Source organism: Notolepis coatsorum (assembly GCF_963971535.1).
Source record: "Notolepis coatsorum genome assembly, chromosome: 9".
NCBI classification, from domain to species: Eukaryota; Metazoa; Chordata; class Actinopteri; order Aulopiformes; family Paralepididae; genus Notolepis; species Notolepis coatsorum.
The window spans coordinates 106,198,809-106,270,897 of record NC_140173.1 but is presented as its reverse complement, the minus strand read 5'-3'; the positions used below and the strand labels follow the sequence as shown (position 1 = coordinate 106,270,897).

The window sequence follows — 72,089 nt, the reverse complement described above, 5'->3', positions numbered from 1 at the left end:
GTTGTTCCACCCAGCTGTGTCTAATTTACAATGATGTCTCTAATTAGTCTGTGTATTTACGTGTTGCCTGCCCAGCATTCCTTGCTGGGTCATTACTTCTGTTTCCTGTTTCACTGTCGTGAGTTAGTGGTGTGCTTATCTCGTTTTTGAGACTACGGTCTCTTTTTTTTCCCCTGTTTCTTTTCATATTATGCTCTGTGTCACAATAAAGTGCACGTTATTGTGAAAGAGCAACCAACGCATTCCACCCCCTGTCTATCCTCTCCTCGTGTCTATGCTGCAATTGGGTTCTACACACCACCATGCCATCTAAACGTTCTAATAGTAACACTGTACCACAGGAGGAGACCCTCAATCGTATCCACTGCTGCAGTCATGAGAACCTTGTGACTCCTCACTACTTAATGTGATTCATCAATACATGGACTACCAACAGAAGGTTCGCAAGGGCCACCTGGGCAAGAGGAGCGTGTTCTGGCTCTATGTGACGGATCATACAAGGCTGGTCTAAACTAAAAATGCTGGTCTTTTGCTGTGAAAACCAACTACTTTGAGCTCATCCATCACTGCAATGGTGCCATGGTAGATCTTGTCTTTGCGTACGATCACCACAACTATGCCAGGTAATGCACTAATTCTCCTAATACTCAAGCACATACCAGAAGTACAACCTCTGCATGTGCTCAGCTCTACGAGCTGACTCTGGAGATATGCAGCATCATTGATGATCCAGACTGCCCAAAGGCAGGGAAGCACCGTGAGCTGGAGCCTGCCCAGGGAGCAGTTTATCCATGAGAAATTTGTCTCCAAGAAGAAGGGGTTCTTTGAGTGCCGCAAGAAGCTTAAACTGAAGACAATGGATCACTGCAACAAGAAGGTCAAGCTCACATCTGCACAGGGCAAGGTGGATATTGCTTCAACTGATTCACTAATTGCTAGTAATTACTAAGTGATATAGTTCATACTTCATAACAAATTTAAAAAGTTGACATTGTACTAATGCAACACTTGTTTCTCCATATTCCATTACAGCTATTTAGGTACCAGGAGCAGAGCAACCTTGCCTTCCAGCTGCTCATTAGTCCCAGATGCTGGATATGCCCATCAACCTCCAATAACTCATGCATTACCCCCTCTCGCCTCATGCACTTGGCTCTCCTGATGGCTTTTTTGCCAAGACAAACAAGGCCACCATCCTTCACTATCTGCCCCAAGACAGGGATGAGGACGTGACCTATCGTAAGGATGCACTCTTCATACAGGATGGTAACACTGTTCCACATGATAAACCAACCTCCCACCAACCTGTGGAGAGATATACATGCAGACCATAGGATTTCCAAGCACCACATTGTCCTCTCCACAGGAGAGGCTAAATTGAATGAGACTATGGAATTATTTTAATTAAGTTATACACTGGGTATTTGGGTTCTTCTTCACTTGTTACAGGTCCAGGCTTCTGACATCCATGCCCAGCGGTCAAACCAGGAGGAGACAAACAGCCGTGGCGTGTCATCTTGTACCTCCACCAGGCTGTCAAGTGTGGGTACAAATCCAGCGTGGTGACACACACATACTGGTGATTCTCCTCTACCATGTCAGCATGACCAACCTCTCCATATACTGATGATCCTCCTCTACCAGCATGACCAACCTCTATATATACTGATGATCCTCCTCTACCATGTCAGCATGAACAACCTCTCTATATACTGATGATCCTCCTCTACCAGCATGACCAACCTCTATATATACTGATGATCCTCCTCTACCATGTCAGCATGAACAACCTCTCTATATACTGATGATCCTCCTCTACCATGTCAGCATGACCAACCTCTCCACATACTGGTGATCCTCCTCTACCATGTCAGCATGACCAACCTCTCCATATACTGATGATCCTCCTCTACCATGTCAGCATGACCAACCTCTCTATATACTGATGATCCTCCTCTACCATGTCAGTGTTACCGGTCCCAATGGGCTACTGGGTACCGGAACAAATCATGTTCGCAGCCGGTCTCCATTCACTCCCGAAAGCATATAATATGATCAAGAGGAGTGAAGACACAGTTTACTCCAGAAACTCCTCTGAGAGATTTATTGTCATCAATAACTCTCAATTAACAATTCGGTATCAAAACATCATATTTACAGTAATTACATGTATTCATTACATTTGTCTGTCTGTACCTGTGTCTCAGGTTAATCAATGTCAAACGTTATCAAGCTATTCATTGAAATAATTTACTTTCACCTTTGTTTCATTATCTTTGGTTATCAAACCATTCATGTAAATCAGATACACATGCCTCTTGGGTTCAATATCAATGGTCACTTAAACCAATGGTCACTTAAATCATAAGCAACATCTGCATACTTCTCTTTACTGTAATACCAAATATTCACTCTACATATGCACGTGTGAGCTTTTCGGATAACTCACAATGTAAGATCACACCTTTAAACGAGGGGGGGCGAGAGGATAGGAGAGAGAGAGAGAGAGAGATTCACTATTCCTCTTTTAGCCAAAGGCTTGAACAGTCATTTCCATACTATTACAATGTGCTATTGAAACAACAGGTCGCCACATGTCACCAAGGTCCATAGGTCAGAGAGCACCAAAGTCAAACCTACTATTACCGTAACCTACTTTGGGTAGTTTAAGACTGCTCTTAAACTTCATGGGAAATATTCCTTTCCTAGAATCATTTGCTCCTATTAAAACTTCACAAAATGGTGTCTCCTTAACATTCAGTTCTGACTGGAGGTGTATAATGACGTGCGTCCTGGTGACGTATGCATACTGCGGCCTTCAGACACATTTTCAGGGAAAGCGATTACCCTTATTTCACATTATAGTCAAACGACTTTACTTCACATTATAAACAAGTCACAATGTACCTTAACACTATCAGTGCCTGCCTTGTTTTCCTTTTACCCCCTTGAATGCCATCATCCACTTCAATGTTAGCGTTAAAAACGCATAATCTATGTTTTTTTTCATGTGTCTAATCTGCCCGTCGCTTATCAATGACTTGTTTGCAGTCAACATTGTCGAAACGGATTGTTTTTTAATCAGTTCATATCCTTTTTATAGCATTTCGAAAAGCTATCGTTCTCTCTAAAATTTCCGGAAAATTTAAAGATTCCCCCATAAACGGCATTTATTGGAATATTCTTGAATACACTAGACACGTTGTCATTTGTCGGCCTATTTATGAATCGTTTTCAAATAAACGCTAGATTATCGATAGTATATGTGTACTTATGCACGCTATAGAAGCGGGCTGAAAAATCTATTCTCTCATTTCCTCAACATCACACACACACACACACACACACATACACACACACGGCACATGCTGATATCTCAGTGAATACAGCTCTGATTATCCTAAAACTGGTAACATAGACTCCTTACCTTAGATCAGATGTTCTCCAAAAAGATTATTCCAATTCCTGATCGCCATTCCAAATATCGATCGCATTTATTGATTGATTATTGGCTGCTGTAAATATATATTCCACGTTGCTTTCCAACTCGCGATCACTTCCATGTTCATCAGATCCATCGCCAGCATAATGGAGCCAGTAGGCTCCCCCCACAGGGATCTCCCAGTATAATCGAATGGGCTGCAGTTACACAGGGATAGACGATAGGGGGCGGTATTTTCCCATCTGAGCTCGTAGACTTAGACTCCTAGAGGGTCTGCCTCACCAACGGGAGACTCGGTTGATGAAATATGAATTCAGATCGCTAATGAAAAAATCAAACGACATTTCACGTCGTCGGCACTCAACGGGGGCATGATAAGACAACAATACAAGTCGTCGGCACTCAAAGTGCCAAGGGTCCGGTGCCCCGGAACCCTGTTGCGTGCCAACACCCACCTCAATGATAGAGCTCTCATATTTGCGAACGCATAAACTATATCTTAAATTATGGCTATGTGTATAATATGGCCGTCGCTTATCAATGACTTGTTTGCAGTCAACATTGTCGAAACAGATTGTTTTTTAATCGGTTCAGCGTTTCATTCAATCCAATCCAAAGGGGTGCAGTACCATCCGGAGAGACGATAGGGGGCGGTATTTTCCCAATGGAGCTCAGAGAGAGTTCCAGTGGTAACGTGAGGTTAGATTGATGAAATATTAATGGAAATCGCTAATAAAAAATAAAAAGCGATCAAAAACGAGATCTCTCGTCTCTCTGGCACTCAACGGTTGGCATGAACTAACGAGAAATCTCGTCGTTGGCACTCAAAGTGTTAATAATATAACGTCTTTTATACCCAAGCGGCAGGTATGCGCTGCTAGTATTTGTTAATGTGGAAAACGCCATTTTCCCTTGCGGCAAATGCATATCACAATGTGCGTGCACATAACATATTTTATATTCTTACTGACGTTGTTAAACATTCAACTCATTTCACAATTCTTGTTACTCATTTCACCTAACGTTATAACTTCTAAACTATAGTGTTTTCGGTACTTTTCACTGTGTACTGACCTAAAAGCATAGAATATGATCAAGAGGAGTGAAGACACGTGCGGCTCATTTTACTCCAGAAACTCTTCTGGCGTGAGAGGGTGGAAACCATCACCTAGGCCCTAGGGGGACCTGGCGCATCACCTGAACTACATGGTTCCGCTCTTAACTTCCTGTCTAATCACAGTCAATGTGAACTTGGTTAATTATTTTAACGTATTGCTGGTAATATAAAGTTTACCATAATTCTTCTAATCATGTAAATTAGATAGGTACAATTGCAAAAATTACACAAGATTATGCACATATTCTTGAGGATACTACATCAGCATGACCAACCTCTATATATACTGATGATCCTCCTCTACCATGTCAGCATGACCAACCTCTCCATATACTGATGATCCTCCTCTACCATGTCAGCATGATCAACCTCTATATATACTGATGATCCTCCTCTACCATGTCAGCATGACCAACCTCTCCACACACTGATGATCCTCCTCTACCATGTCAGCATGACCAACCTATCCAAATACCTTGACCATGGCACTGCAAGCTAATACATGTGTCCGAACTGGCTGAATGCTTTCAAAGGAAATAGATGGGTGAATCCATTGAAGAAGCTGCAGAAGAACCCTAGATTCCAGAAGGCTTTTAGTCAGCTTGGAGCATTGTCGATGGTAACAGGTGAGCTCCAACAGGAGATGGAGTCCTTCACATGCATTATGGATGGCCATGGTCAGATGAAGTCAGTTGATGCTGTGTGAGCCAAGATGCTGCAGAAAATAATGGGTGCTGATAAAGTCCTGGATGCAAACTACAAAGTAGACATTGAATGCCTGCCTCCCCCCAAGGTCTGTCTCATCAGCAGTAAAAAAACTCAAAACCAGGTTCTCAAACATAAACATAAAGACGGACAACACGCTCATCACAGACAAGCTGGATGTAGCCAATTACTTAAACACTTTCTTCACAAACATAGCCACAACACTGGTAAACAAACTACCCTCCCACTCAGGGCAGTATGGGGTAGAACACATAGTAGCATACTACAAGAACCTAGGCGTCCACAAAGACGACTTCAAACTGGAAATGGTAACTACAGATGAGGTACTCAAAAAACTGAGCGCCCTCCAACCAAACAAGGCCACTGGCCATGACAACATCCCCTCCAAATTCCTCAGAGACTCAGCAGCAGCCATCACCCCAGTCATCACACACATAATAAACCTCTCCATAAAACAGGGACACGTCCCCAAGGACTTCAAAATTGCGAGAGTAACACCACTGCACAAAAAGGGCAGCAAATTAGACCCGGGTAACTACCGCCCTGTTTCTATCCTTACATCCATCTCGAAAGTCATGGAAAAAATAGTATACGAACAGATCGAAAAGTACCTCGCGGAAAAAAATCTAATCTACGAATTCCAATCTGGCTTCAGAACATCCCACTCCACTGACACCCCACCCTGTGCGCGCAAGGCGCGGCCGATAGATTGATGGGTGGGCGGGCCCCGGGCCTCTTGGCCCGGGGCCCGCCCACCCATCAATCTATGGCCGGCCGCGCCTTGCGCGCACAGGGTGGGGTGTGGGAGGGTCTAGGAGGGGGAAAGGACATGTGGCACTGCACGAGACAGGACATTGGAAGAGAGGAGGAAAAGGGGAGGGATTTGCAAGTTCAGTCACAGTATGCCCACATGAAGCTAGTAAGGGTTTCGTTACTAGAATGAAATTGTGACTTTGATTTATGAGGGGTGTGTCCATGTGACGTAGGTTCTCTCTCTCTCTCTCTCTGAATGTGTGTGTGTGTGTGATTAGTGGTTCTGGATCACTGCCTTACATCTATATAAGGCTCATGCAGATGGGTACATGGCACCACTACTGAATACAGTCTATGGTTGGTTTATGGAATATGGCAGATGTCTTCTAATATGACCTCTTTGACATGCTGAGTGTCTTATTAAATGAATGTTATTGTGAATAGGATACAGACGAATACCTTTGCGTTAATTATTCTTTATTGAAGGACAATGACATATTTATGCATTCCATTACATTGTGTGATGTTACATTAATATGTTGCCATCTTGGGTCCTGTGATTTGATCCCTACTATTAGCCTAATATCCTAGTGCCTAGTAGCAAAGTAGTCAGTAGCCTAGTAGCCTATTAGCCTACTATTAGCCTAGTATCCTAGTAGCAAAGTAGCCAGTAGCCTAGTAGCCTCTTAGCCTGCTATTAGCCTAGCGTCCTAGTAGCAAAGTAGCCAGTAGCCTAGTAGCCTATTAGCCTACTATTAGCCTAGTATCCTAGTGCCTAGTAGCAAAGTAGCCAGTAGCCTAGTAGCCTCTTAGCCTACTATTAGCCTAGTATCCTAGTAGCAAAGTATCCAGTAGCCTAGTAGCCTCTTAGCCTACTATTAGCCTAGCGTCCTAGTAGCAAAGTGGCCAGTAGCCTAGTAGCCTATTAGACTACTATTAGCCTAGTATCCTAGTGCCTAGTAGCAAAGTAGCCAGTAACCTAGTAGCCTCTTAGCCTGCTATTAGCCTAGCGTCCTAGTAGCAAAGTAGCCAGTAGCCTAGTAGCCTATTAGCCTACTATTAGCCTAGTATCCTAGTGCCTAGTAGCAAAGTAGCCAGTAGCCTAGTAGCCTATTAGCCTACTAGTAGCAAAGTAGCCAGTAGCCTAGTAGCCTCTTAGCCTGCTATTAGCCTAGCGTCCTAGTAGCAAAGTAGCCAGTAGCCTAGTAGCCTATTAGCCTACTATTAGCCTAGTATCCTAGTGCCTAGTAGCAAAGTAGCCAGTAGCCTAGTAGCCTCTTAGCCTACTATTAGCCTAGTATCCTAGTAGCAAAGTAGCCAGTAGCCTAGTAGCCTCTTAGCCTGCTATTAGCCTAGCGTCCTAGTAGCAAAGTAGCCAGTAGCCTAGTAGCCTATTAGCCTACTATTAGCCTAGTATCCTAGTGCCTATTAGCAAAGTAGCCAGTAGCCTAGTAGCCTCTTAGCCTGCTATTAGCCTAGCGTCCTAGTAGCAAAGTAGCCAGTAGCCTAGTAGCCTATTAGCCTACTATTAGCCTAGTATCCTAGTGCCTAGTAGCAAAGTAGCCAGTAGCCTAGTAGCCTCTTAGCCTGCTATTAGCCTAGCGTCCTAGTAGCAAAGTAGCCAGTATCCTAGTAGCCTATTAGCCTACTATTAGCCTAGTATCCTAGTAGCAAAGTAGCCAGTAGCCTAGTAGCCTCTTAGCCTGCTATTAGCCTAGCGTCCTAGTAGCAAAGTAGCCAGTAGCCTAGTAGCCTATTAGCCTACTATTAGCCTAGTATCCTAGTGCCTAGTAGCAAAGTAGCCAGTAGCCTAGTAGCCTATTAGCCTACTATTAGCCTAGTATCCTAGTGCCTAGTAGCAACGTAGCCAGTAGCCTAGTAGCCTCTTAGCCTACTATTAGTCTAGTATCCTAGTAGCAAAGTAGCCAGTAGCCTAGTAGCCTCTTAGCCTGCTATTAGCCTAGCGTCCTAGTAGCAAAGTAGCCAGTATCCTAGTAGCCTATTAGCCTACTATTAGCCTAGTATCCTAGTAGCAAAGTAGCCAGTAGCCTAGTAGCCTCTTAGCCTGCTATTAGCCTAGCGTCCTAGTAGCAAAGTAGCCAGTAGCCTAGTAGCCTATTAGCCTACTATTAGCCTATTATCCTAGTGCCTAGTAGCAAAGTAGCCAGTAGCCTAGTAGCCTCTTAGCCTACTATTAGCCTAGTATCCTAGTATCAAAGTAGCCAGTAGCCTAGTAGCCTCTTAGCCTGCTATTAGCCTAGCGTCCTAGTAGCAAAGTAGCCAGTAGCCTAGTAGCCTATTAGCCTACTATTAGCCTAGTATCCTAGTGCCTAGTAGCAAAGTAGCCAGTAGCCTAGTAGCCTATTAGCCTACTAGTAGCAAAGTAGCCAGTAGCCTAGTAGCCTCTTAGCCTGCTATTAGCCTAGCGTCCTAGTAGCAAAGTAGCCAGTAGTCTAGTAGCCTATTAGCCTACTATTAGCCTAGTATCCTAGTGCCTAGTAGCAAAGTAGCCAGTAGCCTAGTAGCCTCTTAGCCTACTATTAGCCTAGTATCCTAGTAGCAAAGTAGCCAGTAGCCTAGTAGCCTCTTAGCCTGCTATTAGCCTAGCGTCCTAGTAGCAAAGTAGCCAGTAGCCTAGTAGCCTATTAGCCTACTATTAGCCTAGTATCCTAGTGCCTAGTAGCAAAGTAGCCAAGTAGCCTCTTAGCCTGCTATTAGCCTAGCGTCCTAGTAGCAAAGTAGCCAGTAGCCTAGTAGCCTATTAGCCTACTATTAGCCTAGTATCCTAGTGCCTAGTAGCAAAGTAGCCAGTAGCCTAGTAGCCTCTTACTCTGCTATTAGCCTAGCGTCCTAGTAGCAAAGTAGCCTATTAGCCTACTATTAGCCTAATATCCTAGTGCCTAGTAGCAAAGTAGCCAGTAGCCTAGTAGCCTATTAGCCTACTATTAGCCTAGTATCCTAGTAGCAAAGTAGCCAGTAGCCTAGTAGCCTCTTAGCCTGCTATTAGCCTAGCGTCCTAGTAGCAAAGTTGCCAGTAGCATAGTAGCCTATTAGCCTACTATTAGCCTAGTATCCTAGTGCCTAGTAGCAAAGTAGCCAGTAGCCTAGTAGCCTATTAGCCTACTAGTAGCAAAGTAGCCAGTAGCCTAGTAATCTAGTAGCCTATTAGACTAACAGAGACAGAGAGAGCGAGAGAGAGAGACAGAGAGAGAGAGAGAGAGAGAGAGAGAACCTACGTCACATGGACACACCCCCTCATAAATCAAAGTCACAATTTCATTCTAGTAACGAAACCCTTACTAGCTTCATGTGGGCATACTGTGACTGAACTTGCAAATCCCTCCCCTTTCCCTCCTCTCTTCCAATGTCCTGTCTCGTGCAGTGCCACATGTCCTTTCCCCCTCCTAGACCCTCCCACACCCCACCCTGTGCGCGCAAGGCGCGGCCGATAGATTGATGGGTGGGCGGGCAAATACTGCGGCATGGTCATGCTGGACCTACAAAAGGCCTTCGACACTGTCAATCACACCATTCTGATTGACAAGCTAAAAGCAATTGGTTTTGATAGTTTATCAGTGAGCTGGATACAATCCTACCTGGAGGGGAGGGAACAGATGGTGGAAGTAAACGGTACCCTATCCCCCCCCCTCACAGTGAGCTGTGGTGTTCCACAAGGAAGCATACTAGGACCGCTACTATTCCTAATTTATGCAAATGACATGTCGTCAGCTTGTGACTGCAACTTGTTCCTGTTTGCGGACGACTCAGCCCTGCTGGTCTCTGACAAGAACAAGTTACAGGTTGAAAAAGCCCTCAGCTCGGAACTAGGCAAAATCTGCATATGGCTCGCCGACAACAAACTATCATTACACATGGGCAAAACAGAGTCCATTCTCTTCGGTTCAAATAACAAACTCAGCAAGACCGACGGCTTCTCGGTTACAGTGGATGACAATATTATCACAAGGAAAGATGAAATTACCTACCTGGGTTCCATCCTAGAGGCTAATCTTTCCTGTGACAAAATGGCATCCAATGTAATAAAAAAAGTCAACCAACGAACGCGATTCTTGTACCGGATCTCCTCTCTGGTAAACAAGAATACCCTGAAGACTCTAGCAGGAGCACTCATTCAAGGGTACTACGACTATGCTTGCACCTCATGGTACCAAAGCACCTCAAAGGCACTAAAAAACAAATTACAAACATCTCAAAACAAGCTAGTCAGACTACTACTTGACCTGACTCCTAGAACCCACCTCACCCCTGCCCACTTTGACAACCTAGGATGGCTTAGAGTAGACGACAGAGTACAGCAACTTGCAATGGGCCTGGTCTACAAGATACACTACGCGACCAAGGTACCCATGTACATGTCAAAATACTTCCCAAAGGTCAGTGAATACCACGATCACAACACCAGAGGGAGCTCCACAAATCATGTAAAACCCAGATTCGGCTCAAACAAGGGACTAAACACGTTTCGCAATTATGCCACATCAATGTGGAACGCCCTACCTAAAGCTGTAAAGGAATGTGAATCACTACCCACTTTCAAAAACACTCTCAAAAAACACCTACGTGAGACTGCAATTCGAAACTGGCCCCTACAAATGTCCTAACCTAGTTGTACAGTAAATGACCAAGTAAGGCTTTGTCAATATTCCAATGTACAGTGTAAAATGTGTGTGTGTCCCCTACCCAACCCCCCCCCCCCCACCTCCAATGTACAGCCCTCACCCAACCCACCCAACCCCACCCCACCCAACCAACCTCCTCCAATGTACAGTTTCTACGCCAAATGTATATACACTCCTTTTCTGGACACTTTTGTATCACAAACAGTACTGTATTTGCAAATCTGATATGTCATAAATGTATAGATGTAGCAGTACTGTCTATCTGTATGTCATGTATGTCATATATGTTATGATGAATTGAAAATGGGGGACCCTAATGTAAACAAGACGAAAGTCTTTCTCTGGTCTGCATCCCCTTAACAATTGTATGTATTGAGCTGTACTGTACTGTACCCATTCTGCAATCTGTTAATAAACTTTTCAATCAATCAATCAATCAATCCCACATGTACAGCGAGCCAACTTCAGAGTCGCCTGCTATACAAAAGAGCAGAGCAGCCTATATTCAAGAGGCCCAAAGCCTATGATCAAAGTATGGACTGGGAAAAACAATGGATGAGGAGGTGTTAGAGCCTGTCTGGATGGTTGGACCCATCCTCCGTCCTTCTCTTGTTGAGGTACTGGCCCAGAAAGTGGAGTCAGAAGAGCAAGAAGCTCTTGATGAGGAGGCAGATTAAGATCAAGATGTATTTGAATCTTAAAAACAACAATTGTACTGAATTCCTTGGGTCAAACTTGTTTGGGATTTTTTTTTATTTGTCTCTATATGTTATTAACTTCAAAAGTTATGCTTTTTTCATTTTCAGGTTTTGGTTCAGGATACGTGTAATAAAGGGTTAAAATAAACCCCATGGCACATTATTTCAACCTGTTACCTGGCAGAATCTTAAAATAGACACTTCAAGGATTAAGAAAAAACAGGTGGTGAAAAAAAAGCCACTATGCAAGTGGACCTATGTTTAGACTAAAGTGCTCCTGTCCGTCTTTGTCAGGGATCTGTTGTGCATGTTTTTCCATTGCGTTTATCTTATCGGGAGGAGAAACCCTTGCGAGCACGGGAGAACACATGCAAAAGAAATAAGGCCCGGGAGATACCCCACCTGGGTAACTGGCAACACGGCAACCTGGTCCCCAAGCGTGAACCTGGCTAGCTGTGAGGCGACAGTGTTAACCACTACACCACTTTGTCAAATTACTTCAGAGTCTTAGTGTGGTAATTGTTTTGCAATGGCAACTATTGTAGATTGTTCTATTATTAATCTGGGAACCTTTGCTGACAGAATGACATTAAAAAGATGATACAGTGTCCAATATAACATGAAGGCCACATTGAGTGTATACGGTGGCTTTGAGGGTGAGATGACAGTGTGATGTGAAAGTCAAGATCCTCTTGAGTCTGTAGACATGTTTCATGCTACCACTAAGCCAGTAGACTTGTACAGTGTCCAATATAGGCTGAAATGGCATTTTCAATGTAGTAAGTGTGGCTTGGAAGTCCAGCCACAATTTATTCTACACAGCTTCAGTTTAGATGACAGTGGGGTGTGAAAGTGGAGGTCCTCCTAAATCTGTGGGAATGTTTAATTTAGCCAATTATCCAGTAAATGTGTAGTGTCCAATGCTCCAATCTACAATACAGTGTAATGTGCACAGCATCTAATGGAAAATGTTTGTATACTGTGACTTATGATATTTTTTAACATTGTATGGCATAAAACATTACTCTTAATTTCGATTGCTAAATAAAACAAAATTATCTGGAAATGTATATACATTTTTAAAATATACATTATTGCGCTTTTATTTTGAATGCTAAACGCTGGATGTAGACCACTGCACTTCCACGTTACAATGAGCTTGTGAGGAGATTGCAGGGGAGGAAATGAATGAATGTGGATGAGAGCCGTGATGTAAGTGGTTGCAGCTACGGCTGTGGGGGTGCTAGAGACATGATCGAATAGATTTGTATGCGCCTGAGTTTCCTTGAATGAATGATGAATGAATGAATGAATGAAAACTTTATTAACAGATTGCAGAATGGGTACTGTACAGTACAGCTCAATACATACATACAATTGTTAAGGGGATGCAGACCAGAGACAGACTTTCGTCTTGTTTACATCAGGGTCCCCCATTTTCAATTCATCGTAACATATATGACATACATGACATACAGATAGACAGTACTGCTACATCTATACATTTATGACATACCAGATTTGCAAATACAGTACTGTTTGTGATACGAAAAGAGTCCAGAAAAAAAGTATATACATTTGACGTAGAAACTGTACATTGGAGGAGGTTGGGTAGGTGGGGGGGACTGTACATTGGAGGTGGGTGGGTGGGGGGGGGGGGGTTGGGTAGGAGTGGGGGGGAGGTTGGGTAGGAGTGGGGGAGGTTGGGTAGGAGGGGTGGGTGGGGGACACTGTACCACTGTACAAGCAAAACTGTACATTGGAATATTGACAAGACCATACTTGGTAATTTACTGTACATTGGAGGGGGTTGTGTTAGGACATTTACAGAGGCCAGTTTCAAATTGCAGTCTCCCGTAAGTGTTTTTTGAGAGTGTTTTTGAAAGTGGGTAGTGATTCACATTCCTTTACAGCTTTGGGTAGGGCGTTCCACATTGATGTGGCATAATTGCGAAACGTGTTTAGTTCCTTGTTTGAGCCGAATCTGGGTTTAACATGATTTGTGGAGCTCCCTCTGGTGTTGATCGTGGTATTCACTGACCTTTGGGAAGTATTTTGACATGTACATGGGTACCTTGGTCGTGTAGTGTATCTTGTAGACCAGGCCCATTGCAAGTTGCTGTACTCTGTCGTCTACTCTAAGCCATCCTAGGTTGTCAAAGTGGGCAGGGGTGAGGTGGGTTCTAGGAGTAAGGTCAAGCAGTAGTCTGACCAATTTGTTTTGAGATGTTTGTAATTTTGTTTTTAGCGCCTTTGAGGTGCTTTGGTACCATGAGGTGCAAGCATAGTCGTAGTACCCTTGAATGAGTGCTCCTGCCAGAGTCTTCAGGGTATTCTTGTTTACCAGTGAGGATATCCGGTACAAGAATCGAGTTCGTTGGTTGACTTTTTTTATTACATTGGATGCCATTTTGTCACAGGAAAGATTTGCCTCTAGGATAGAACCCAGGTAGGTAATATCTTCTTTCCTTGTGACAATATTGTCACCCACTGTAACTGAGAAGCCGTCGGTCTTGCTGAGTTTGTTATTTGAACCGAAGAGAATGGACTCTGTTTTGCCCATGTGTAGTGATAGTTTGTTATCAGCGAGCCATATGCAGATTTTGCCTAGTTCTGAGCTGAGGTTTTTTTTCAACCTGTAACTTGTTCTTGTCAGAGACCAGCAGGGCTGAGTCGTCCGCAAACAGGAACAAGTTGCAGTCACAAGCTGACGACATGTCATTTGCATAAATTAGGAACAGTAGCGGACCTAGTATGCTTCCTTGTGGAACACCACAGCTTACTGTGAGGGGGGGGATAGGGTACCGTTTACCTCCACCATCTGCTCTCTCCCCTCCAGGTAGGATTGCATCCAGCTCACTGATAGACTATCAAAACCAATTGCTTTTAGCTTGTCAATCAGAATGGTGTGATTGACAGTGTCGAAGGCCTTTTGTAGGTCCAGCATGACCATGCTGCAGTATTTGCCCGCGTCCACCTCTTGTTTGATGTGGTCGTTTAAATAGAGAAGGCATGTGTCAGTGGAGTGGGATCTTCTGAAGCCAGATTGGAATTTGTAGATTCGATTTTTTTCCGCGAGGTATTTTTCTACCTGTTCGTATACAATTTTTTCCATGACTTTCGAGATGGAGGTAAGGATAGAAACAGGGCGGTAGTTGCCTGGGTCTAATTTACTGCCTTTTTTGTGCAGGGGTGTTACTCTCGCAATTTTGAAGTCCTTGGGGACGTGTCCCTGTTTTATGGAGAGGTTTATTATGTGTGTGATGACTGGGGTGATGGCGGCTGCTGAGTCTCTGAGGAATTTGGAGGGGATGTTGTCACGGCGCGACCCATTTCTAATCGATCAGAACTAAATCGGCAGAGAAAAAGCCCATTTTTAAGCACCTATTCCCCATGCACATGCGCAGATTGTCAACGGAGTCTGGACGACGCGAGATGACGCACGAATGAATGTGGACTGTTCCATCAGAGGGGGGCGAACGGGAGGTGTGTATGCTTTTACCAACGCAGTTGTGTTTCCGGGTTCCCGTTTTGCGCTCTGATTGGCCACTGACCTACACGCGTACGCCCCCCTCGCTATCGCCTTTGGGGCGTGAGATATGAAGACAGATTTAACTGGGTATAGGAAGGCAGTACCATACGAGCCGCAAATTGAACATGCAGTGAGTCTGCGACAACAACCCAATAATAAACACTCGAAAACAGCTATTACCAGACAATTACAACAGCAGTGGTGCCTGCTTCAAATGTCACGTATTATAGGCTATAAGCCCGTGTAGATCTATTCGGAATAATAAACATATACACCCTCTAGCAAAACATGACACAATGTGATCCTATCTCCGATAGAGTTGAACGAACACATCGGGAGGAGAATGAATGAATGAATGAAAACTGTATTTAACAGATTGCAGAATGGGTACAATACAGTACGGCTCAATACACACAATTGTTAAGGGGATGCAGACCAGAGAAAGACTTTCATCTTGTTTACATCAGGTTCATTCATTCATTCATTCTCCTCCCGATGTGTTCGTTCAACTCGCGTCTCTGCGACCAGCCGCTCTATCGGAGTTAGGATCACATTGTGTCATGTTTTGCTAGAGGGTGTATATGTTTATTATTCCGAATAGATCTACACGGGCTTATAGCCTATAATACGTGACATTTGAAGCAGGCACCACTGCTGTTGTAATTGTCTGGTAATAGCTGTTTCGAGTGTTTATTATTGGGTTGTTGTCGCAGACTCACTGCATGTTCAATTTGCAGCTCGTATGGTACTGCCTTCCTATACCCAATTAAATCTGTCTTCATATCTCACGCCACAAAGGCGATAGCGAGGGGGGCGTACGCGTGTAGGTCAGTGGCCAATCAGAGTGCAAAACGGGAACCCGGAAACACAACTTTTTCAAAATGTTCAGTTGCTATCGCATGCACTCATCTGTGTTTCACTACACACATGGGTGCATGCTTACCAGCTGTTCGCCTCTTTTTAATGCAACATGCAACACTAATATCACCGACATCTAAGAAGGGAGATCCCCCCTTGAATTGGCCCTTCTAAGGTTTCTCTCCTCCACATTGCCTGTGGAGCATTTTTTCCTATTGTTAGGTTTTAGTGAGTTTTTCCTTACCTTCGCGTGGGGTACGTCTGGGAGTGTTGCATGCATGCATGCATTTATTTTGAGCTTATGGACCTTATGGTATTCTTGTTTTTTCTTGACTTACTGTGTTACTATGTATTTTTTCTTTTTTTCTTCTTGACTTGTTTAAAGAAGACGTGTCTCTGTTAAGCACTTTGAGCTGCACTCCGTGTATGAAAGGTGCTATATAAATGAAGATTATTATTATTAACTGCGTTGGTAAAAGCATACACGCGAACGGCAGAGCCACACCCCTGAAATGGAAATGTAACCTCTAGTATGCACTAGTTATGACGAGCCCTCATTTTCATCAACCAATGGGTTCGTTTCCCTCGGTGATAATAACACGTGACTGCTCCACGACCACGTCCCCGCTGCTGAGTACTCTCACCAATCACCATAGATATATGATCCTCACAACACAGGTTGCTGTGTGATGTTTAGCCGCAATCACGTCTCTTCTTCTTGGTATGGATCTAGAGGAAGCATATCACATTGTTGGCGAATTCGGATCGTACCAGAAGCGGGCGGTGGCGGTACTTGTGTTGATACAGGTTTGCATATCTAATATATTACATTGAAAGTGTGGCGAGGAAGAAGTCCTAGTCTAGTTAGCTAGAAAGTGTTAAAGCTGTCGGCTAAAGCTTATTTGTTATCCCGAGAAGATGAGAGAACTGCCGTCTGCCGTTAATTTGTTTTAATTTAACGTTACAGTAGAGTAGACTATATGTGTTCTGGTAAAGTAACGTTTGCAACCTAACATTAGTTGGCTGTCTATCTAACCGTGTATGGCGCAAATCACGGAAATGAAATTTGCACGCCATCTCAATTAAACTTTGAGGGTTTATTGTCACCTAATGTAAACTCACCACTCTTATTGCACTAGATACCGTATTTGTTGTATATGCTGCTGTTTTGTCGTGATGAGGTGTAAACAGACTTATGTCAAATGCAACGTAATAATGAGTTGTGCGCGTCGGTAGCTGAGGTAACGTTAGCCATAGCCTATTTGTGTTGATTTCGGGTGCAACGTTAGCATCCCAGCCCATAATAAAGATAATTCTAGCTAGTGTGATGTCGAGCATAGTTGATGGATTATTGGCAAAGTAGGCCTAAGCTTTTTAAGAACGCAGCGATTGTCCTCCGTTTTCTTACTTAAGCATAATATGTGTGTGATCCCACCAGGTGTACATGGCGTGCCAGTCCATGCTGATAGTGCTCGTCGGGGCGGTGCCTGAGTACCAGATTGACCAAGAAGACATCAGCGCCACCAGCAGCCAGCAGGAGCTCATCCAACACGTTACATTTACTAATGATGTTGACTCTATTGTAACTGAGGTAAGGGAGAGAGAGTGCTTTGATTTTAAAGGGGAACTATCTTATAAATGGCCTTTTTCAGTGTTTAGCATTGTTTCCTAGGCTCCTAGCTATGTGGACTTATATTAATATGATCTATGTCTCTAATTCTCATATTGGCGCATTCTTCCAATTCTCCTCTCACAATATTCACCCTCACTGAACTGAGTCATCTGAAATGTGCTGATTTGTGATGTCAGAGACTTAGGGCGCGGATCCACCTGCCTCATATTTATGACCGCACGCGTCTTTTTTCAATGTATCCGAATGGGGAGAGAGCGTATGCGGCCGCATGCGCCGCCTATAGGAAATGCGCTGCAGTCGGCTTCTTTTTTCAGCTTTTTTGTGCAGCCGAAAGTAGAAACTTTCTGAACTTTCAGAGCGATGCGCTGAGCTCATTTTCAGACAACCAATCACAGCCATTCATATCTACCACTCTGTTTGTAACCTGACACCGGAGCTGCCTGCCTGTCTTGGCTGTCTCCCACAGTAGACGGGCCATTGAGATTCGCGACAAATACACGAATAATAATAACTACACGAATACACTACTAAAAAGCAAAGGGCGAACTGTGGTGTCGGGCAATAACTATATAATTAATATACAATAAAGTTATTAAAATATGCTATAATATGTGCAAAACCGCGGCAGGAAAAAACGATAAAAGGATGGCTGTAGATTTCTTTCTGTCATCTACAAATCGATCAGAACTAAATCGGCAGCGAAAAAGCCCATTTTAAAGCACCTATTATTACCCATGTACATGCGCAGATTGCCCACAGAGTCTGGAGACGCGAGATGACGCTCGAATGAATGTGGACTGTTCCATCAGAGGGGGGAGCTTCGGTGGCCAGTGTCCTTTCAGCCGACCAGGATAATGAAACAATGATCCCACTAAATGGCCAGAAGCGTCTTATGGCGACATCTACAATTACCTCATTGAGTCTCCAGGTAGACTAATGTTTATATTTAAGTGCAGCGGTCTGTAGCCACTCACATTACCACCGAAGCTCCCCGATGGAACAGTCCACATTCATTCTCTCTGTGAGAGAGAGAGGGAGAGAGAGAGAGAGTCAGTGAGAGGGAGAGAGAGAGAGGAGGTGTTGTCTCGCACGGTGCTGCTGTTGCAGCGTCACTACAGTCACTAAACTTTCTGTACACTTGCGTGTTCTCCAGCATCTGACGAATGTGATCGTCTGCCCAAATATCAACGAGGCAGTGTACCGAGTCATCGCTGCTCCACGTTGACCCACGGCTCACTATTATTATTATTGTGTCGGTTTGCTAAATCGATTGCATTCTCACAGCATACGAGTCGCGTCGGGTTCGTTTGGAAATGTGCCGAGACCACCCTCTCTAGGTGGTCTCGGTCCGCTTGTTTTGTTCCGCAACAGAATGTGATTGCTGTGTTCATATATGCCCAACTGAACCGAAATAGCGGGTAAACGCTCCAGGTTTCGGATCAACAGCTCCAAACGAGCCAGGTGTGAAAACGCCCTAACAAGCCAACTTGTAGACATACAGTATAACAACAATAGACATTTCTGTTTGGGTGAAATATCAGGAAACGAGGGCTGTTTACAAGAACACTCTGTTGGATAGTGATACCATTTTATGCTGGGAAGCAACAGCTGTGATTAGACTCCATTAGAGGATCAAGAAAAGAGGGCGGGGTTTATTGTTCCCAAGGGAAATTCCTTTCCAGAGCACTTTACACAACAGTACAGATGACAGCACGCAGTAACAACATACAGTGACAGACAACGGCACACACTCTGGCCTGTTCAGTGAGGCCTATTGTTTTAAGGCGGGGATCATGCTTTTCCAAGTACATCCTTCTGCACCTCAATGTTCTGTACCTGCGCCCCGGAAGGCAGTAGGGTAAGGTGGTGATTGAGTGTCTGTGTGATGTCCTGTTCTACTGAGCTAGCAGTGTGTGCAGTGACCCTATTGTTCAGCTCTGTGAGCAAGGTTGGCTGTGCAGAGAGTAGAGACCAATTATCCTGGCAGCGGTGTTGGTTATGCGTGTAAGTTTGGCCTGGTTAGCAACGGATAGTATGTTAACGAATCAGGTGGTACAGTAGGATGGGATGAATGATTCTCTGGTACAACAATAGGAGGAGATGGTGGTCAGAGCTTTCAGTGTGGTAGCTCCCACTCTCTGGAACTCCCTCCCCGCAGAAATCCACAATGCCCCAACTCTGGAGGCCTTTAACCCATAATTTCTCAATTTGTATGTTGCGTCTGTCCACTATGTTTGTTACTTTTGTTGCCCCCCCCCCCCCACCCCCCCCTATGTAAAGCGACCTTGGGTCTTCTGAAAGGCGCTATCTAAAACGAAGTTATTATTATAACACTGAGTGCCGTGCTGTTTTCGGGCCCCATCTATTCAATGCCACGCTTTAAAAGATAGGAGTCAGTCACCTTGTTTGTAGAGCTATAACTATATTCTATATTATAGCTATGGATACAATACTATGGTCATTTGACAGTGACTTTCTTCCGGTCAAGATGCAAAAAAGAGTTTTTCCATGCATACATTTGCACGTTATACTGTGGTGAATATAAGTGTTTTTAGATCGGTCTGGGGTAATTCCTGAAATGCTGAGGAATAGCCTTATAAGTGTATTATACTATAACCGTTGCCGTTTGTTGCCTGGACCCGCTATTATTCTCAAATCAAATCTATATCATAGGTATTATGTTTCATCATGAATGCATGAAGGGGGGGGGGGGGGGGGGTAGTTTTTTTTATGCTGTGATTGCCACTGTACGTTGTGGACTAACGTTACACACACACGCATTCGGATCGAGGTGAAGACATGCTTGGATCAACGCAAGATTGATATCATATAGCCCTTACCTTGACTAGGATGTACCCCAAAAAGAATATTCCAATTATCTGATCGCGATTCCAAGTATTGATGTCCATCGTGTCGCTGACATAATCCACTACACATCATGCATCGGGAGCATTTGATTCTCAATCCGACCGTTATAACCGCTCAGCATGAGCAAAAAAAAAAAACGACCCGGAAACATTAGATCGACGCACAGGCCAAGATACAAGGTTTCAAAGGGTGCTTGATACCGCCGTCTAGCTGGATGCGGCCGGTATTGCACTTTGGCGACCTCAGACTCATTCCCTATGGCAGGGATTGGCAATTAGGTCTGGCCACGGGCCAAATTTTCCCCAAGCCATTGACTGGCGGGCCAGCACCAAAAACAATGGCTAATTTAATATAATGATAGTGAAAAATGCAGCACCGCTGCGGGTGCATACACATAATAATAATAATAATAATAATTTTATTTGTATAGCACTTTTCATACAGAGGTTGCAGTTCAAAGTGCTTCACAACAGTAAAAAATACAGGCATAAGCGAGCATGATGCACTCGCAAATGGGGGACCCTGATGTAAACAAGACAAACGTCTTTCTCTGGTCTGCATCCCCTTAACAATTGTGTGTATTGAGCCGTACTGAATTGTACCCATTCTGCAATCTGTTAATAAAGTTTTCATTCATTCATGAACAGCAGATCAGCTGTTGCAGATCACCGCGGCGAGTGATGAACAGCAGATCAGAATGCATGAAAACACGACTCACCATAACTGCCCTGGGCTTGTTTCAGTCCTCAAATCCCTGCTAATGTTTGAAACATGTCAAATATCCACTCGCCGCCCTCCAATTCCAGATTGGCGTTGAATGCAGCTACTTTATCTGCCAACTTGAACACAGTTGTCATCATTGCCTCGAGTCGTTTGCTATCTTGTCGCCACATATTATGCAGAGAGGACCTCAGCACGCAAGAATCACCGACCTGTTGCGATAAACCTGTATTTTAAGTATGACTCCTGTTTATTAAAAGAAGCTTTATGTGTCTTGGAGGTCGTAGGCTCCTCTTCTGGCTCCTCAGTTGATATTTCCCCGTTGCAAAGAAGCTATCCAAAGACGTTTGTTTAGTTTTTTTAACACATTTTTGCTAAAGTTAATCGCTCGCATCCCGAACGCGGAAGTGAAAGTGCGTTAGGGAAAATATACACGCGTGACCATTTCTAGCATTTCAATTGGCTATAGTGACAGACATAGATATGATGAATAGATGGATACAGCTTCACAAAGACACTCTGGCGTCACAAGTGAATATTTCCTGTGCGTAAAATAAATATCATATTCTCAAAATAAACTGACCGGCCAGAAATGATTGCTGGCGGGCCAATGTCGGGCCGCCTATTGCCGACCCCTGCCCTATGGTAACAACAGGCTCCCTGGATTGATAATGAAAAAAAGGAAAAACGACCCAGAAACGACTTAACTAGTTTTTGGCACTCAACGGTCGGGGCCCAGAAACAACTTGTTTTTTTGCCAGCCACGGCATAATTAGTTATTTCATGCCAACCGTTGAGTGCCAGTCGACGAGATATGCCGCTTTTAATCGCTATTTTTTTATTAGCGATTTCCATTCATATTTCATCAATCTAGCCTCACGTTACCAGTGGGGATCTGTCTGAACTCGAATAGGGAAAATACCGCCCCCTATCGTCCCCCGGATGGTAAAGCACGCATTGGAATGGGCTCAATGAAAATGGATGAGAAAAGACAATTCTGGAATCCACATTTTACTTCTCATGCAAGTAACCCGATCGGACTCATTGTGGACCATCGGAACAGCGTGGAATATATATTTCCACCAGTGGCGTCATTTCAGTAAAAGGCAAGGTATGGCCAGGAGGGGGGGGGGGGGGGGGGGGGGGGGGGGGTGAAGGGCGGGTTTCCCTTGGTGGATTTTGTCAAATCAGTTGTGCAATAGTCACTTTTGGTGAGTTGTTTCTATACAATTCAGTTATATGACATTTAGGTATGACACAGGACTACACAAGCATTTTTAGTATAGAAATGTGTCAACAGACTAAAGCAGGGAACCACAATATTTTGCATACGAATTATGCAGAATGTAATATCATTACTGTCTATTATTTTTCTTGCAATTGAGCCAATTTTCCTTAGGTACGGTTTTGAGGTGTGTTCAACAGAATGTAGTATCAAAAACACATTCACAAAAAGTATGGGTTACTGAATGCTGAATGCTTTTTTACATTTTTATTTGCCAAGGTATGGCGAGTGCCATACCTTGCCATACCAAAATGACGCCCCTGTTTCCAGTACCCAGCGTTGGATCAATAAACGCGATCGATATTTGGAATGGCGATCAGGAATTGGAATAATCTTTTTGGAGAACATCTGATCTGAGGTAAGGAATCTATTTTACCAGTATTGGGATAATCGGAGCTATTTTCACCTATATATCAGCGTGTGCCATATGTGTGTGTCCGATCAGGAAATAAGATAAACGATTTTTCAGCCCGCTTCTATAGCGTGCATAAGTACACATATACTATCGATAATCTAGCGTTTATTTGAAAACGATTCATAAATAGGCCGAAAAATGACCTTGTTTTGTGTATTCCAGTAAAGGGCGATTATCACAGAATCTTCTGGAAGTTTCAAGAAACGAGTATTTTTCAAAATGGTATAAAACTGAAATGAACCGATTTATATATAAAAAAAAAATATATATATATATATATATATATATATAATAATTTAATTTCTGCAATGTTGACTGCAAACAAGTTATTGATAAGCGACGGCCATATTAGACACATAGCCATAATTTAAGATGTAGTTTATGCGTTCGCAAATATGAGAGCTCTTATCATTGAAGTGGGTGGCGGCATTCAGCGGGGTAAATAGGAAACGGAGGCCGGCACTGAAAGTGTTAAAGGAACACGCCAACTTTTTGGGAATTTAGCTTATTTGCCATCTACCCTCGAGTTAGACAAGCAGATGCATACCCTTTTCTTCTCTGTGCATACATTAGGCTTAGGGAACAAGCAACGTTAGCCTAGCTTAGTGTCATTCACTGGAAGTAGGGGTGCCAGTGTAGCCTAGTTCCCAACAGTCACGAAATGCACTTCAAATACAACTCACTCCAAAGTAGGGCTGGGCGATATGACGATATTATATAAATATCGGGTACAGTTCATTAACGATACACTTTTTAAACGTATCGTGGATATCGTGATGTTTTGCCCAAGAGGCTTGTGTTGCGTCAATCTGGTCCACACGTTGACACTTTTGAACAGCGCCGCCCCACACACACTACTGCATCAAAAGTTACTACTTATGATAACAAAGGCATTCGTTTTGTGGCATTGACGTTATATAGTTACACTTTCAATAACATCAGCGTATTTACATAGCAACGACCGAGGTCGACCTAGATAGCAAGCATTAGCCGTTCATATCTCAGCCCGTGCTGACTCCGTTGTGCCCATTCTGCGGTCTGTTAATAACGTTTTCAATCAGACAGATGTATGGAAATTAGAGCTGGGCATATATTAATTTTTTTAATCTAGATTAATCTACCTGCAATCCTGGAATTAATCTAGATTAATCTAGATTAAAATGGCTAAAAAAAAAAAAAGTCTGCCGAAGGTGTTCAAAATAGGTGTGTTCTACCCAAATAATGACCAGAGGAGGAGATTTATCCTCTCCTCTTCATCTGAGGAGTCACTAGCTGTTCTATCTCCTTGTTCAACAGCATGAACATGTCTCTTCTTTTTGTAATTTCCAGTGTTTCTTTTAAAACCAGATTTATCGTAATTTTCTGTGCCCTTCCTTTGATGCCATTAACATTGTTACACTGATATTGACAGCTCTCTCCAGTGTCAAATCACTCTATGTCAGTAGTTTCTTCTGTGAACCTTCATTTCTTAATCCACACACAAACCTGTCTCTCAATGTGTCTTTTAGTGAATCTCTAAATTCACAATGCTGCTGACTGGTTGCTCACACACAGACTGCTGCAGAAGCAGGTTTCTCAACAAATTCAGTGCAAGCTCAGTGTAACAGTTCCATGAATGAATGAATGAATGAATGAAAACTTTATTTAACAGATTGCAGAATGGGTACAATACAGTACGGCTCAATACATACAATTGTTAAGGGGATGCAGACCAGAGAAAGACGTTTGTCTTGTTTACATCAGGGTCCCCCATTTTCATTTATTTGCTCCACATTGTCATTCGCCCCTTTCGTGACTGTGATGCACTGAGTGAATCCACAGTCACTTGCTCCTCAATAGGAAACCAACCTAGATTTACCATGAAGGACTGGTTCTGGCCGAACCGTTCGTTATACAAGAATCACAGAGAAATTATAAAGGTACTCACAGTTGCACGAGGATTTCGGACAGAGATAAGGGATGGTGCGCATGCGCTGTGATCACCCAACGGCGGAAATAATGCCGTTTTGAGCAGTTTATAAAAATTATTTAAAATGTTTATTAGCAACGCAGAGCTTTCAAACCATCCCGTATCTCTGTCTGAAACCCTCGTGCAACTGTGAGCACCTTTGAAACGTCTCTGTGATTCTTGTATAACGAACGGTTCAGCCAGAACCAGTCATTCATGGTAAATCTAGGTTAGTTTCCTATTGAGGAGCAAGTGACTGTGGATTCACTCCGTGCATCACAGTCACGAAAGGGGCTACATTGTCATCAAACGGTCCAATATTTCCAATAACCCAAGCCATTTCTGTTGTAAACACTCACGATAGTCCAGTCGATCCTTCCTTTAGTGTGTAAAGTGGATTTCCTCCTCTTGTAGATGTTTCCCAGTGCCGCCCGTATCCAACGTGAGCTAACATGCTAACTCGCGTCGTTAATAATGTAAACAAAGCTTGCAACGGACTTCTTTTTTCTTGCATTGCGCAGATTCAGACGTCCTCATCGCCGAATTGTGTTATATCCTGAGGACTTCTTAACCTCACCTGTATAACAATGATTACCGGACCACTACTTTAGTTTAACACATTATTCTGACTACAGCTCCGGTAGTGCAATCACTTCCTGGTACCACAGCTGGGAACTACGGCAAGTATTTAAGGACAATACAGACCCAACGCTGAGAAAAAGATTAACGGCGTCAATTATATTATCGCGCGATACTAGTCTCGCGATAACGCAGCACGTTAACGCCGTTAACGGCCCAGCTCTAATGGAAATGCTTTTATTATAACATCCGTTGCAGTAAAATCATTATGCCTCCAGTCGTTTAGTCATTCTGCAGAGCTAAAAGGTAAAAGTCGGCCGCGGCGAGCTACCGCTGCCATTGTTGTTTTCATTGAGCTCTCCAATAGCGGAAGTAAAAAATTAATACGCGCTTGCCGATTGGTGCTAAGAACAGCAGGGCGGGTGCAAGCGATGTGACGTAATTGGCAGACGCGACTGTCAATCAAAATGATTCTGTTTGCCGACTGAATGAATATTAACAGATTGCAGCATAGGTACAATACAGTACAGCTCAATACAACAACAGTCAACAGTGGACTGGAGGATGCAGACCAGAGAAAGACTTTCGTCTTGTTTACATCAGGGTCCCCCATTTTCAATTCATCATATTTCGTATCTAAATCATATAATATCTCATTGCTAAATATATGCAATATATAATCTAATAATCCAATAATCTAAATCTAATATATAATATAAAAATGCTAAATGCATGGGTATTTTATTTTGTCTTTAATGTTAGCTTGCAAACTCAAATACTGTCTTGGTAAGCCTCATAATGAATTGTTTGGGGGAAAAAAAGAAAAACATCGTGATGCGTATCGTGATATCATATTTAGGCCATATCGCCCAGCCCTACTCCAAAGTAAACATGTTGTGACCTGTGTATTTACCACATGGAGACATTTTTGTTTTCTAAGCAGATATATACTCTGATATTTTTGTCGAACCACTGCTGCCTGGGCGCAGTGATTTCGTCACCTCAAAAGCCCCATTTTTCAAAAAGCAACAGGGCTTTTAAGGTGATAATCACTGCGACCAGGCAGCTACACTGGCACACCTACTTCCATGGAATGACGCTAAGCTAGGCTAACGGTGCGGCTGTTCCCTAAGCCTAATGCATGCACAGTAGGGGTGTAATGGTACACAGAAGCCACGGTTCGGTACGTACCTCGGTATTGGGGACACGGTTCGGTACGAGTTCGGTACAACAGATTTTTTTTAAATAATTTATATAAAATAAAACAACTTAATAATTTCTAATTATTATATATTATTAAATAGAATAAATTTCTATAGGCTTGCCGTGGTAGTCAGTGATACTGGTGTCATTCTGTGTTCAGCCATCCACTTGCCTACTGCCCCTTAACAACTTATCCTTGTAAGTTTCAGTTTCACTTCTAGAGAGAATTTAACTTCACGAGACTGAATACTAGAGAACAGATGACATGTTACAACAATGGCAGAGGATTATTTGGATTTAAACACCGTAGCAGTTCAACTGGAGAGGAGCTCGGATGAAAGTCCAGAAAAGTATGTTTATTTATTTTTATTTGATCAGCTGTGCCTGTGAGAGAGTCCGCGGTTGTTGGTGTGTGTGTGTGTCTTTCCATTGGTTTCATTTGGTTAACATTATTGGGCGAACAAGAAAACGAAAGAAAATTGTAATGCCCGTGCAGCTGTTCCAATGTAAATGTACCTTCCTTAGTGCAGTTTCGCCCGCTCTGAGTCTGAAGTCGGACTCTGTGTGCCCGGCCACCAGGGAGCGAAATTAACTTTTTGACTCACCGGCCAGTGGCGGGTAGATGGGAAGAGTCTACCCGCCAAGCATATTTCTTACCTGCCAAAATGTTTTTGATTAAAAAAATATATATATATATTTTATATAATTTTTTTTTTAAATAAAATATATATTATATAATCATACTTGTAGTTGTATTATCTGCGAGACATCGCCACCACGCAATAAGTCAAAATGCTTGCTATCTGCAAACAGCTCCACTGTCTGTGTGTATACTTGAGTAGCCTCCAGCTCCAGCAAGGATTCTCCGGCCCTGCAGCTAGACCCTATATTCAGCAAGACCCTACATTCAGCATGCAAGGATTCTCCGGCGATGCAGCTGGACCCTATTTATAACGTTACCGTTCTTTTGTCAAATCACATTCAACATGCCCTCAGCTAGAATACGCATTCAATCAATGTTATAAGACATTGATATCAGGAGCTATCTGTAGCTACTGCTAGCCCGGTAGATAACGTTAAGACAATTTAGTTTACTGGGACAGATGGATCATCTAACGTGAGCTAGCTAAGCTAGCTAACGAGGGAACGGAGGTATTATGCACTCGAGTAGACTATTGCTGGAGCATTTGTTGATATCAGCAGCTATCAGTAGCTAGCCAGCTAGATACCGTTAGACAATGCCTCGTCATGTATTAAACTAAAAGTGAATAGTTGACTGGGTCATTGTTTAAACAGTAACGTTAGCTCGTGGAGGTCCGATATAGACTAGAGCAGACGGAAGTAAACAAGCCAAATGGGAGCTTCCGATTGGTCATTTGCTTTTTTTTCTCATGAAACCAGTCACGTCACTCTACTGTGATTGGAACGTTGACTTGAGTGCAATGTGGGACTTGTAGTTTTTTAACAATCTCGCGGCGGAGAAAAAAAAAATCTGTACTCGCACAAGAGTATCGTTATGAACTACACGTCTACACGCCACACGGCAGGCAGCCCTCTAAGTGTCATGCGCCAAAGGTAAAAACAGACCGCCCCTGGCGGGCGGCAGGCTTTAGTTTCGGTCCCTGCCGGCCACGCATGCTGTTCTCGCACGGAACCCGCGAGTGCCTGCATGTGCGACTGGTATGTTTGCGCTGTGAGCAGGGCTCGAGACTAACAACGTCCCGTCGTCCCTTGGACGATCAAATATTTATTTGGGACTAACAGAAATCCTTGCCGGGACACAAACGGGATGAAGAGGATTATTTCTTTTCACAGGAAATGTCAATTAGCCGATTGTCAGTGCGGCGCGCATATATTGCTGTCAAACGGTGCGTGTCTTGTGCTGACTTGTTAGTTGACAGAGAGACGGCAACATCATGTGGGGTTCACTGAAATCTAAACGTTGCGTGATTTGCCGAATCCAATGACTATCTCCGCCTCCCAACGCAGCGATACGCTAATCCAGCTGCAGCTCCTGCCCACCATTCATCAGCAAACCACAGCTTGCGCTGCAGCAGCGTCACACCCCAAATGAATCTTGACATCGAAAAAGAAAAATTATAGGGAAATCTCTCTTACCCAGAGAGCAGGTGCTGCAGACACTGGGAGGGCTCTATGTCAGAGAGCAGGTGCTGCAGACACCGGGAGGGCTCCATGTCTGAGAGCAGGTGCTGCAGACACCGGGAGGGCTGCAGGTCACGAAGACCTCAGTACAAAGACTGAGGCAACTGAGACTTGATTCTCTCTCTCTCTCTCACAGTATTAAAATAAGAAGGGTGTTTAAACTTTCAATTGGTTGTTTTGTTGTTACCTGTTTGTCTATTGTTCAAATAAATACAATTATCTATTTCCTAAATGGTATTTCTTATGGCAATAACAACTATAGACTACAAAACCAAAGTAAAGAAACGACATTTAGATTTTTGGGACGGTTTACATTCACTTTGGGACGGTTAAAATTGTATTTTGGGATGGTGGTGAAAAAAGTTAGTCTGGAGCCCTGTGAGGCGTATTCTTCGTATGGCTGCACGTACCGCACCGTGACGGCCGTACCGTAAATTCCTGGGACGAATACACATACCGTTACATACCCTTTTGCTTGTCTAACTCCAGGGTAGATGGCAAATAAGCTAATTTCCCAAAAAGTTGGCATGTTCCTTTAGTTAGACAAGAAGATGCATACCTTTTTCTTCTGTGCATGCAGTAGGAGTAGGAAGACGTTGGGAATTAGGCTAATGGAGGAACCTACTTCCAGTGACTGATGCTAAGCTAGGCTAACGGTGTGTGTCTTCCTACTCCTACTGCATGCACAGAGAATAAAAAGGTATGTATCTTGTCTAACTCCAGGGTAGATGGCAAATAAGCAAATTTCCCAAAATGTTGGAGTGTTCCTTTAAGCTTGCGGATGACTGATGGCTCCTTTTTTGGGTGTCATTAGTGTGCTGTTTGAAGCAGTCTATTGTCCAGTCACTCCGAGGCATTTGAAACTGCCACCCGTTTCAACCGCTTGGTTACTGATTTAGAAGGGGGTGCTGAGGTGAGGGGGGACCAATTATTATTTCCTTTGTCTTGCTGACATTGAGGTGAAGGGTGGTTATCCCCACACACCACTGGGTGAAATGTGAAACTGTTGTGGTAGCCCAGAGCAGAGTGGTTGTCTGCGAGTATGGCTGTCTTGAAGTATATGACCATATGAGTTATTGACAGTTGGAACGTGTGACAATGTCATTATCATGTCACATACTCCAGGAAGTATTAACCTCTTTAGCCCGAGCGCTCCATCGGTGGACCGCAAATGACATCATGTCATAAATCAATCTCTCTAGACCAGGGGTTCCCAAAGAGAAATTTGGTGTTTCCACGGGACCCAAACTTACAAAAATACATCATGAATTGCCATAACATACATTTATAAAGTACTGATAAAGAACACAACAAACCATGAATTTCAAATGTATATGAAATGTATTTATTTAATTATAAAAGTACATCACAGCAATAATCAGAGTAATGTTAAGTTGCTCACTAGGGCTGCATGATTAATATATTTTTAATCGAAATTGCGATTTGGAATGATGCAATTATCAAGTCGCAAAAAAAAAAAAATTGTTTTTGAACTTAAAAAAAAAATTTGTTTAACCAGGAAGTCCCATTGAGATACAAGGTCGGTTTGGGAGAGGGAGGTAAGGGATTTTAGATTTGTGTGTTGAAGTTTAGACTTCAGAGAGGGAGAGTAAAGAAAAAAAAGTACCGTTGGGTACCGGTATCGATTCCCAGGTAAAAAGAGAAATTTTCAGGCTCGGTGTCCCGAAAAGACCCACCGCGTAGGCCAGATGCAAGCCGCATTTTACAATAAACCTTATTGGGGCTGCTTTTGTAATTATAATCGCAAATTTAATCGCAATCGCAAATTTAATCGCAATCGCAATATCTGTCAGAAAAATCGCAATTAGATTATTTCCCAAAATCGTGCAGCCCTATTGCTCACCACCTCATAACATACAATTTTGTAACACTTATAAATGAACAAACATGTTCTACTCTCCTTTCTATTTCTCACCCCTTTTTCAACTCTCCATTTCTTACCCCCTCCCTCAGTCCCTGAACCTTAAACCCCAACATTGAGCAACATTCTGATTAATTTGTACTGACTTATTTTAAAATTCTACTGACCTGACATCATGATAGAAGGGGTATAATATCTCATCTATGGCACAATGAAATCTAATGAGAGGTATGTGGTATGGTATGTAGAAAACCCAGATTCACATAAGTATGTGGTGCCAAACTGAATCAACACATCTACAGCTTTTTTATAAAAAAAATATTTAAACTTTTTATTGGCGACCCAATAAAAACGGGTCCGTGACCCACTTTGGGTCGCAACCCAGAGTTTGGGAAACGCTGCTAGACTGTATGACTTGGGAGTCTGGGCTATTTTCACCCCTCCCTGGGAATTTTCAAATTTTTCCTTTTTTACATACTATGAAACTACAGGTTCATACCTTCAAAATAAGCCATCAATTGATAGTTTTCAATCAATGTCCTATGAAACATTCTGGTAACATTCTAACCTAATCTCAGTTCAGGGCTTTGAAAGAATGAAAGACAATTCAGCTATTTGATGAAAGGACTACACTCTCAGAATTCAATTCACTCCACACCTGAACAAAGGCCCAGCTTCCAGTCGGTCATTCCTTTGTTATTCCAATGACTATCTTTTGACCCAAGAGGCCCAGAGAGTTTTGTTGATAAAGCTAGGGTGCAGAGTCATTCGAAATGTTGTTTTCTATACCTATATTAGGGCTGGGCGATATATCGAGTATACTCGATGTATCGCGGCTTGTTCTACATGAGATGTAGTAAATTACTATATCGTGAACATTGAGTATATGTTGTCACGTTGTGGCTGAGATGAGACTTGCTTTTGCGCAGAGCTGTCCTCATTTCATTATAGACACATGACCAGCGCGGACCTTAAATGACATGCAATTGTAATTTCATTAGACAGACCAGCGCGGACCTTTAACAACATGCAATTTAATTGACAAGCAATGGGCTTAGCTGCTAACCACGTTATCCATGATGACTATGCTAAGCTAACTAGTGTTAGCTGCTAACCCTGGAAAACGCTCAAAGCGGACTCCACAACACTAGTTCCATTCGTGAGGAAAGGTGGTGGGTTATATTGATGATGCTTGACAACAGAAGTTTAAACATAACTTCATATTTATTGGTTATTCGTTTCTTTATATCATCCAGTTTCCATCTCCGTGTGTTAAACTCTTCTTGTTTACATTCGAGTGTGACATCATCACCTACGGCAGTTTAGACTATCAAAACGCAAACTTGGAACAAAACCCGAGGGGGGGGGGGGGGGCTCTCTTGCGCGTTCTCGCCCTCTCTCTCGCTCTCTACATTCAATGATTTAAAGTAGCCAAACGTTACAGTATAAATACTAACTGGATAGTTGATGTCATAAGCATTTAATTTCATTATCTGAAATATTCTAAAATCATTAAGTCTGCTATAAGGAATAAAATGGAATAACAGCAATAACAAATGCCACAGCTATATACGTGCCTCTGGTCCACAACGCATGGCACCGAAACCCGTATAAACTCGTGGCTGGTCCTTAAAGTGTTAACACTTTGTTTGCCTAAGGTTAAATTCATGATATACCATCCCTTGCCAGCTCTATTTGTCTATGGAGAAGTTCCCCTTCTTTGCAGGGCTATAACTTTTTAAATTCTATTGCTAAATTGCCATTATTAGGGCCCATTCAATGTCCTATATGTATTGTTCAGGGTGTATGAACGTTAAACTTTTTCATTCACATATTCATACTAAAATATGATCTAAAGTATAAGTGTTTTCATCTCTTTCTGCAGCTTTCTCCAGAACGTGATTTATAGCCCCAAATGCATTATATTGATGATCAAATACAGTTTGATAGCAATCGGCGCGATATAAAAAATTCCAACTGAACGGACTTCTGGAAGTTACTACACGTCATCTGATGTTGACCGGATGGGCGAGGGGGCGTTTATAATTCCGTGGGCAGCGTTATACCATTCATCTAATGTGGGTCATATGTTCATCAGATCAGTTAGTATCGAACACGGTAATATTACACGCTAAAACTCACCCCAGTCTCCTCGGGCCGTTGGGCGATCAGCGTGGGGTAGACAGTTTTCCATTATGGGATGTCGAAATACCCGGTCCATTTCCAGGTTGTATAATAGTATATACGTCCAAATCATGTTGTTTATCGAGTTATTGGCAACGGATCGCTATGTATTGTGTCGAGCTAGAGTCCCGGGACCTATAGCGAGTGCCCGGAAGTAATATGGGTGATCAGCACTTCATCCACATGACTTCCTGTTTGGCGCTTCTGCCGATCGGCCACCAGATGGCACTCTTGAACCGCTAGAGGCTTGAGAGGAGCTCAGAACTGTGTGTGAAGGCTGCAGAGGGGAAATATGATTCCGATCACAGATTTTTGAAATATTGATATTAAAGACGAGTTAGGGCGTCCTCTGCAACTTTAGCATGGCTAGGAAAGACGCCTAAACACGTTTTCGGCACTTAAAGTGTTAAGATTGAATTTACATGTATTGATTAATCAATCATCAATGAATATATTAAAATAATTTGCTTAAAATTTTACTCTGGCCTACTTATTTAAGTGTATTCTTCAACATAATACCCTATCTACTTGAAATTTACTGATTCTTTTTTATATATATGTGACACAAAAATAGATTTTTCCCGCCACTGGCCGGTGAGTCAAAAAGTTAATTCCGTGCCCTGTATCCATAGCTATAATTAATATAGTTATAGCCCTGCAAACACAGCCACATATTCCTATACTTTAGAACGCTGGCCTTTTAACCAACACAGTAAGTGTAAGGGATGCACCGATATGAAAATTTGCCACCGATACCGATACCGATTGTTCAACTAACACAATCGGCCGATACCGATACCGATATTTGTGGCAACATTTTTAATTTTTTTTGTAATATATATATATATATTTTTTTTATGAAACTACTGTATATTTGTGTTACAAATTGTGCTCACCGATATGAACATAGGCCTCTTTACTTACTTAAAAAAAGGAAACATCAAGAAATAGCACTATCTCTCTCCCAGTATGTTCTGCAGGGCTGCAGCTAGATACTAGTTCTCCCAGTATGGTCTACCGGCTGGGCTGCAGCTGGATGCTATTGTCTCAACCAATGAAATTTTGAACAGTCGATTCTGCCAATTACGTCACACACCGCTTGCACCCGCCTCTGCTGTTACCACCAATCGGCAAGCACGTATACATTTTTTACTTCCGCTTTTGTCCGCCATTGATTTTGACGAGAGGTATTCTACAACGACAACAACAACGGCGGCGCGGCCGACGTTTAGCTTTTAGCTCCGCAGGATGACTTAAACGAGGCATAATGATTTTACTGCAACAAATGTTATAATAAAACAAAGCCTTTCTATACATGTGTCTGATTGAAAACTTTATTAACAGATTGCAGAATGGGTAAAACTCAGGGCTCTATGAGCAATGGAAGGAACTGAGCTAGTATGAACACATAATGCTTGCTACGTTCGGGAAACAATATGCTGATGTTATTGAACGTGTAACACTAACTATATAACGTTAATGCCACAAAACGAATGCCTTGTTAATCATAAGCAGTAACTTTGATGCAGTCGCTTGTGTGTGTGTGGGGGACTGGGGACGGCGTTGTGCAGGTCGCGAGTGAACTTTTTTTTGTCTTTTGACGCTACACAAATTGATGGATATTTATCGGCTACTGCCATCGGCACATTCGAGCTTATCGGCCGATACCGATACATCGGTGCACCCCTAGTACACAGCGCCCTCTGGCGCTGATTGAGTTAAGGGAATGCAGACCAGAGAAAGACTTCTCTCGTTTACATCAGGGTCCCCCATTTTCAATTCATCATAACATTTATGACATACAAGATATACAAATATACAGTACTGTTTATTTACAGAGTTTCTAAAAGAGAATATATACATTTGAGGGGGAGGAAACTGTACATTTTCATTCATATCTTGAGGTAGGGCTGGGCGATATGGAAAAAAATCATATCGCGATAACGATATGATAATTTTATTTTATTTCTCGATATCGATAATTATCGAATTGTTATAAGTATAAAACAAATTAAATTTTTTTTTCTTTTTTTTTAAACAACAGAGGTATGTTTATTTTGCAGCAATTCTTTGTCATTGCCGCCATCTTTAGTGTTACATCCCCTCACACTCCAGTTCTCAGGCTGCAGCTGGTTTAAAAGCGAAAGTGAACCGGCTTCTCTGCTGGCTGTGGCTCCAGGGGAGTTGAACAGTTCTGGCTCTGCTAGTTTATTTTCGATCTTTTGGCGCTTTTTTGGTGGACAAACCACCGCACATGTGCACCGTGACTTGTGACTGGAGTCTAGTTCTGCTAGCACACATAGCCTACTGTGTACAGACGGTTTCAAACTGTATTTTAAATTAGAAAGCAAACAAAATAAATGGACAAGAGAAAAATAAATCTCAATTTGGTCAGTATTGTCATTTGGACAAGCAAAGCCATTACTTTAAGTTGCAGGCAAGAAAGACAAGTCTGTCCACTGTCTCTGGTTTTAAAACTGCCCTGTTGCAGGTAAAAAAAAAAACGATTTTTAGATTTTTTTTTATTTCGATATTCGATATCGATTATTAAAATATATCGCGATATTTATCGTTATATCGCCCAGCCCTATCTTGAGGTGAGAAGTCGAGGAACCCCTTTTGAAAATGGCCGTGCCCATGGCATTGTCCTCCTATCAAATCTAAGATGGTTAATTAATTAATAGCTTAACTTTGGACCAGAATCTACCCCCTTTGCCAGTAAGCTAGCATGACATGACTGGTACTTTTGGATTCAGCAAGATCTCTAGTTTCATATAATTCATGATATAATCCAGTTATTCACGTCAGCTTAAAGAATGAGCCCGCTAGATCCATTTGAAAATCTCCTAATGAAACGGCAGTGGTGAAAGAAGTACAGTTTCTTTACTTAAGTAAAAGTAGAAATACCCAGATAAATGAGTACTCCGGTAAAAGTCCTCTATTCAAATTCTACTTAAGTAAAAGTAGAGAAGTATTTGCTATTGAATGTACTTAAGTATCTAAGTAAAAGTATGCATTCTACATGGTGTTTGTGTATTCCAGTGCTTGGGAGCATTCAAACCTCGATCAATTGAACTCTAGGTTATGTTAACCTAGGGCTGGGCGATAAAACGATAACCATAACTATCGCGATAAATTATTTCCTTGAAATAAACATGAAACGTGGTTGCAAAGTTTCGATATATCGATTTTCCAAGCTTGGATATGAGTACACGCACTAACAACCAATCAGTGAAGGAGATGGCCGACAGTGAAGGAGACCCGCGGTGCACCTCTGGGTAGAGAGGTAGGACTCTAGTAGTAAACAAGGCTGGCTAGGATAATTAGCTTGCACGCCGCTGTTTTATAGTTTACGTGCCGAGTGGGTGTGTGGCGTGAATTCTGAGGCCACGGTTAGAGTAGTGTGGGGTATGCGGTGGACGTCGTTGCAATGTATTGGGGCGGAACGGAGTATTTTAGGGTGATAGTTAGTACATTGTCATGGGATACACCGCTTGCTCTGGCTAACGTGCGCGGACTGATGACAACATCAATTCGAGACATTCGCAGCAGCAAAACAAGTCTATTAATAGCCTGTCCATCGGCGCCGGGCATAAGAAGTTAATTAAACTTGACAGAAATTATATCGACAATAATTATCGATATCGAGTTATATGAAAATAATTGTATAATTTTATCGCGATAACGTTTTTGGCCATATCGCCCAGCCCTATGTTAACCTCTTAACTGGCGCCCAGAAAAGTGGCTATTTTTAAACTTTAACTTGAGGACTGCATACTCTTTTTGCAAACAAATACTATACGTTATACTTATAGCACATGCATGAGTCTAGTCTCTTTTGAAAGATAACATTCTGAAGTTTCTGATACAATAAAGAAAATTCACTTTTAGTGCTAATGAAATAGCATAACATACCGTAATTCCTCTAATAGTAACCGGTATTCAATTAAAAACCGGGTCTCTATTAATGACCGGGTGCGCTGTTGAGCTAAGCAATTATAAGCCGGCCTCCTAATACAAGCCGGGTTTCATGTATATTAGAGTTATTGTTGTTATATGCTGGCCTGGCTGTGCAGTAAATACCATATAATGGTATGGTGCTAATGTTTACCAAGAGAGTAAGCCTACCTCAGAATTGTATAAAACGAAATTATTATTATTATTATTATTATTATTATTATTATTATTATTATTATTATTATTATTATTATTATTATTATTATTATTATTATTATTATTATTATTATTATTATTATTATTATTATTATTAACTTTTTTGACTACCTGTAATTGCACTGTTTACTACCGTATTTCATACAGTACTTGCTTGGTTTCAATAAATGAACCCAGTACATTTTACTGGGTTCAAACTGACACAAAATTTGGAAATATAGGCCTCTCTCTTATACATGCCTCCTCCTAATACAAGCCTGGTATCCGCTACAGTTGAAACAAATACAAGCCGGGGTTACTATTAGAGGAATTACGGTAGGTCTGAACTTGAGTTGAACTTGTGTACTCACGTTCTTCTGTAGTAGTTGCAATATCCAAAAGTATATTCCCAAAATATTGGTATGGCTGAAAAAACACCCTGGGTCCAAAGCCTGAAGTCTTGTATAGTACATGTCCAAATTTCATAAAAATGCGTTTGGAAATAATTGATTAGGAGCGATTTTGGTAAACTGAAGTCAAGTCAAGAGTTTTATTTGTCACGACATACAGTGAAATGCGGGTGGTCATGCCCGCAGCGATTGTGCAATAATACAAGTAATAAGAATAAGACATTTGTGCAATAATACAAGTAATAAGACATAACGGGTATAATGTACATAAAGTTTACAAAAAGCATGGTAAAGACATGCTAAGGTCCTGCTAGTGCAATACAATGTTAGCTACGGATGAGGCACTGGGTCTTATGTACACTACTATACTATACAATCTACAGTTATACTCTATATCCTTATGCTATATTGCTATATCCATCTATTTACTATACAAGAACCACTCCTGTGCTTTTTTTTTTTTTTTTTTAAGTCACCTTTCCTGTTTTCGCTTGTGACTTTTCACATAGATCCCTGATTCGCTCATCCCCACGTAGGGTATCATTGGTTACAACCCTTTCCAATAATTTTCGAGATCGCCCAATGATTGACGGAGCTAGAGCCTTGGGAGTCGCGGGTGGTTAAAAAAAAAAGAAAAAGTCTGCCGTGTACTTTGGCCTACGCCTCACATATCGGCATGTAACTAGAGAATGGATTCTGTCACCTGAAAATGCAATCGACAGGCAACGAATAGGGCGTTAATTCGATATATATTGTATTAAAATATATGCACACCCGAGCCGCTAGAGGTTGCCAAAGTGGCGTGTCGCGCCGGTGGGAAATCATCCTCAAAACGTCCCGGGGCCGTGTCGGTCCCAGTTAAGAGGTTAAAGTGATATGTGGTCTTCTACTCTGATTATGTCTCCTGTGAAAGTATATAATCTTCATAAATTTGCCATGTTTTCAATGCAAAATCTTTTTCTTCAAAGTAACTAGTAACAGTTGGGTTCAGATAAATGTAGTGGAGTAAAAGTATAAAGTTCCCTAAAATGAAAATACTCGTGTAAAGTACAAGTAGCTCGAAATTGTACTTAAATACAGTACTTAACTAGTTCCTTTCCACCACTGTGAAATGGCGCGGTATTGCCATAATTTCATCACTGATTGAATACTTGTAGAGCTCACTCTATTTTGCTTTTGTTTTATTGCTTTTTCATGTTGTCCCCAGTGGTTCCTCATCAAGCAACAGGCGTACAAAGTGAGCCTGGCCGGGTCCCTGTTTTTTGCCGGTGTTTTGGTCGGGAATGTTGTATTTGGACCTCTTTCTGACAAGATCGGCAGGAAACCTGTCTTCCTAACAGGTGAGCAGAACCAAGGATCGCATTCATAAATCTTCAGGCTAGTGTCAACTTAACCATATTAATACCAGCACTCTTATCCTAAGATTATTTATGAATATGGACTCCAGATTAGGGAAGGGAATGACTTGAACATTATTTATTAAAAAAATTTGCAATCATAAGTGAATGCTGTGCAAAACTCTCTGGTATAAAACAGTTCTCAATTAAACTGTTCAGCATGAGAGTTTTGCACAGCATTCACTTATGATTGCAAAAAAAAAGTCAAGTCATTCCCTTCCCTAGTCTAGAGTCCATATTCATTATGAATGTGGAAACAGTTTTCTACCAAAGTACACATACCAACCATAAACGCTATCAAACTGTTCACAACTAGGTCTGTGCATTATCTTGAGTAACGACATTGCGGTTGCGTTTTTCAAATGTGCTTTGAGCACCACAAACCCAATGCCATTTAGCTCCACTGTATTGGAGTGATGGCAGACATCTTTGAAACTATCTGGGTGGATAGATAGCGCTCCAAATTGATTGTAGGACATTTTAGGGTAGGGTGAACTGTCCCCTTTTATGAAGAGCTGTTTTATGAAGTTGACCTTGTCTGTCAGCAGTTTGAAACACCATCTGTGTCCCAGATACAGCAGGAGCGTTTTGAGTAAAACCAGAGAACAGACTCTGTTGTGAAATGCTGATCCCACCCCCTGAATCGGGGCCAATTGGATCAGTTGTTGACACATGTCAGTCACATGGCTGCTCTGCTGTAGTTGTCTCGTTGTTTGTCTACAACCCTGTTGGTTTTTCATATATTGGCATATGCACTCCTTCTCTTCTATCTTTTCCATCCTCTCTCACTCTCCTCCCTGTCTTTCTCCACCTCCCTCCCTCCTAGGCCTGTTCTTTGAGGTCCTGTTTGGTTATGCCACGGCCCTGGCTCCAAGCTACGAGGCGTTTGCTCTGTCCCGGCTGCTGGTGGGGTTGATGAATGGAGGCATTGGACTGGTCTGCTTCGTCCTCACCCAGGAGTATGTGGGCAAGGCCTACTGGGCTTTGACCGGTAAGATGATCGGTATCGGAACCAGGTTTATTCGCCAAGTGGGTTTCACATACAGTACACCCCACCCCCCCCACAGTGGAAAGAATCAACTCTTATTCCTGTTCCAAAATCTCAACTTCCCTCAGCTGATCAACTTCGACCACTATCCTTAACACCCCAGCTCAGCAAGGTAGCAGAGCTTTTGGTTGCAAACTGGGTTAAAAATGACATGCTTATCCCCCAATCTGGACCCTGCCCAGTTTAGTAGTAGACCCGGAGGATCAGCCACTCATGCTCTTGTAAGTATTCTGGGCTCTCTATATAAAGCCTCTGATGTTCCAGCCACCATCGGTACCCTTTCAAAAGCATTGGACAAAGTGGACCTGGCTGTTGCAACTTCTCTTGCTAGGCCATACGGTGAAGGCTCATACGAAGTGGCTAGAAAACTATTCTCGTTCCCACCTCGCAGACTACACAATTTTCACTCTGGGCTAATGATCTATTGGTGTAGATTTAGGAATAAAAAGTTCTCTATTTACAATCCTGCCTGTCTGTTTTGCGCAATCATAATTTTAAAGTCGGGACTAGATCTTTCCTTGCGAACGGATACTTGGTCACTGCATAGTTTTATTTGACGTAATTGGTGCGAGTTCGGTCACGTATCCTGCGCTCGACCAATAGCAGCTCTCTTTGTTGCGAGGATACGGCCGTCGGGCGACAACAAATATGACATCCACAGAGTAACGGAGTAATCAGAAGAGGACGAAAATGGACAAAAAACACCTTCTAAAGTTCTCAAAAAGGTTTCTAAACAATGTTATATGCATCTCACGTCCGTCCAGAAAGAACATGTACAAAATTTTACACAGACACAGTGGGATAGATATAGAAACTGTGTCGAAAGGTGGCTTAACCTACCAGGCCAGAATCATACCATTGCGGAGACATACAACCATTGTTTAGAGATCGATTTTGCCAATGTTCCTGGAGATGCTGGTTTTTACACAACTTGCGTTTATCGACAAAAAGCGCCTGGATACAGCTGAGAAACAATGTGTTCTGCAGCTCAAGATGTGGATACACTATTTCAGGGGTGGCCAACCAGTCAGAGACTAAGAGCCAAAAAAATTACTGTGATACCACAAAGAGCCACACCATAGTGTCCTGTCCTTTTTGCAATTTATATTAATGATATTGTTTCTTCTTTGTATGTCATGCCCATTTGTATGCTGATGACACAATTTTGTACTGTATTACAGCCATTGAGAAATTGCAACTTTCTTTTTATGCTCTACAGGATGCCCTTGCTAGTCTTAAATTTGTTCTTAACACAATGACTGCCACGCAATAGATGCATCCTTAGCAGCTGACGCCATCACTGTAAACGGTGGGAGTCGCTCACCTTGTTTGCATGGCTATAACTATTTAAATATTATAGCTATATATGCAATACTATGGCCCATTTGACATCGGGTATCTATCGTTGTGGAAAAGTTATATTTTTTCCATCCATACATTGTCGTTTTATACCGTGGTGAATATAAGTATAGTTTTAGAGTGGTTAATTCCTGGAATGCTAGTAATAGGCTGCAACGCATATTATACTTAATCCATTGGCATTTCGTCCCTAACCACGCTACAATAAACAATTCAAATGCATATGATCGGTATATATTATGTTCCATCATGCATGCAGGAAAGGGGGGGGGGGGTCGTTTATGATTAATTGATTGTCAATAATGGCATTCGTTAGTACAACAGCATACGTTGATCAGAGCGATGGCAATGGACAATCAAGCTGAAATTAACATTAGATTGCTCTTACCTCTGGCCGATGAGACTGCAAAAAGAATATTCCAATTATTTGATTGCCATCTGCTAGATCGTATGTACATTTGGCCGACGCCATAAGCCCCAAAAGCATAATGATTCTGGCGTCCCGAAGGCGATTCAATGCAATAGAGTGTGTATCTTGATCCACGTTACAAGATAACTCTGCCCGGAAGACATTCACTGACGCACAGAGTCGAGCTTCCTTCAGAAAGTAAGTGCAACATCGGCCGCATACCACCAGGCGGCGGTATCGGGCCGTTGCGATCTCAGACAGAGTGCCAAACATTCCCACAGCATAGCAGGATGAATTATGAATGGAAATAGCTAATAAAAGAAATAACGAGTTTACTCGTTGGCAGAATTCGATTGGCGGGCTATAACGAGTTAACTCGTTTTTGGTGCAGAAACGGTTAACGCTAGTAAGACAAAGTTTATGGTGTTTTCAAGAGCCAGAAATATTAACTTTGATGTGTATGTATATCTACTGTCAGTGGCTCTTGTATAGAGAGTCACAGAGTATAAATATCTTGGCCTGTGGCTTGACGAGAAATTTACATTTAAGCTCCATGTGGACAATCTTGCCTCTAAACTACGACAGAAACATAAAATTTCTCTATTTAGTAGAAAAATAATAGTTGAATCAGTCTTATCAATTTTGTATTATGGTGATGTAATTTATAGGCAAGCTCTTAGGTTTATTACTTGTGACAGATATGATACTCACTAGGGATGTCCCGATCCGATCACGTGATCGGGATCGGGGCCGATCACGTGATTTTCTGAAGATTTAAATTTTTTTAACAAACATGACCATGTTCACGTCTTAAACTCATACTGAGGCCTTAGTTTTGGTTTTAAATTGCATATCATCATTCATTTATTTATTGTCACACAGAGCAGAAGAATTTTGCCAAAACAAACTAATAGTATCCAGCTGCAGAACGGCAGACCAGCCACACTCTCAGACCCAAACCCATTTCCTTTTATTTAATTATACATCAAATGATTTATGTCAAGGATTGCAATGCCTCGCTTGAATGAAGTTAACTTTTCACCTGGATAACGTCAACATTCAGGGTGAATGTAATGTGAGAAATTGGGATACAAAAATATATATATATTACATTTTTTATTTTTTTTTATCGGATCGGGAAATGTCGGTATCTGTAGATACTCAAAATCACATGATCCGGATCGGGAGCAAAAAAACGTGATTGGGACATCCCTAATACTCACCATTGTGTCCTGTATGATAGGGTGGGTTGGCCTTCTCTTACAGAAAGACGCAACAAACACTGGTATTTATTTATTTCTTTTTAACACTTTGATTGCCTAAGGCTAAATTCATGATATACCATCCGTTGTCAGCTCTATTTAACATGGAGAAGTTCCCCTTCTTTGCAGGGCTATAACTTTTTAAATTCTATTGCTAGATTGCCATTATTAGGGCCCATTCAAGGTCCTATATGTATTGTTCATGGTGTAGCAACGTTAAACTTTTTCATTCACATATTCATACTAAAATATGGTCTAAGGTATAAGTATGTTTTCATCTCTTTCTGCAGCTTTCTCCAGAACGTGATTTATAGCCCCAAATGCATTATATTGATGATGAAATACAGTTTGATAGCAATCGGCGCGATATAAAAAATTCCAACTGGACGGACTTCTGGAAGTTACTACAAGTCATCTGATGTTGACCGGATGGGCGAGGGGGCGTTTATAATTCCGTGGGCAGCGTTATACCATTCATCTAATGTGGGTCATATGTTCATCAGATCAGTTAGTATCGAACACGGTAATATTACACGCTAAAACTCACCCCAGTCTCCTCGGGCCGTTGGGCGATCAGCGTAGACAGTTTTCCATTATGGGATGTCGAAATACCCGGTCCATTTCCAGGTTGTATAATAGTATATACGTCCAAATCATGTTGTTTATCGAGTTATTGGCAACGGATCGCTATGTATTGTGTCGAGCTCAAGTCCCGGGACCTATAGCGAGTGCCCGGAAGTAATATGGGTGATCAGCACTTCATCCACATGACTTCCTGTTTGGCGCTTCTGCCGATCGGCCACCAGATGGCGCTCTTGAACCGCTAGAGGATTGAGAGGAGCTCAGAACTGTGTGTGACGGCTGCAGAGGGGAAATATGATTCCGATCACAGATTTTTGAAATATTGATATTAAAGACGAGTTAGGGCGTCCTCGGCAACTTTAGCATGGCTAGGAAAGACGCCTAAACACGTTTTCGGCACTTAAAGTGTTAAAGCCCTTATTGGTAAACAACCTGTTTATATCTCTTCACTGTTAGATTGGAATATTGGAACCTATTCAACTCGATCAAATAACTGGATGGTTCTTAGGGTCCCTCAAGTTTGTTCCGCCGGACTATTATCGCGCGATAATACAATTGACGCCCTTAATCTATTCTCAAACTTGGGTTTCCTCTCCTCTCTGTCTGCACGAGAAGCGAGCCGCAGCGACTCAGCGAGCCACCATCTCCATACACGTCCACTGCAGGTACGCCAAGAGAATACGGAGTTAGCTAGGCTAATAACGAATTATTACGAATAGGCTAATAAATAAAATAATAATTGCTTAGCTAATTGTTTAGCTACAAATATATTTGAAAGATGACAACTTTTTATAGATCGCCATTCGTCAAGGCTGAGGCTGCAGCCACCATGTCCCAGCCCATCCCTCCTCCCTCTACCACCACCAGTCTCAGCCAAGCCAAGTCCCTTCACCCTAGCAGCTAGGAAGGATGACCGAGGATAGGGTGAACAGGGCTGTGACCCAGTTTGTTGTCAAAGGCCTGCACCCCTTCTGGAGTCCAAGGGCTTTAGGTAACAACTAATCATTCAGTGTATATAGTTTTTTTTATCTTACATTTGTTGTTTATTATAAAAAGTCTATAATTCAGTCACATTTAAAACATTGTTGTTGCTGAAGAAATTATATTTATTTATTTTTATTTAGAATTTATTTATAAAGTTATATAAAAGAACATTGTTTGTGAAGAAATAATATTTATTTATAAAGTTATAAATAATAAAGCAATGTCGATAAAGTACCGAACCGTTAAGCAGTATCGATAATAGTAGTATCGATAAAATCACTTTTAGCCAAAATCTGTAAATGTTTATTTTAAAATGTTTAAGCACATGTACATAGTCAATGGGTCGTGTTGTTCAGCCTCACAATGCTATTGGATAGTAAATGTGTTTTATAGGTCCCACCCTCTGGCCTCTGAAGTTGCTAATGTCTTTTTTATTTGGGCCTCACAGGGTTCACCGCTTAAGCCTGAGTGGTCTGGTCCTGGACCGCAAATGACATCACGCCATAAATCCATCTCTACAGAATGTATGAATTAATGTTGCGTTTTCTTTTCAAATGTAGATGAGAGTAAAGACCCTAACCCTGTCAAAACAGCAGTCAAAGTGTATATTTTCAGCATTACGTTTGTTTACCAATGTTTTTAACTGTTATTAGTGAAATATAAGATTATAGAAATCACAGGGCATGCGGCTAGGTGGTGCAGTGGGCAAGGCGCTCACCTCCAATGCTGGAGACGCTGGGTTCGATCCCAGCGCTCCACATTGCTTTCAGTTTAGCTGGTCGTCCGTACTAATACACATTGGCAGTATTAGGGGGTGGGAAACTGATGGGTGGGGATCGGACGTTGTGGACAGCGACTCCTACAGGTCGGTTGGTGCGCCTACGCAGTAGAATCAGGAAGCGACAGGGGCGGCGTCCCTCCAAAGCGCAGACTCCTGACGCTGAAAGATCGCGCTGCGCAGGTGAAAAGATGCGACGGCTGCTACCTCGAGTACCTGAGGGGACTCGTGCAATGTATGGCTTCGTCCACATTACAGCCGGCTTGTGGGAGGCATGAAACAGCGTTCGAGATAGGGGAGGGTTGAATTGGATGATACGAAATTGGGATGGGAGAAAAATAGAAAATGGGAGAAAAAGTGGATAAAAAAAAGAAATCACAGGGCATCGAGTTGCAAACCGGCGCATATTGACGAGAGGAAGTGGCACAGCCAAAAGTGAGTGTAGTCTTTTGAAGGAAGAGACCCAGGGCTTTCGATGATAGAATAAAATAAGATGACTAGAATAAATACTATACAGTTCTAAAAAAGTGTGCAGTGCAGCAGATATTCTAAAGATTGAGGTTGTACACATAAAAAAGTTCAGTGGATAGTATAATGAGAAAAATAATAGACCCACACACTTTTTATCAAGATAGTTAATCAATCAAAAGTACTACACTCATCCATCACTCTCAACATAGGGGCCCCCCAGGGCTGTGTCCTGAGTCCCCTCCTTTACTCCCTGTACACACATGACTGTGTGGCACAGCGGAACAACAACACAATCATCAAATTTGCTGACGACACAGTAGTGGTGGGCCTGATCTCTGCAAACGACGAGAGGGCCTACCTGGAGGAGGTTAAGGTTCTAGCGGGATGGTGTCAAGAGAATAGCCTCTCCCTGAACGTCAGCAAAACAAAGGAGATGATTGTGGACTTTAGGAGGTCGGGGGTCAGGGACTACAGCCCCCTCAGCATCGACGGGGCACCAGTTGAGAGAGTGAACAGTTTTAACTACCTCGGAGTCCACATATCCGAGGACTTGACATGGACCACACACATTGACAGTGTTATCAAGAAGGCACGACAACGCCTCTACTTCCTTAGGCGCTTAAGGAAGTTCAACGTGAGTCAGAAGATCCTCAAGAACTTCTACTCATGCACAATAGAGAGCATCCTGACTGGCAATATCACCTCCTGGTTTGGGAATAGCACTGCACAAGACGGCAGCAGACTACAGAGAGTGGCCCGTTCAGCCGAACGCACAATTGGAGGGGGGCTTCCCACTCTCCAAGGCATTTACAACAAGTGGTGCATGGGCAAGGCTAAGGGAATAATCAAAGACTCCAGCCACCCAAACAACTGCCTCTTTGAACTGCTGCGGCCAGGCAAGCGATACCGGAGTCTCATGGCAAGCACAGAGACTCAGAAGGAGCTTCTATCCCCAGGCCATCAGGATGCTCAATGAACAATGATTACTCAATGACCAATGATTGAACAATGAACAATAACAAGCCATCAACACACCCACAGCACACACACACACACTCACTTTAAATAAACAACACACTGTAGCACCCACTTTACCACACTTTCACACTACCTACTGTATAACCCTAATCCCCTCGCCCTATACATCCCAACCCCAGTCCACACCCTCATCCACCACCACACTTCCCAGGCAACACTGATGTTAATCATCCTCACCACTGTAATCTGAGTCATCATCCCATGTAGCCCTATATCCTCGGTTTCCTTAGAAACATTTGCACAGGTTTGGCATTGACAAAGATCTGTACATGGCAGTTTTGCAGACACACAGGAACATCTTCTTGTCTCACATTTGAGTTGCCTTTACTGAGAACTCTAAGTCACAGTAATTTAACATATTTGAGTTGCCTTAACTCAGAACTGTAAGTCTTAGCCAACTGAAAACATTTGAGTTCATCAACTTGAAAAAATGGAGGCAATTGATTGCCTCAACGTTTTAAAGTTCTGGTAACTTATTAGGGTTTACAGTGCATGAAAGGCACAACCCCAATATATCCCAATAAGTGCTAAACACATATTGGTGCCAAGGGCTGATAACCTAAACAAATAGACTATTTGATGCTGTGCTGAGAGACAGTTTAGCTGTGTTTTTTTTTTTAAATGTTCAGATACTGTATGCCATCTAGTTAGCCCCCCCTCCCCCAGGGGTGCATGCTAGCCCTATAGACCACCGTAACACTTCCGGGATTCTGAAATCAGGGAGGAGATTGCGGGGGGGTCAAATGAATGAATGTGGACGAGAGCCGTGATGTAAGTGGTTGCCGATACGGCTGTGGGGGTGCTAGAGACATGATCGAATAGACGTTTATGCGCCTCGCTCTCCTGAACACGGCGTGACCCATAACTAATCGATCAGAACTAAATCGGCAGAGAAAAAGCCCGTTTTAAAGCACCTATTCCGCATGGACATGCGCAGAGTGCCCATGGAGTCTGGACGACGCGAGATGACGCTCGAATGAATGTGGACCGTTCCATCAGAGGGGGGAGCTTCGATGGTCATGTAAGTGGCTACAGACCGCTGCACTTAAATATAAATATTAGTCTACCTGGAGACTCAATGAGGTAATTGTAGATGTCGCCATAAGACGCGTCTGGCCATTTAGTGGGATCATTTTTTCATTATCCTGTTCGGCTGAAAGGACATTGGCCACCGAAGCTCCCCCCTCTGATAGAACAGTCCACATTCATTCGATCGTCATCTCGCGTCGTCCAGACTCCATTGGCACTCTGCGCATGTCCATGCGGAATAGGTGCTTTAAAATGGGCTTTTTCTCTGCCGATTTAGTTCTGATCGATTAGTTATGGGTCACGCCGTGTTCAGGAGAGCGAGGCGCATAAACGTCTATTCGATCATGTCTCTAGCACCCCCACAGCCGTATCGGCAACCACTTACATCACGGCTCTCGTCCACATTCATTCATATGCACCCCCCGCAATCTCCTCCCCGATTTCAATGTAACGCGGAAGTGTAGTGGTCTATTGTCCTAGTCACTAGGACCTAGTGTGTGTGTGTGTGTGGGGGAGGAAGAGGTGAGGGTCAGTGATGCGTTGCTCATGGGACGGGGGTTGCAATCAAAGTTGTGTGTCCAGAAGCGCGTGCACGCACATGCACGGATGTGCACACAGGAATGCGCTGCACTCGACTGATGCGTCAACTCGGAGTACCCACCTGGCTACTTTGCATATCAATAGCGCCCGTCGTCAGGTGTTACATTCCATTCGTAGAGGCAATTAGGCACTGTCTTTACGGCGTGGCGTCATTAGCGTGCGTGCAACCAGTGTTGATATGAGGAACACAACACTGGTGAGGGTAACGCAAGCATTGGTTCTGAAAGCTAAAATACTTTAAACATCACTATGAACTAACGGAGCTAAACATCACTGTAAACAATATAACTAGATGGCATACAGTATATGAAAACTAGAATGCTAGTTATGTAAACAAAAACACAGCTAAACTGTCTCTCAGCACAGCATCAAATAGTGTATCCACATCTTGAGCTGCAGAACACGTTGTTTCTCAGCTGTATCCAGGCACTTTTTGTCAAAACGCAAGTTGCATGAAAACCAGCATCTCCAGGAACATTGGCAAAATCGGTCTCTAAACCATGTTTGTATGCCTCCGCAATGGTATGATTCTGGCCTGGTAAGCCACCGTTCGACGCAGTTTCTATATCTATCCCACCGTGTCTGTAAAATCTTGTACGCGTTCTTTCTGAACGGACGTGAGATGCATATAACATTGTTTAGAAACCTTTTTGAGAACTTTAGAAGGTGTTTTTCGTCCTCTTCTGATGTAATGTTACTCTGTGGATGTCATATCCGTATCCTCGCAACAAAGAGCTGCTATTGGTCGAGTGCAAGATACGTGACCGAACTCGCACCAATTACGTCAAATAAAACTACACGGTGACCAAGTATCTGTTCGCGAGGAAAGATCTAGTCCCAACTTTAAAATGAATGCGCAAAACGGGCAGGATTGTAAATGGAGAACTTTTTATTCCTAAATCTACACCAATATATCTTTCACCCAGAGTGAAAATTGCGTAGTCCGCCGAGGTGGCAACGGGATGAAACGATACAGCCTTCACCTTTACGGCCTATGCAGCTGGGTAGCTGGCCATGGCCTGGTTGTGTAGCTCCTTCTCTGGCCACAGGCAAAGTGTAAGGTACCAAGACTGTCACTCTGACTGGGAGTTCACAGGGGGCGTGGCCCAAGTGTCATCTTATTTGTGACACAAATTTCAGGAGAAATCCACCCCTCCCCAGCCCTTTCTTCCTGTGTGGCCAGCTGCTGCTGTTGTGTCAAAGCTCATGAAATTAAATATAAAAGAGGCATGTACATGCATGGTGCAATGCTCTGTACAGTCTAATTAGAATTCTAAATACATTTATTATTATTAGTAGTAGTATTTTGGTTGTTGATTCAGTGGTTTGTGTTTCAGGGACATTAACCAACATGTTATTTGCGGTGGGCATTGCGTTGTTTGGAGCACTGGGTTTCTACATCAGGCCATGGAGGGACCTGGCCATAATAGCCAACTCCCTCGGAGTGCTCCTCTTCCTCCTCAGTGTGTAAGTTGTTTTTAAAACTTATATTTTCAAATGCTGCACACTGCTTTGTTTTCCCTGGCTAAACACTCTAGTGTAGCTGGAGAGGGTGCTCCTAGGTTGCTACTACAATTCAGACTAACTTCAAATCAAGACAAGCTGCTGTTCAGATTATGGAGGGAGCTGACCTGAGTGGCGTGGATGAGGTTTGATTGCTGGAAAAATAAAAGGTCATGATATTTCTGTCTTGATTCTTATCCCACTTCATATCCTCATCTCTCCCTGCCTCCTCCATTCCCCTCTCCTCACTCCCTGCCTCTTTCTCCTCCTTCTCTTTCTGCTTTCCCTTTCTTCCACTCCCCCTCTCCTTTTCACTCTCCGGCTCTCCCTCTCCTCCATTCTCATCCCTCTCCTGCTCTCCATCTCCTCTACTTCTGTTCCCTCTTCCAGAACTCTTCCAGAGTCTCCTCGCTGGTTGTACTCTCGGGGTAAGACTGAGCAGGCTGAAGAGGTGAATATATTGACCATTGTAGTGTAATCGGTATTAAGTGAGTGTCGTGTGATGAGTCTAAGATGCTTTGGTCTTTGATAAACACTCTACTCCCTGGCTACTATTGTCACCCAGCTGGACATTCTATACACTAGTGTAGTGGACCATATTTACCGTATTTATCAATTGTAACGCATTATACTTGTATTTAAGCTTTTATGGAAAATGTGTTTTAACATTTGCTTAATTTCCATGAACGGTAATTAAAACTGATCTGATTTAATCGTAGGTGTTGCGCTTCTTCGCGCTGAGGAACGGGAACGCCGTGACCAACCTGACTCTTCGCCGCGTCAGAGTTGCGTCCAAGAGCGACGGTGGAGGCCCCGGGATCCTGCAGCTGATCACCCACCCGGTGCTCCGCTGGAGAACCGTGGTGCTCATGTATGTCTGGTGAGTTGATCCAAGACGTGCTTCATAGTTAATTAGAATTGAGCCATCTCAAACCCCTGCGCTCTTTTCTCCATCCTTCAATCGCAACCGTTGCTTCCCTCGGGACATGTATATTATGACATGTATGTGTGCATGGCATTCATGCATGTGTATGTGTGCATCTTTGCATGCGTGTTTGTTCCAGGTACGCATGCAGCCTGGTGTACTATGGACTGACTATGGGGGCCAGTGAGAGCTCAGGGAACCGCTATGTCAATGTAGCCATGTATGGTCTGGTGGAGCTTCCTGCCTACCCTCTCTGCATTTACTTCATCAACAGACACTGGTGAGACGCACGCACACACACTGCTGCTGCTTTCATGCTCTGTTCATATTTAATCCATAATAATTAAACCATACTAATGAGCGACATGTGACCTTACTCCTAGAACCCACCTCACCCCTGCTCACTTTGACAACCTAGGGTGGCTTAGAGTAGACTACAGAGTACAGCAACTTGCAATGGGCCTGGTCTACAAGATACACTACACGACTAAGGTACCCATGTACATGTCAAAATACTTCCCAAAGGTCAGTGAATACCACGACCACAACACCAGAGGGACCTCCACAAATCATGTTCTACCCAGATTCAGCTCAAACAAGGGACTAAACATGTTTTGCAATTATGCCACATCAATGTGGAACGCCCTACCCACAGCTGTAAAGGAATGCGAATCACTACCCACATTCAAAGAGCACCTACGGGAGACTGCAATTCAAAACTGGCCCCTGTAAATGTCCAAACCCAACCCCCTCCAATGTACAGTTTTTATTCCCGCCCCACCCACCCAACTCCAATGCACAGTTTCCCACCCCACCTACCCAAACCCCACCCCACCTACCCAACCTCCTCCAATGTACAGTTTCTTCCCCCTCAAATGTATACATCCGAGGGGTGGAGGTGGAGGTGGTGGACTCATATAAGTTCCTTGGGGTACACCTGAACAATAAACTGGACTGGTCGGATAACACAGAGGCCCTCTACACTCTACAGGAAGGGACAGAGCAGGCTGTTCTTCCTGAGGAGACTCGGGTCCTTCAACGTGTGCAATAGACTGCTGCAGCCATTTTACCAGTCTGTAGTGGCCAGCGTCCTCTTCTATGCTGTGGCATGCTGGGGAGGCTACATCAACTCAAGGGGCACCAACAAGCTCAACAAGCTGGTGAGGAAGGCTAGCTCCGTGGTGGGAGTCGAGCTACCTAGACTAGAGGTGATGGCAGAGAAGGGGATGAGAAGGAAGCTGGCTGCCATCATGGAGAACCCCTACCACCCCCTCTACGACGAGCTAGTCAAGATGATAAGCTCGTTCAGCCACAGACTCATACCCCCCCGACACTCAACTAACCGCCTCGGACAGTCCTTCATACCAGAGGCCATCAGGCTCCACAACAGTGGGCAGCGACTAGCGGCCTCCAGGCTCCACAACAGGGGGCAGCGACTGCTGCCAGACATTGACCTAGGACTAATAGGAACCCAAGGAGGACAATAACACTACCTTAGGCATACTGCACCTTATGTGGATACTGTGAATAATGTATATTTCAGTGGATACTGTGATACTGTGAATAATGTATATTTCAGTAGATAGTAAATTATAACACTACCTTATGCATACGGCACCTTATGACACTGTGAATACTGTGAATATATTTTTCAGTTAGTTAGATAGTAAATTATATTGACCTATTTGTTTACACTGCTTGTGTTGTTTACTACCTGTAAACAACATTTGGACAAACCAGTGAACTACTGGGAGCATGTACTCTGGTCAGATGAGACCAAAATGTTACTTTCTGGCTGTCACACAACACACCATGTTTGGAGGAGAAATGGCACTGCACATTACCTGAATAACACTATACCAACAATGAAGTTTGGAGGTGGAAGTATCATGGTATGGGGCTGCTTCTCCTCGCCTGGTACTGGCAGACTTCATATCATTGACAGAGAAATTCTTGAGAGGAACCTGCTGCTTCACCAGGATGCTGAGGATGAGACGTGGGCGGACCTTCCAGCAGGACAACGATCCAAAGCAAACGGCAAAGGAAACTCGCAGTTGGTTTCAGAGAAAGAAAATCAACTTGTTGGAATGGCTTAGTCAATCACCTGACTTAAACCCAATTGAACATTTGTGGAAGCATCTGAAGATCCAGATTCACAAGAGGACCCCCCGCAATCTTCAAGATTGAAAGACAATTTGTGTAGAGGAATGGGCCAAAATCACACCTGAATACTGCGGGTGATTAGTTCCATCATACAGAAAGCGTCCTTGAAGCTGTCATTACAAACAAAGGCTTCTCCACTAAGTATTGAATTAATTTCAGTTAGTGTGTTCAATAATCTTTTCATTCCACTTTATTACACATAACTTTATTTATGTATGGACTTTAATGTTTAGATTTTGTCTGGATTCCCTGCGGCCGCATACAGCCTAGAGAGTTGAAACGTTCTGAACTTTTTCTCACGCATGCGCCCCGTCCCATTCTACCGGGCGCACTGCCAGCATGTTTCAGCTAGAAATATGCGCCAGGTGGACGCGGGCCCTTATGCAACGGTCACTGGCGTGCACGGATCTTTCCAGGAAGAGGGGCAACAAAGGACACTTGGTTATGGGAGAAGGGGGTGCATGGCGTGGTTTAGATCAGCGGTTCTCAAAATAAAAATAAACGTTTTATTTTATTTTTTTAATTCTTTTTGGATTATTTTTTTTTTACAGACAACATTGAGACAAAGCTTCCTGACACATCTCCATCCAAACTCTTGGAAGAACTCATTGAAATCTCATCTGATACCACCTGGAGAGCTAGTTTCAGAGTGGTGCTGAGTACCAAGTATCTCATGATGCAGCAGTTAAGGTGTTGATACCATTCAGCACCACATATCTGTGTGAAGCTGGCTTTTCATCCATGACGGCTCTGAAAACAAAATATAGGGCCAAGTGGAGCCTTGAGGATGACATGCGTGTTGCCTTGTCAAAGATCTCCCCACGTATTGACCGTATTATTAGCCAGCAGCAGCAGACCTCGCATTGAGCTCGAAATTTCCACTGAGTGAACAAGTGCTTATTTTCTGTATTTATTTATATTTTTTGAGAAATGGTAACTTGGTGATCCTTTTCTGTATTTAAAAAAAATACATGATTTTCAGTTTGAGAAATGGTCACACTTATCCAAATATGCTATTTTTATGGAGAACAGTGCAGCTGCAACAGATAGCACTTTAGTGATAATTTTCTGTAATTGTATTTAAAGAAATATGCTATTTGATTTACTACTACAAGCAGTGTAATGTCAACAGTACTAAGCCATTTAGACCTGAAACACCTGTTAATAATGCATTATATAGCCTGCATATACACACAAATGTGTTTCCCGGTTTCTTAAATAAACATTATTTTGAAAGCAAGCACTTTTGTCGTCATTGTAGCAAAAAAGACAGGACCGGAAAAGTCTTTATCGTATGTAGGGGTGCCCTGGAATATTTTATTGAACACAGGGGTGCCTTGGCAGCAGAAAGGTTGAGAACCCCTGGTTTAGATAACATACTTTTTAGGGTCCCTTCAGCCAAGGAAACTATAAAAGAAGGAAGGGTCATCACATCACTGTGTATTGGTGCCAAGTATGGAAACCGTTGGAACGGGATCGCCATCTCCTCGTTTATGTAATTTCAACATTGTATGTCAGAATCATCTGTAACATGTTGCATTGTTAACTAGCTAACGTTTGATGTATTGGTTGATGTACCGTACTTTTCGGACTATAAGCCGCAGCTTTTTTCCCCATTTTTCGACCCTGCGGCTTATATAACGGTGCGGCTTATATGTGACTCGACGTGACCAAACTCGAAAATGTAAACATCTAAATATTGCTTTTTTGACTGCATTGAAATGTTATTCATCTGTTCCCTTATTTGCTAAACTTAATACAACTTGTAAATGAGTTAATGCTTGTTATTTGTCCGACAGTATTGTGTCCCAATGCTAATTACATATGGTAATTAAACATTAAAACACCTGCGGCTTATAGTCCAGTGCGGCTTATATATGTACACATCATTCAATTTAGCTGCTGCGGCTTATAGTCAGGTGCGGCTTATAGTGCGAAAAGTACGGTATATTTCCGCACATGGCTTGTATATTTTGTATTTTACCGGGGCTTCAATAGAACTGGCACCAAGTAGAGCATAGAGCTCCTACGACATGATGACCCTTCCTCCTTTTATAGTTTGCTTGCCTTCAGCCAGGAAGTGGATGCCAGCAGTGTCGAGTACAAAATCCTGTCTCTATTTCTCACTCTGAAAAGTGCACTGGACCTAAGATGAAAAGGATAGGGATGGTTGTTGTGATTATTATATATTTATAATACTTGGTCTTTTTCCTTGTCTTCCAGGGCTGGGAGAAGGAAGAGCCTGGCCTGCTTCCTGTTTCTGGCAGGCCTGGCCTGTCTGTTCACTATAGTTATCCCTGATAACATGGGTAAGAAACTAAAACCTTATGGAAGAAGTCGAGATCCAAAATGGGTTGCCAGCCTATTGCTAGTTCATCCCCACATAAGAGTGCCGGAGTAGCGAACGTTGTATTGAGCCTGGTTCCCATGGCAACAGAACAAGGCTCAGGAACGGAACATTTCAGTGCTGACCCAAGTGAGAATGTCCTTCAGCCCTGTGACCCAGCAGATGGATTCGGTGTATTCGGTGCACGTGGACAGCCGCTCAGCGGCAGCTCCCGCTCTCGTGACGGCAGACAATCTCCTTATTGTCCCCTTGTCAATTATGCACCAACATTATGAGTTACGGATGGGCATCAATTGTCGTTAAATTATCTATATAATAATCTTATTTGTTTATGCGAATATAGTTTTGTCTCTAAAATCTATATTTTCCCTTGTTTTAACCGACACCTACAATGTGTAGTGTATTGAGAGAGGGGACCCACACCGCTGAACTGCATGCTGGGTTGGCTAGTAGCTAGCCAGGTAACATAACAATCCGGAGAGACTGGAGATGCTACATGGTAGCAACGTTTTGTACGTTTGCCATGTTTCACTAAGTTCACACATTTCAAGCATCAATGATGTAACGTTCAGAATGAATGCTTTTGTTCCCGGAAATATCACCCGCTAGCGTTTGCTGTTAGCAATGACGGCAGCCGGCTAGCTCACTTGTTGGATTATCTCACGTTTGCTATTAAGTAAAAACAAAACCATATGTTACCATGGAAGCTCTGACATTTCAAGCATGTAACAATGTAACTTTCGGAATTAATGCTTTTGTTCCTGGATATTTTCAATTAGTAACCAAATGGTTCCCATTGACTATCTAATAGTAATTTTGTGAGTTTTGCCCATCCCTATTAGGAATGTATTCCTAGCATTGTAATATACAGTATACTGTGTACATGGCCATTTACTAGAAATACAGCTAATGTGCCTTGATTCCTGACTAGATGACTCTGTGGAGCTCTTGAGTGTTCAAACTGGGTGCTAATAAACCCATGTGGATGTCGTCTGCAGGGGTGCTGCTGAGCGCTAAATCTTTAGCGCTGCTGGGAAAGCTGATGGTCAGCGCGGCTTTCAACATCGTCTACGTCTACACCTCTGAACTCTACCCTACTGTTATACGGTAAGCAGACATGTAGGGTCAACGGGTTATAATACCCTGCTGTTAAACAGTAAGCTGATGTGTATGGATGTGATCAGACCAACCGTTAGAATGGAATGAAATATTGTATTGGAATTTTATGGGAATTTAGTTTCAAACAAGGAAAAACAACCTTGTAATACCAGCCCTATGCATGCAACACAAACACTACAAATAGTCTAATTTCTGGTATTGTCATTGATTTTGAAATGACTGACTCTCTTCTCTCTCTCTTTCTTGTGTGTCTGTGTTGTCCACATAATGTGTGTGTGGTTCAGGAGTGCTGGGCTGGGAGTGTGCTCCATGTCGTGTAGGGTGGGTGGAATCCTAGCCCCCTTCGTGCCCACCATGGTAGGTCAATTGTGTCATAAAGTTTCAGCTGATAAATTATTTAGCAATTGTGTGTGCACATGTGTGCATTGGCCTGTGTGTGAAGAAAGTGATTTGTAAAGAAATCTAATGTATTGCCATATCAACTTACATACATACAGTACACTCGATACAGAAACCCTCTTAATTAGACTAACCATTTTCTGTACACAACCTGATGTAATTTTTTTCATTGATATGCAGGTGCCTTGCTCTCGCTGCATGTCTGCTTCTCGAGCTATATCCACCATCACAAATAAAAGGATGTCTGTCATCTTATCAGTCATGACATCCTTTCACCAGAAATGAGTGTGTTCCATAGACTGTGCACTCGTAATCATGAAGTTCCTACCCGTAGCTCTCTCGAACAAATTAAGGATCTTCTCCTTTAGAGAACCAGAGTTTGGTGAAGTGACGGCCTTAGCGGCCACCAGGGACTATTCCTCCATTGTTAGGTGTTTGTGTGATCCTGTCTACAATTTACACTTTGATGTGTTTTGGACCAATATTATTTAACAAAAGTGGGAGGAACTACCAACCCCATCTGTGTGTTTCACACAGGTTAAAACACTGAGCATCACAAATTGAATATGAACGTATGACTTTGTTTTTAGTCTCGCTCTCTCCACCCCAGGAGCCTCCCCACAGTCCCTTTGGAGCCTAATTGACTATAATTCACACAGTAGATTCCAGCCTATTCCCACCTTGGGTGGAAAGGAACCCAACCTGAGCAAAATGACCGCCGTGTGAATATTGTCAATGGCTGCACCTCGTCAACCCTCTCAAATCTCGCTGAGACAAATCATGCCTTGTGTCTCTCGTCTTTGGTCTCAAATGAGGATAAGTGGATAACATGGTGTTGTGGAATATTTTTAATTAGCCAAGACGGTAAACTAGAAATTCAGATGAGTGAAATTGTATAAAAAAGAACATAATTTATTTCTGTGGCCACAGAGTCTCTGTTCGATACAGAGAGCGGAAGACAATCTCCGAAGTGAGCCCAGAGTGTTTAATAACTCTGGGCTTTATACTGTAAGACACAAGGTTACATAGGAAAGAAAGACGTTTGGTCATGTCGGGCATTTTCTTTTTAAAACATTTTAAGATTAGTTTTTTTCTGCATTTTACAGCTTTATTTCGGATAGGACAGGCAGAGAGGAAAGTTGGGAGAAGATATGGGGAGGACATGCAGCATAGGTCCCCGGGCCGGATTCGAACCCCTGATGCTGCGATTACACTGCGAGCGCAGCTACGTGGTGCGCCCCCATGTCAGGCATTTGTAAGAGAACCATGTCGAAATGCAGTCATGAGACGGTGTCTGGCTATTTCTCTGGCTATGTCCGAGATTTCAAGGTACTTGAAAACGACTCTGGCTATGTGAAGTGAAACCCAGAGTCATAGGTAACCCTGAGCTAAGACAAGAAAGGTTAAAAGGTAGGGATTTGCCGTGTCTCACACAAGACTGATATGAAGACGGCAAGAAAAAGAACAAGATGTGATTTACTTGGACATGTCATATCTAAGTCGAGCTGTCCTGACCTTTTAACACTTTCAGTGCCAGCCATAACGTTGATTAATGTCCTTGGATGCCAGCATCCACTTCAATGATGGCGTTAAAAACGCATAATCTATGTTTTAAATTATGGCTATGTGTCTAATCTGCCCGTCGCTTATCAATGACTTGTTTGCAGTCAACATTGTCGAAACGGATTGTTTTTTAATCGGTTCTTATCCTTTTTATAGCATTTTGAAAAGCTATCGTTTTCTCGCGGAAAATAGAAAGATTCCCTCATTTATTGGAATATTCTCGAATACACTAGACACGTTGTCATTTGTCTGCCTATTTATGAATCGTTTTTCATCGTTACTTATGCACGCTATAGAAGCGAGCTGAGAAATCGATTCTCTCATTTCCTCAACAGCACACACACACACATACGGGACACGCTGTTATCTCAGTGAATACAGCTCCGATTATCCTAAAACTGGTAACATAGACTCCTTACCTTAGATCAGATGTTCTCCAAAAAGATTATTCCAATTCCTGATCGCCATTCCAAATATCGATCGCGTTTATTGATTGATTATTGGCTGCTGTAAATATATATTCCAGGCTGCTTTCCATCTCGCGATCACTTCCCTGTTCATCAGATCCCTCGCCAGCATAGTGGAGCGAGGAGGCTCCCCCTCCACAGATCCACCAGTATAATCGAATGGCCTGCAGTTACACAGGGATAGACGATAGGGGCGGTATTTTCCCATCGGAGCTCCTAGAGGGGTTGCTGTACCAACGGGAGACTCGTTGATGAAATAAAAAAATCAAACGACAATTCGCGTCGGTGGCACTCAACGGGGGGCATGAAATAACGAGAACACGTCTGTGGCACTCGTGTTAACAGGGTGTCCGCGGATCCTTTAAAAAGTCTTATATTTGTTTATCAACAATTAAGGCCTTAATTTGTCTTAAATCCATCTTTCAGAGGTCTTAAAAATGCCATAGACAGGAAAGATAAAATACCATGTCATCTTATGTTTCATTATGAATTCTGGGGGAAAACTGGTAACGGGAGATAAAGAGTCTATAGCTAACCTTAGCAAGCGATAACGCTAACGTTACGTTTAGTTTTAGCATTTGCACTCATTATGGTGCAAATTTAACGAGAACTGGCTCAACAACCCAGTGTTTGCATCATGGTTGGTCCCAGTCAAAGATTTTAAACTGGGGACGATGGGAGTGAAAGCAGTCGAGAACGCTAAGCATACCTCTATTAACAAAACCCGCCTGCAAACTAGTATTTCGCATTTCTTTTCGGCCCCTGCCTCCACCTCCGCTGTGCCATCTCAGGTAGGACTACCTGCAACCTATTACCGTAATTCCTCTAATAGTAACCGGTATTCAATTAAAAACCGGGTCTCTATTAATGACCAGGTGCGCTGTTGAGCTAAGCAATTATAAGCCGGCCTCCTAATACAAGCCGGGTTTCATGTATATTAGAGGAATTACGGTATTTCCCTCAACGGATTTACCATAGGCAATATATTTTGTTATTGTTGTTATATGCTGGCCTGGCTGTGCAGTAAATACCATATAATGGTATGGTGTTAATGTTTACCAAGAGAGTAAGCCTACCTCAGAATTGTATAAAACGAAGTTATTATTATTATTATTATACCAGTATTGTGATTGCACTATTTTACTTTATTTTACTTTTTTTGACCACCTGTAATTGCACTGTTTACTACCGTATTTCATACAGTACTTGGTTTCAATAAATGAACCCAGTACATTTTACTGGGTTCAAACTGACACAAAATGTTGATTTATTCATTATGATCCGTTTGAAAATTAGAAATATAGGCCTCTCTTATACATGCCTCCTCCTAATACAAGCCTGGTATCCGCTACAGTTGAAACAAATACAAGCCGGGGTTACTATTAGAGGAAGTACGGTAATACTATATCTGTACATATCTCTTAGTTACGCTGCTGGCTAGTCTTTATACCTCTATCACTGTACACATTAATAAATACTACTCTAATATACAACTCTGTACATACATCGGATTAGCACTATTACTCAATAGTAGTACTAATGAATATATGCTATATACCCAGTTTAATCACCTGTACATTGTATATTACTGTTGCACTTTACTGTTACAGTTGCACTCTGGTTGAATGCCAAACTTCTTTTCGTTGTACTGTACTAAGTGCTGTTTAATGACTACATTTGAATCCAATCTAATCTGTTCTAATGGAGGAAGTGGCAGCAAAACCCCTGAAGAGAGAGACATAGAAAGAGCGGGACCGCAGTCTGCCAGTGAGGTGACTTCTGACATGAGAGAGAGACAGAGGGAGAGGGACGGCAGTCTGCCAGCGAGGTGACTTCTGTTCTGACATGAGATAGAAGAGTGGAGAGAGACGGAGAGAGAGATACGGACGGCAGTCTGCCAGCGAGGTGACTTCTGACATGAGATGATGAGGGAGAGAGAGAGGGATGGCAGTCTGCCAGTGAGGTGACTTCTGACATGAGAGAGAGACAGAGGGAGAGGGACGGCAGTCTGCCAGGTGACTTCTGTTCTGACATGAGATAGAAGAGTGGAGAGAGAGAGATGGAGAGAGACGGAGAGAGATACGGACGGCAGTCTGCCAGCGAGGTGACTTCTGACATGAGAGAGAGACAGAGGGAGAGGGACGGCAGTCTGCCAGCGAGGTGACTTCTGTTCTGACATGAGATAGAAGAGTGGAGAGAGACGGAGAGAGACGGAGAGAGATACGGACGGCAGTCTGCCAGCGAGGTGACTTCTGACATGAGATGATGAGGGAGAGAGAGAGGGATGGCAGTCTGCCAGAGAGGTGACTTCTGACATGAGAGAGAGAAGAATGGAGAGAGACAGAGATATTTATGTTTGTCACCCCTTTGTTTCATCCAATCCAGTTGCTCCTTTATGTTTTAATAAACATCTTTGGACCAATGTGTCCCTAAACTTAAACTAATTGGTGTCGTTGTGTGATTTTTGTTATTGTGAAATTGGTATTAAATTTCATTCTGAGTGGCATTAAAAAGCCTTAAATCTGACTGGGCTAAACCTGCAGATACCCTGTTTAAGTTGTTTTAAGAAACCCTGTCAGACTGTCCTAGTGTCTTGACGTTAAAGCTTTGTACAGAGAAATATGTATTTATAACAGAGCTATGAACATGATACTATTTTTTACCACAATGGATATTAATTTGATCCACAACCTATTCGTTTTTAATTGAACTATTAGCGGGAAGTGGTCAACTGTAGGGAACATTCCTGTGTACAGAGTTTGTCTACGTTACAAATAAGTGTGTTCATCCATGCTTTGAGCACAGAGGCCAAAGCTTGTGCGTTCTCCAGCAAGTTCTTCAAAGCTCTGTCTCTAATATTGTCTCTCTTTGTGTGTGTTGTAGCGTGCTGTCCACAGCTCCATGCCGTTCGCGGTGTTCTGTCTGAGTGGTCTGACTGCAGGTTGCCTGGGTCTGCTGCTGCCGGAGACCCTCAACGCACCTTCTGCTGAGACACTAGAGGAACTCGACAGCCCTGCCTATAGCAGAGTAGTGGACAGCGAGGTACAGGAACTCCACCACCCTGCCTATAGAGTAGTGGACAGCGAGGTACAGGAACTCCACAGCCCTGCCTATAGAGTAGTGGACAGCAAGGTACAGGAACTCCACAGCCCTGCCTATAGAGTAGTAGACGGCAAGGTACAGGAACTCCACAGCCCTGCCTATAGAGTAGTAGACGGCAAGGTACAGGAACTCCACAGCCCTGCCTATAGAGTAGTAGACTGCAAGGTACAGGAACTCCACAGCCCTGCCTATAGAGTAGTAGACGGCAAGGTACAGGAACTCCACAGCCCTGCCTATAGAGTAGTAGACGGCAAGGTACAGGAACTCCACAGCCCTGCCTATAGAGTAGTAGACTGCAAGGTACAGGAACTCCACAGCCCTGCCTATAGAGTAGTAGACGGCAAGGTACAGGAACTCCACAGCCCTGCCTATAGAGTAGTAGACTGCAAGGTACAGGAACTCCACAGCCCTGCCTATAGAGTAGTAGACTGCAAGGTACAGGAACTCCACAGCCCTGCCTATAGAGTAGTAGACTGCAAGGTACAGGAACTCCACAGCCCTGCCTATAGAGTAGTAGACGGCAAGGTACAGGAACTCCACCACCCTGCCTATAGAGTAGTAGACGGCAAGGTACAGGAACTCCACAACCCTGCCTATAGAGTAGTAGACGGCAAGGTACAGGAACTCCACAGCCCTGCCTATAGAGTAGTAGACGGCAAGGTACAGGAACTCCACAGCCCTGCCTATAGAGTAGTAGACGGCAAGGTACAGGAACTCCACAGCCCTGCCTATAGAGTAGTAGACGGCAAGGTACAGGAACTCCACAGCCCTGCCTATAGAGTAGTAGACGGCAAGGTACAGGAACTCCACAGCCCTGCCTATAGAGTAGTAGACGGCAAGGTACAGGAACTCCACAGCCCTGCCTATAGAGTAGTAGACGGCAAGGTACAGGAACTCCACCACCCTGCCTATAGAGTAGTAGTGGACAGCAAGGTATAGGAACTCCACAGCCCTGCCTATAGAGTAGTAGACGGCAAGGTACAGGAACTCCACAGCCCTGCCTATAGAGTAGTGGACAGCAAGGTACAGGAACTCCACAGCCCTGCCTATACCAGAGTAGTAGTGGACAGCAAGGTACAGGAACTCCACAGCCCTGCCTATAGAGTAGTAGTGGACAGCAAGGTACGGAACTCCACAGCCCTGCCTATAGAGTAGTAGTGGACAGCAAGGTACGGAACTCCACAGCCCTGCCTATAGAGTAGTAGTGGACAGCAAGGTACGGAACTCCACAGCCCTGCCTATAGAGTAGTAGTGGACAGCAAGGTACAGGAACTCCACAGCCCTGCCTATAGAGTAGTAGTGGACAGCAAGGTACAGGAACTCCACAGCCCTGCCTATATACCAGAGTAGTGGACAGCAAGGTACAGGAACTTCACAGCCCTGCCTATAGAGTAGTAGTGGACAGCAAGGTACAGGAACTCCACAGCCCTGCTTATACCAGAGTAGTGGACAGCAAGGTACAGGAACTCCACCACCCTGCCTATAGAGTAGTAGACGGCAAGGTACAGGAACTCCACAGCCCTGCCTATAGAGTAGTAGACGGCAAGGTACAGGAACTCCACAGCCCTGCCTATACCAGAGTAGTGGACAGCAAGGTACAGGAACTTCACAGCCCTGCCTATTCTCCATTTGCACAATGTGCGGGCGGCATATCCGGTTATGTCTTCCTACGTGTAGACTTCTTCCGGTCCCATCACAATACATGGACTTTAGCAACTTTTTTCCCATCAATTAAACAACTTTATAGTCACTTTTTTCTTTTTTAATTACTTAATATTTTATTTTATTTATTTAATAAGCAAACGTTTGTAAAGTGTGTTTGTCAGCAGGGTCTTTTAAGGTTTTGGGCTGTATTTCATGTACTAAAGTTTACTGTTTGTTAGCTACATTAGCATTTAGCTCCGCCTAATACAATAAATACAATACAACCAACAGTTTACCAGATTAACAGAAAGCAACTTTCCAGAATATCAAATGTGGGTCTAACGGATGCCACGTCGATACTAATTGAGTTATAAGTCTCATTTCATGCCCCATATCTAACGGATTAATGTATGGGATTTAGGCGGAGCTAAATGCTAATGTGGCTCCACTGTTAGAGTTAGCCACATTAGCATATATGGCAAATTGCCTTAAGACTGAAAGATACTTTCATATGTACTCCACTATGAGTAGACTATACTGTATGAATTTTGGAATCTCCATTTTAATATCTTATTATTTGTCTTTCTTTTACACAGGTTCACTTGTATGAGGAGGACCAGTTGTTGAAATCAAACCAAAAAGGAAACCAGTGACATTGTCTTCTAAACGGAAGAGCAGCCAAAAGTGAAAGGACAGACGGGACGGATGGACAGATATACAAAAGCAGAGACTGTCCACGCCTCAGACACTTTCTATACTGTGGACCAGAGCTTAAGACTTCTGCCTCAAATTGGTAAACCTTCCCTTTTAATTAACTTGGGGCCCAATGCTGCATTCAGTTCATGCTTTGTGAACTTTGAACTTTTCCAAGCTGGACTGAGCAGTTTGTTGTAGATAACCTGAGTTGTTTATTTTAGAACATAATGTTACTAATGGACCGTGTTCAGGGATGCTCTCTGGAGAGTTACAAATCAGTCAAGCTGCACTGGAGCCACTGGGTGTCCCGCATCGCCATTGATTGGTCCACTCCCTTTATGAACAACTGGTCCCGCTGTGTGTTGTTATGACGGTAGCAGTGACCAGCAGCAGAATTCTAGTCTTGACTGCTAAAACTTCTGCCCATTTTCCCCCATCATAGAAAAACCTTAATTGCTGGTGTTCTGCCTTCACAATGCACTGTTTTCTTTCTTGATGCTAACATTGTACCCAACACATTGCTCTGCCTGTTGCTTCCCTATCAACATCTACCAGGGTCTCTAACGTAAGTGGAAACCCTATTAATGATCGCCATATTTTTCCGACAAGACGAGGTGTGTAACTCGTCAATCAAATGGTCGTTTAGCATTGGTGGAACAGTGTGTGCGACTTGGCCCATCTGTTATTGGAACATGTCTCTAAACGTCACCATTCACAGCCAATCAAAAGGTTGCTGCTGGAATCCAGCACACATTGACATCATAATACAGTGGGTCTCTGCCTTTTTGGTTGATGCTGAAATAATTTCTTGTTATTTCACTTAATTTTTGGAAGTGGCCTCGAGTAACACAAGTAAGCATAAAAAAACATGATGATAAATAAAGGAAATAAAATCTCTATATATACACGCATGTTACAAATATTGTATGTTAGAATTGTTTCCACATTCCTTGAAACATCTTTAAATACAACGGTGATGAATAGAAACTAGACTTTACACCCTAAAGAAGATGAGGGACCAGTCAACATCACAATGAGTCAGAATTCAGGGGTGCAAACTTGTCACCTCTTTCGGTGAAAATCTGCATTTTGAATCAAATAGCTAATTTGTGTTTGTAGATGTGATGAGGGGGCGTTATCCATCTGAATATTCCCCACTCTATTATTCTGCTTCTTTGTCTGTTGGTTTATTTTTAAATGAGCACCTTAATGTAATTCCTACACACTACAGCTAACGTGCTGCCGCGCCATTGGAGGTGAATTCTGCAGACGATGTGCTTCTCCTGCGCTCTGAGATCCCATGGTGGTCGAACACTGACCCCTTAGTGGAAAGCATGAGGGGAGGATCAGTATCCTCATTATAGAATGACTTGGGAGCCATCATCAGGTGGCGGTGTGTATGAGGACAGCTAGTTACCCCCGACACATGTTGTAGAAGAAGGTGAGGAACGGGTTACTTCACATGAGTTTCTGTTCCCTGTGACATCACTGTCTTCTCCTCGTCTGTCCTCCTCTTGCATAGAGCCAGGAAGATTGGATTAAGTATTGTCTCAATTGGCAGGGATCAGCCCACTTGTTTACAATGGTTTTTTTGTTTTGTTTTATAGTTTGTGTGTGCACCCTTGTCATGCAATTGCAGCCATGCATCTATACAAAACCAACCTTTTATTGTCTGACGTTTATGCTTTTTCATTCAAATCTTCGGTTGAGTTTTGAATGGTCTCATTCGTGACTATGGTGATGATGCAGGTTCAACCCATAAAGGACAACAAACCTTGTTATGTACATAGCTGCAGCACAGTGCAAGACCGGTGCATTTCACAACCATTTCACCATCTGTGCCTTTTTTTTAAATAGAGCCATTAAGCATCTATATAACATCAGTTGTCTTATTAATGAAAGGTGTGTAGAGATATCAACTTTATCTGAAAATGCTGACCGATATACATTATTCCAGGGAATGGTTGCCACATCTTATTTGCCTATGTATAATATTTACAGAGACTAATATATCAAGATTCTTGGGACCTACATTGTCTGATTTTGTTTAATAACTTTCTGAGGTTGATGGATCTAAAATTATGGACAAATAAAACCACCTTATTGTCTTGAATATAAGACTGTTTTTGTTAATATTTGCCACAGATCAAACTTACTCTGGAAAAAGGGGTTGTTTTATGCTAGATTGGAGGATAAACAGTGAATTTGGAGCAATATTTAGCCCCTTTTCCCACATGATAGCATGTCCTCTTTGGTATCAATTAATTCCTTGCAATCTCAATATTTCATTCATATTCATGTGTCACAGGATCCACTGACTAAACGGTAGGTTTCAGAGAGTTGAAAGTAAGGCCAAGTTAACCAAGTCCAGGACTTGGAGTTATCATTCCAATTTTCCATTTTTTTTTATTTTTTTTTTATGTTCATTATTTAAATAAGTCTTTAATACATACCAGGCAAACTCAGTCTGGGAGGAGATTTTGCCAATTTTGTTTTGGAATGGGTAGATTGATTGAAAATTGTACCGAAATCAACTTTAGAAATGAACACAAGGCTATTTAAAACATATTCAGAAGACTTGCACAGGAAAAGGGCATTATTATTGGGAGTTCTTCAAGGAGCAAGGACACTGTCATAGATGCAGCGTTTCCTGTGAGCTGCCACGAGGGGCAAAGCAGATAACGGAGCGTTGCCGATCAGAGACTCTTGTTTCCCATCTAAAAACTTATATACCAATATATTTCTGATATGTTCTGGAGTGGTTTTAGCCATGAACTCTGGACACACTGGCGGTACCCATGGACCTTTGATGTGGATATTCTGTAGGTAGGTATATTTTCTCGCTCATATACAATGAAAACTTGTGTAGATGTAAAAGCTTAAAGAGGTTTACAAAGTGTGGCTTTGGGCAACACAACACAGACATTATTTAAGGGGCAAAAGCCATCTTTATTGGAGTCCGCAGGGAGGGGTGGTTGCCTGGCCCATGGGGAACCCCAATGATGTCCGTGTGTACCATATTGGTTTTGTTGCCCCGTTAGAACAGAGGGATACCTATTTGCAACATGGTCAAGCATAGACAGAATGGTGACCTTTGACACCAGAGGAGGCCTATGGACTTCTAATATTCATTATTTCAGAAGAAAATGTCCATACCAAAAATTATGGATTATTATCTGCAGACCCCCAGGTTCAGAACCACTGGATAATGTTGTTGGATACCAGCTTTTAGGAGAGCTCATGTGTAGGGTTGAATCATGACACTAGATGGCACCATTTGCCCAATCTTGCATTACAGAGTTTGTATCAACCAACCAAAAACCAGCCATACTGTAGACCACAGTGTAGTTAGTATTAATTATCTCTAGTATACAGATTATACCAGTTTATTTCACTTTGCAAAATGGAGTTTAGCTGCCTATCAGTCTTATTACTATTGACTTCTGTTGGGAAGGTGGGCTCACGCTATCCTCGGCCAGCCGTGTGGTTACCGCACACCACCAAGGTCCTTTCTGTGTGCAGTTTGCATGTTGTCCCCCATGTTTGCGTGGGTCTCCCTCCCACACCAGAAAGACAGACATGCTAGATACACCCCTGCCCCCCCCCCCCCTCCAGGTGCCTGTCTGTGTGGCTCCTCTGGTGAGGATGGCTTAACTGCAGAGGAATACTTTCCCCACGGGGATTAATAAAGTCAAAAATATTGTTTTTGCCATAATCGTCGGCTGTGTAAATCGTTCTGTGGGGGTGATTTTTGTAACGACACGTGGTGGAAAACCCCGTCTCCACAACCAAATCAAATGCAGGCTGTTTGAAGTGAAGAGCTCTTCCCTTAGAGGTGTAAATCCTCTAAGGAGATCAGAGCGTCCATGTGAGAATGAAACGGAAGATTCTCCAATCCTGGGTTTTGGCTTCCTACGGGGGATAAGCTTTTGTTTTGATTTGAATCAAGGAGTGGGCCTTTTAACTGTATATTATTATCTTGCCACCCTGCTACCAAATAGACCTACATCTGAGGGCTGTGTGCATGTGTGTGCAGGTATGTCTGGCTGTCATCCTGCAGTTCCTATTCAACAGTTATGTCACAAATGCATACATGTGCATTTTCTTGAATGTGTGTATCAGTTCCCTTCTCTGTACTGTACCGCTGTTGGTGATGTCAACACTGTCTCCATGAGTGCACTGCACCCCTGAGCTGTTATGTTGAAGCCTGTGTGTATATGCTCACGTGCTCCTGTGTGTGTGTGTATATATATATATATATATATATATATATGTGTGTGTGCGTCTATCTGCCCATGAGGTGAGGGTTGTGTCAGCATTGACGCAGGCAGGATCAGGATCTGTCTCATCAAAGACCCAGAGGAGGAACCGCATAATGTTTTCCCCCTCATCACTTATAATTATGCCTCACAGCAGATTTGGCCCAGTTCAACGAGTAGGTTGAGAGCGGGTTGAAGAGTTGAATCTGTAATCACTGTTTTGGTTGCGTTCCTCCGCCTCTCGTACTGGTGCGTTTTTGTGGTAAATAAACAACTACCAGCAAAACATATTTTTCTTCGACTGGAGGTTCTAAATGGTAGCTATAAAAATGTCCTAAATGCATAGTGTATAATGATGATTTAGACAGCATTGTGGCACGATTAAGCTCAATGTAAATCAGTTTGCATAAAGTAAGTTGTTGATATGCAAGCCTCAGCTTCCAGGTGGCATAATTCTCTCTCTCTCTCTCTCTCTCTCTCTCTTTAATTTCAATTCAAAGCGGCTTTATTGACATGGGAAAGATACGTTTACATTGCCAAAGCAAGTGTTAAAACAAACAAAGCAAAACAATCAAACAGAAATAAGTACAGTACAGAAGGAATTTGTGTGATTGACTGTCGTTATGGTTTTGATTGATTGATTGAAAAGTTTATTAACAGATTGCAGAATGGGTACAGTACAGTACAGCTCAATACATACAATTGTTAAGGGGATGCAGACCAGAGAAAGACTTCCGTCTTGTTTACATCAGGGTCCCCCATTTTCAATTCATGATAACATATATGACACACACGACATACAGATAGACAGTACTGCTACATCTATACATTTATGACATACCAGATTTGCAATTATACAACGGCATGCAAATTTCTCGATTCTGATTGGCTGAAACAGTCCATTTACACGTATGTATAGGGACCATTCTACGCTTCTGGTCCCAGGACCCGCCCACAACCGAATCACATCACTCCGCCAGGATCACTCCGTCGGCAAAAACAAGATGGCGGACAATAATCTTTAACAAATGGGTATGTTGATAGCGTCATAACGACTAAATATAAAGCGATTCTGTCACAGCGAATGTCTTAGTCCTTTAAACAATGTTGGATGATGTAATTGATGGGTCATGAGTCATTTTAGAACAAAAGAAAAATCGTGGATTGATTGATTGATTATGATTGATTATTTTAAATTTCTACTTCCTTCCCCCTGACTGCAGCGCTCACTCTCACACTGTCCGACGCTGGCGTACCCACCCACCCACCTCCACACAAACACACACACACGCACACACACACACACACACTCCTGTCTGCAACGCGAGGGAGAGTCAGACTGAGAGAGAGCTGGGTGCTGCGCTGTTCTAAGTGAGCATGGCCTATTGAGTTGATTGATTGATTGATTGATTGCTAATTTTATTACTGTACGCTTGGTTTCAAACTGGTTAAGTTTAGGCCCTCTACAGTAGGTTTAAAAAAATAAATGAAAAAATAGGGCGAAAACTTTTTTTTCCTATAGGGCAAAGAAAACGTTTTAATTTGTTTTACCTACTTTCTATAGAAGCATCTAAGAATGAAGTTCTATAGAAAGTAGGTCTGCATCCCCTTAACAATTGTGTGTATTGAGCCGTACTGTATTGTACCCATTCTGCATCTGGTAATAAAATTTTCAAATCAATCAATCAGTCATTCCAATAACAACCACTAACTTCATAATTAAAAACTAAAGAAAAGTTGGATGTGTTAGTTGGTTGGATGTCTTAGTTGAAAGGCAGTTGGATGTGTTAGTTGGTTGGATGTCTTAGTTGAAAGACAGTTGGATGTGTTAGTTGGTTGGATGTCTTAGTTGAAAGACAGTTGGATGTGTTAGTTGGTTGGATGTCTTAGTTGAAAGGCAGTTGGATTCCAATAACACACAGTTGGATGTGTTAGTTGGTTGGATGCACTTCCGAGCTGCTTCCACATGGAGGCAATGTCTCTTTTTTGTTGTTGTGGGAACTACTTTTTCTGGCGGATGGTTTTTTCAATAAATCTTCGATTAATGTGTGTTTATTGTATAGCAATAAGGTTGGATGAATGTGGCAGTTGTATAAAAGCATTACACCACTTGCAGTCGTGATTTGTGAACAATAAACCATGCCTAGGGGGGTCTAACGACCCTCGGCTGCGCCTCGGCCCTAACGACCACCCCTAGGCATGGTTTATTGTTCACAAACCACTCCTGCGCGTGATGTAATGCTTAAATACAGTACTGTTTGTGATACAAAAAGTGTCCAGAAAAAGAGTGTATATACATTCGACGTAGAAACTACATTGGAGGAGGTTGGGTAGGTGGGGTGGGGTTGGGTGGGTGGGGGGGCTGTACATTGGAGGTGGGGGGGGGGGGGGACACTGTACATTGGAATACTGACAAAGCCATACTTGGTAATTTACTGTACAACTGGGTTAGGACATTTGTAGGGGCCAGTTTCGAAATGCAGTCTCCCGTAGGTGTTCTTTGAGAGTGTTTTTGAAAGTGGGTAGTGATTCACATTCCTTTACAGCTTTGGGTAGGGCGTTCCACATTGATGTGGCATAATTGCGAAACGTGTTTAGTCCCTTGTTTGAGCCGAATCTGGGTTTAACATGATTTGTGGAGCTCCCTCTGGTGTTGTGATCGTGGTATTCACTGACCTTTGGGAAGTATTTTGACATGTACATGGGTACCTTGGTCGTGTAGTGTATCTTGTAGACCAGGCCCATTGCAAGTTGGTCTCTCTCTTATCCCCCCCCCCATGTCTACAAACATACATGTATGTGTGTATGTGATCCTGGGCATTTATGTGTGTGTGTGTCTGTGCATGCTCACAGTCACACCTCACCCCACTCTGAACCTGCATGAAGGGTCATGTAATAAACGTGTCACACAAGCTCCTGGTGCTGCGGGTATCATTTAAAGACACCAACTTGCAGTGTAGGGTTTAACCTGCAAGTGGCACTTTAAGAGTGAATGGCTGCTCTTGCTAAGGCATCCCGCTAGCGTAAACACAACATTACAATGAGCTGGGTGGGGCTAATGTAGCTATAGATTCCCATTCGCTGGCTGCTTGGAAATTAATGGAGTGACAGGAGGAAGAGTTGAATGACTGTGTAAACTATAGGACTAGGTTCCTGCACTGGCAGTCATTTGTATAGAGGCAGGGTTCTATATTTTTAGTGGACCTCTCTCCCTCCCTCCCTTGCTATCTCTCTCCCACCCCCCTCTTTCTCCATTCCCTCCTCTCCCTCCCTCATTCTCATTCTCATTCTCTCTATTTCCTTCTATCTCTCATTCTCCCAATTTCCCTCTTCCCCCCCCCCCTCTCTCTGTGCACCTGAGGTTCAAACAGAGTGCATTGGACTTCCTGTAGAATGTGAATAGTGGAGAAGTGTGTGTGTGTGTGTGTGTGTGCAGATGGTGCTCTGGGTATCCATCCATAAGTGCACTGTCTTTAACCCTTTAAGGTGTGCAGTCTCGTCTCACACAGACCAAATGGCGGTGGCTACTGGCCATTGAAAGCTATGGAGATATGTAGGCCATGTATAATTGAATTGTTTTTCATATGGATGGATTTAAAAGCGTTTAAAGTGTGTTTGTGTGTAAGAGAAAGAGAGCAGGATAACTGAGGAAGGAAGATGAATAATGTCCACAGTGACCTGATGCTGAACTTCAGTGGAATAACTTGGGTCACGCGGCCCTAGAGATTGGTGTGTCT

At 42.9% G+C, this 72,089-nt stretch overlaps 1 protein-coding gene across 3 annotated transcripts; it reads left to right on the top strand.

The window, feature by feature from the left end:
• Positions 1-16,430: 16,430 nt before the first annotated feature.
• On the top strand, positions 16,431-66,186 carry slc22a15 (solute carrier family 22 member 15). 3 transcript variants are annotated; one of them, XM_084321302.1, is made up of 13 exons: positions 16,431-16,573; positions 17,205-17,357; positions 38,416-38,548; positions 39,432-39,596; positions 49,503-49,632; positions 50,059-50,119; positions 50,388-50,548; positions 50,733-50,873; positions 54,980-55,065; positions 56,102-56,210; positions 56,507-56,579; positions 61,535-61,693; positions 63,994-66,186. In XM_084321302.1, the coding sequence occupies exons 1-13, from the start codon at positions 16,490-16,492 to the stop codon at positions 64,048-64,050; spliced, it is 1,512 nt and encodes a 503-aa protein (XP_084177428.1). In that variant the 5' UTR covers positions 16,431-16,489; the 3' UTR covers positions 64,051-66,186. The 3 variants fall into 3 exon arrangements, with proteins under 3 accessions (XP_084177428.1, XP_084177427.1, XP_084177429.1); XM_084321301.1 differs by having other exon boundaries at positions 61,535-61,738; XM_084321303.1 differs by lacking the exon at positions 50,733-50,873 and having other exon boundaries at positions 61,535-61,738.
• Positions 66,187-72,089: the final 5,903 nt, after the last annotated feature.

Bases quoted from the DNA above. Each gene is read 5' to 3' on its own strand.
- slc22a15 (XM_084321301.1), top strand. From the start codon at position 16,490: ATGGATCTAGAGGAAGCATATCACATTGTTGGCGAATTCGGATCGTAC. The intron at 38,549-39,431 runs GTGAGCAGAACC...CCTCCCTCCTAG, and splicing joins GAAACCTGTCTTCCTAACAG to GCCTGTTCTTTGAGGTCCTG. The intron at 50,549-50,732 runs GTGAGTTGATCC...TGTTTGTTCCAG, and splicing joins GTGGTGCTCATGTATGTCTG to GTACGCATGCAGCCTGGTGT.